Source organism: Phaseolus vulgaris, chromosome 3 (genome assembly GCF_051622355.1).
Source record: "Phaseolus vulgaris cultivar YP4 chromosome 3, ASM5162235v1, whole genome shotgun sequence".
NCBI lineage: Eukaryota > Viridiplantae > Streptophyta > Magnoliopsida > Fabales > Fabaceae > Phaseolus > Phaseolus vulgaris.
Window position 1 is genome coordinate 28,917,398 of NC_143500.1, and position 72,089 is coordinate 28,989,486.

Here is a 72,089-nt window from a genome sequence, read left to right on the forward strand (position 1 = left end):
AGTTTAGAGAGGGCGACCTGGTGATGAGGAAAGCCCACCAGTATGAGATGGAGAATAAGCTGTCGCCCAAGTGGACGGGACCGTTCAGAATAACCGAGGCGCTCGGGAACGGCGCCTACCGCTTAGAAACATTGGAAGGAGGGGCGATTCCTCGCACTTGGAACGCCACGCACCTCAAATTATATTACAGTTAAGAACTTTGTAAGTAAAGACAAACACGAAGTTATGTACAATGTCTCTGTTAAAACAGTTTGAAGGGGGCACTCTTTTTTCCCTAAGGAGGGTTTTTAATGAGGCCACCCAATAAAGAAGAGTTTTCAAAGTTGTTTTAGATTACGTGCTGGTTGTTTTCCGAAAGTTTTGAAGAAAGACCTTGTCACTTGTATGTGATTTAAGGCAAGTTAAAGATATATTGCATGCTTTCTAAAAAGTTTCTAAGTCCTCATCGTCTTTCGGCGATCGGAGGCATCAGTTAAAGTTAAAGTCCTCATCGTCTTTAGGCGATCGGAGGCAGCAGTTAAAGTTAAAGTCCTCATCGTCTTTCGGCGATCGGAGGCACCAGTTAAAAGACCTCAACGCCCTCGCGCGTTCTGAGGCGAGATAAAGACCTCCTCGCCGTCGAGCGAGCGCAGGCGAGGAAGAGCAAAAAGTCCTCAGTGTTTCTGGGGGAGAGGAGATGTAACCCCTGGGGCAATTTTTAGGCACCAGTGAAAAGTCCTCAGTGTTTCTGGGGGAGAGGAGATGTAACCCCTGGGGCAATGTAGAGGCACCAGTGAAAAGTCCTCAGTGTTTCTGGGGAGAGAAGATGTAACCCCTGGGGCAATGTAGAGGCACGGGATAAAGACCTTCTCGCCGATGAGCGAGTTCAGGCGAGTTAAAGACCTTCTCGCCTATGAGCGAGTTCAGGCGAGTTAAAGACCTTCTCGCCTATGAGCGAGTTCAGGCAAGATAAAATCCTTCTCGTCTCGAACGAGTTCAGGTATGGTGTAAAGGGTGGAAGAAGTTTGGAGGGTGGCTAAGGTAGGTTTGAAGAGAATGCCTAGCCACCCGGTCTCTTGTTCTGAAGATCAGGGAGGCAGAGAAGGATCCGAAAGGCGCCTCTACCCCCAGATGAAGGAACAATGGCCAAGTTATGAAGCCAGGAAGAAGCTGATATCGCCAAGAGTCTTTGGCGACCAGGAGAAATTCAAGCAGTGGCAAGAAAGTCAAAGACCCGTTTTGATGAAGCAGATCGGGTGAGCGGTGTCTTAAGCCATTAGTTGAGTTGAAGTTCGTTATTTGAAGAGTGATTTCACGCTAAGGTTCGTTACCTTGAGGTTGCAAGTTGTTAGAGAGTTTTTGTTCGAAAATCGGCGGTTCGAAGCAGTTAAGTATATAATCGCGCTTACGGAATTGCGAAGTTAATTTTTTGAAGAAAATTGTGCAAGGAAAGATAAAGCAAACAGAGAAGTTACGAGAAGAATACAAAGACCTTATCATAAAGTAAACATCAGTTTATCATAAAGTAAACATCAGTTTAAGGCACATGTACAGAAAAAGAGAAAGTTTATTACAAGCAGATTGGGTAAGGGAGAAAGCATAAGATCGTGGATGAAGGGAATCAATCAGTCTTCAGCAGGAACAACCTTCCCATCCACCACCTCGTTGTTAAGAGACACCATGGTAAGATCTAGATCGGGGTACAGGCAGGCGAACTGTTCCCGGGCAGCCTCGAATCCAGCAGCAAGAATCTAGGCAGAACTCAGGTCAAGTTCTTCGATCTGTTTCTTTAGCCCCTCGTTCTGCTGCTTCAGCTCTTCAGCTTGTTTCTTAAGTTCTTCGATGGTTTCCCGAGCTTGAAGAAGGTCTTCAGCAACCTTCTTGGATTCTGCCTGCACCTGGCCCAGTTCAGCGGCGATCTTCCTGTTTTCTTTGTTGGCTTCCGCGAGCTTGGCCACGGTGTCGTCTCTTTCTTTCTCCACCTTCCCCAAAAAGACCTCCCGATCGGCTGACCTTTTCTCGAGGTTCTTCACCTTGGCAGCGTCAGCTTTGATCAAGGCCTCCAGGTCAGCCACTTTGACGCGATAAGGTACTATCTTGCTCTCCAGCTCAATCTTCTCTTGAGCCAAGAGCTGCACCTTATGGCGTAGATCGGTGGCCTCCTTGCGCGCCACCCGGAGCTCGGTGCTCATGGCATCTTCTACTCGGGAGTGTTCGATCTCGGCGAGTGTAAGATTGCAGGATAACCTCTCCGCCTCAATCCTTATGGTGCTATTCTCAGTTCGGAGTGCGAAGAGGTCATCCTGGAGCTTCCTGGTAGAACTCTCCACAGCTTTAGATATGATGGAGGGGAAATCCTCCGCCATCATCTTCAGTTTTGCTGAGAAGGGCTCCCATACCCTTTTGACCTCAAGAGAGAGGTTTGCTGGTGGAGGCACCGGGGGGGCTTGTTGTTGGTTCTCGCCGCCACCTTCCTGAGTTGGTTGTTCAATGAGTGCTTCTTGGCGTGGTGGCGACGTCGGGGATTCGGTGATGAGGATTGGGGAGTTGTGAGCACCCTCATCCCCGATTGGAGCAGCCCCTACGGTTGAAGCATTTGAAGGAGGATCCCCTCCCGCTGATACATAAGGCGTGGAGGCGCTCGGGGGGTTCTCCATGAAGTTGGCTTCGGCGGTCTCAACCACAGGAGGTGCAGACGCCAGTGGGATCGCTTGGACTGGCGAGGCGGGAGCTGGTGGAGGAAGCAATGTTGGAGGCGGAGATGGTGTGGATGGCGGTGTTGATGTTGGAAAAGGAGGTGGAGCAGATGGTGAAGAAGGCGCCACCCTCTTCCTCTTGGTGACAAGGCCATCTTCAGTCGCCTCATCATCGTCTTCTTCTTCCTCATGGACTACTTGGGGGCTTTCCTCTTTGGTTTCCTGAGGATAAGCTTTTTGCGCTGGTTGGCGGGTTGGGCCTCGGGAGGAGTTGGGCCTTTGGGTGGCGATCTGCCCTGTGCGGCGGCGATCTCCACCACCGAGTTTGGCACGGTTTGGGAACCCGATGCCAACCCGTGGGCTCGGGCGAGCGCCCTCAGTTCAGCTAATTTTCCCTGGCCCAACATACGATCTGCATAATGCAAAGATACATGGGTTAGTTCAGAGAGGAAGGTAAACACATAAGTCAGTATGCAGCAAAGCAGATAAATGGTACAGAAAATAAAACCAAAGTCTTGTGCACAACGCACAAGGTGCCCAGAAACAGTTCACAGAGATAATGCCAAAGTAAAGACTTAGATGTTGAGGTGAGTTCTAACCTATGCGAACTTCGAGTTGATCTTCGAAGAACTCGTAGGAGATGAGTGTGGTGGTGAGGAAAGTAATGTTGGCGTCTGCCACACTCTTCCAGAAGAAGCATAGATCCTTGTCCAAAGCACCCATGCTATCAGGACTCCTTGGCCTCCTGAAGCTGCCTTTGGACTCTTTGTTCCCCTTGTTTACCCAATACAAGGGGAAACCGTCGAGCAGTGAGGCGTCCTTGTCGTTCGGGCGCACTTGGACAAACTTGCCCTTCCAGTCTTTGTAAGATTGCTGGAAGATAGAGAGGATTGACCTCCCAGCAATCCCATTAAGGCTCACCCACAGGCGATCTCCTGGGTGTTTGGCTTCGAAGAGGAAGAGAAAGGCGTCCACTGACGCTGGCAGCCCCAGGTGGTCGCACATAATCTGGAACGCCCGCACGAACGCCCAGCTGTTGGGATGGAGCTGGGCGGCGGCGATGTCGAGCTCGGTAAGTAGCTCTCTTTCAAAGCGAGTGAAGGGAAACCTAAGTTTCACCTTCTTGAACAGGGTGGTATATATGAAGCAGAACAACCCGCCGGTGTTCCCTTTGTCGTCGACGCACACTGGCAGGTCGGAGGGGCAAGGTAGCACCATCATCTTGTCGTCGTGCTCCTTGTGGAACGATAGGTGAGGCTCGTCCCCTTTCTTCAAACGTAGAACTGCCCCGGCAGAGTTTACTGAGGAAGTCTCCTTCAACAAGGTCGGGGTGGCCCATGGGTATAGTTTTTTGAAGTCTGGGGTAGGAACGGAGGCTCCTCCGGCGACAGGTGGGGTAGCCTGAGCCAGGTTAGAGCGGGAGGGTGCAGGCCTCTCAGCCTGGGAAGAAGAAGCACCAGGTGCTCGCGGTTGGTTGTGTGCTTGAGATGGAGGGTTTCGTGACGAGGGAGGAGGATTTGGGGTGATCTTTGAGCGAGCCATCGCGGAAACTGCAAAGGAAGAAGAAAAGAAAAGGTGATCAGGGTTTGCAGAGGCTGACTCGATCATGAAAGAGGGGTGAAAAACGAACGAACGAAGGTTCGTTGTAACGAAGACGAAGCCCTAAGTTACGAGAAAGGAGAAACAGGAAAAACAGCCCACAGCGTATGCACCAGACAGTTAAAGGATGATGCGAATCGGTTAAAATGCAGGAAAAACCAGCAGGAGAAGTAAAGGAAGTACCTTTTTGTGATCGGAAGAGTGATGAAGGAAGTTAGTGATTCAGGTGGTTGAAGAACGTCGAGAGCTTTTGCAGAAGAAAGTTGAAGAGTCTGAGAAAACGAAGAAGTGATGGAACAGTGAAGAGAAATGGGTTTAAGGGTTTTTTCGAATGGGTTTGGGAAGCGCAAACGTCAATTGAAGGTAACCGTTGATGAAGCCACGTGTCGAGCGATGGGAGGAGTGTTTGGTGGAGCGTCAGGAAAGCAGAAAGTACAACCGTTTGGAATTCTGCGCCAGCGACACGTAGATCGGTATTGACGTGACTCCTTTAGTCTTTTCGCTGGACAAGTCTTCGCTTAAGACTGGGGGGCTTGTGTACCGCCCTGGTAGTCGGAAGTGATGACGTGGCATCAAGCTACGGTGTAGGCGTGTCGACGAGACGCCAGGTTGGCAGAAGGGAAGGAAGTCGGGGGGCTCGTGAAGTCGCCAGTTATTAAGTTGGCATGCTCCGATCTCCAGCACACCGGAACCGGCGGTCACCGGGTTAAAGATGAAGTCGCCAGATGTAAACTCAGGCAACCAAGTGATTAGAGATCGCCGGAGCAAGTACATCGCCGAAGATGAAGGCGGTGCAGATTATGAAGGCGGCCGGCGAGACCACAGGGAAGGTGTGTACGAAGGCACCCTAGCTCGCCAATCCAGTAGAGATCGCACTCCAGGACAGCTATGCATTAAGTAGTATCATGCATAAGTAACTTAGCCAAAGGAGAGTCAGAAGCAGCGCCCAAGTCAAGAAGGCTCCAGATGATGGCACGTGTACGGCTGGATGCGAGCCACGTGTCCAGGTGTGTAACTGCCAGGAGAGAGAAAGTGCCCAGGTATATAAGGGTTTCCCAACGAACTTCTGAGGTACGCACGTTCAGATTGTCTTCTTTACACTTGCGAGTTCTTGAGTATACTGTGAGAGAGAACTGGTACACGGTTCCTTGAGAGTTCTTGAGTGTTACTCTTGAAGTATTTGGTGGTTCAGTCACTGACTTGGGCGTTGGAGTGCGATCGGCCGCAGCGGCGCCGCTCTGTTCTTTTGCAGGTTCTTGAGGTGGATCACGGTGAAGGACGGAGGTTGACGCGGCGCACACGTCGATCCAAGTTGGACGAGGCAAAGCTCCAACGTTTTGATCAACAGGCAGATCATCTTTTTTTTTTTTCTCTCATAAATGAATCTTATTTATTCAATATAACTTTTAAATGTTACAACAACTAATGTTATATATATATATATATATATATATATATAATAATAAAGAATAAATATGATTTCTTATAAAAATAACTATAATCATAAAAACACAATTTTCCTAATAAAAATACGTAAGATATAGAATGAATTTTGTGTTAACAAAATTTGTCTTTAAAAAATACTTTAACATTAATAAAATATTTAAATATTAATAGAAAATTATCAACATCATCATCAACAAAACTCATATGCGAATTAACTTTAAAAATGTTGATATATTTTCAAATGAATGTTATTTTGTTGAGTTTATTTTGATAGAAAAAATTTAATTAACATTTTTATCGAAAAATAATTATGCACTTATATAATTGTTAAAATGTGTACAAAGGCACGCACTAAAAAAATCGATATACATATATTAATTATAAGATTTTTATGAAAACTGTTTAATACATTTTTCAGCTAATATTTTATAGATATCTTTTATTTATTCTTTATCATTTTTAATTTAAAATAAAAAATATTTAAAGTAAAGAAATAAAAAATAATTAAGCTGTAAATAAATGATAGAAGTGAAGCCTAAGTTTGATAATTTCAGTAAATCGAGTTAAAAAAACTCTCTCATTTAAATATTATTTTGTTATTATTTAAAATATATGAATTAAAACGGAGTGTCAATCCTAATACAAATATCGAGAAAAACTTACTTCTGGACTCATTTAAATAAATGAGTTGAGTTATAATATCTATGATATAATTGAATAGTGAAGCAAGTCACGTGATCAACTCGTCCGTTAGTTTATTCCATCTACTTAGTACTTTAGGTTGTTTATCCATCAGTTTGGTTTCTGCTGATTTCTGCACAGATTTTTTCTCATGTATGGACTCCTTAATAGTTTAAGTCTTTTAGTGTTAAGTGTTTAAATCTTAACTTTGTTTTTATTTTATTTGTTTAAATTAGGAGTGTTTATGTATAAAGGTTGGGACACTTCTTAAATATCTCATTTTATTCTATTAATTTATTGTTGATATAAAAAACTTAGTAGTTCAACACACAAAAACTATATTTAGAGTTTCCATATTATTAGTTGTTCAGTTTTCAATATTCTCTATGATCCTGCCGGTTGACCAGAACGCAAGAGTCTTGCCACGTCAAAGGTATTTCCCTCTGGATCGGCTTTGCACCACGCTAGCTTCCTTCCTTCACACCAAGATTCTCCTCAAGAACCTAAAAAAGACAGAGTGGCGCCGCTGTGGCCGATCGCGCTCCGACGCTCAAGTCAGTGTCGGAATCACCAAAAACTCTAAGAGACAAAAGCTAAAACTCAAGGAACCGTGCAAAATCTCTCTCAGCGTACTCAAGTGTTCTCAAAGCGTAAAGAAGTGTTAAAAACGCGCGTACCTCAGAATCTGTTAAGAGTTCCTTATATACTTGTGCATTTTCTCTCTCCTGACGGTTACACCTCTGGACACGTGGCTCGCATCCAACTGTACATGTGTCATCATCTGGAGCGTCTTCTACTTGAGCGTCACTTCTACTCTCCAAGCTGTTCGACTAAGTTACTCAGGCGGGGAGCAACCCGGTGCATAGCTGCCTTGGAGCGCGATTTCTTCTAGTGGCGAGCACGGGGTGTCACCATGCACACCTTTTCTGTGGTCTCGCCTGCCGCTATCACGATCTGCTTTACTTGCTCATCGTACATGTTCTGGTAAACTGTTCCCTTGCCTCAACCTCTGGCTAGGGAATGATCATCTGATAACTTCATCCTTTGTACTCTTGCCCTTTGAAAGCCTTGAACAAGCCTTCCTGATCTTTCGGCGATGTCCCCCTCTCGGCGATCTCTGACCACTTGGTCGCCTAAGCTCACATGCGACTATGACACAAGCCTGGTGACCGTCGGTTTAGATATGCTAGAGATCGGAGCACGCCAACTTTGGCGACTACCCAGACTTCTCGATGTACTTCCCCTCTGTCAGCCAGGTGTTCCGCTCAACACGCCTATATTCTCACTTACTGCCACGTCATCACTCCCGACTATCTGGTCGGTACACTCTACAATTAAAATATATGTATGATTATTGTTCTTGTCCAAATGAGATAGGTAAATTTTGAGATAATCACTTAATCTTATCTTTACAAGTTTTGTGGATTGCTTTCAAGGAGAAGAGGGGATTTCATCTACAAAATATTTTCCAATTATTATAAAAAATTTGCTATTTATATATTGATTATTACATACGAATTCAAATTCGTATGTAAATTGAGCCATTACATATGAATTTAAATTCATATGTAAAGTGACATTATATACGGATTTTTACATACGAATTTGAATCCCCGTATGTAAAGTGAGCATTACATACAGATTTAAATCCGCATGTAAAGTAAGTGTTACATACAGATTTTTACATTCGGATCCAGATCTGTATATAAATTAAGCATATGATTGTCAGGTCATACTGGATAAGGTTAGATTCAATACCATTTCGGAAGCTGACAATGATATGTTAATTGGTGAATTTTCTGAAGAAGAGGTCAGAGCAGAGATTTGGGGGTGTGATAGTTCAAAGAGTCCCGGTCCCAACGGGTTTAACTTTGGTTTTATAAAATCTTGTTGGGACATATTGAAGAAGGACGTGATGTCGGCAGTGAAGGATTTTGCTGGTTATAGCTGCTGGCCAAGAGGATCAAATGCGTTGTTTCTCTGTTTGATTCCAAAAGTTGAAAATCCTCAACAGCTTGGGGAGTTTAGACCTATTTCTTTAGTAGGTTGCCTGTACAAAATCATATCTAAGGCGCTTTCCTTGCGATTGAAAAAGGTGATAGGAAAAATTATTGATATTAGACAGTCGGCTTTTCTTGAAGGAAGAGGTTTATTGGACAGTGTGCTCGTTGCAAATGAGGTTCTGGAGGATTACAAGAGAAAGAGGAAGCGCTGTATTTTCTTTAAAGTCGACTATGAAAAGGCTTACGACTCGGTGAAATGGGACTTTATATATTATATGCTAAGGAGGTTGGGATTCTGTGATCGTTGGATTCGATGAATAAAAGGTTGCTTGGAGTCAGCGTCGGTGTCTGTCCTGGTAAATTGGAGTCCAACTAGGGAGTTCTTTCCTTGAAAGGGTCTCCATCAGGGCGATCCGCTTGCTCCTTTTCTCTTCTTCATTGTGGCGGAAGGGTTAGCTGGGGTGACAAGGGTAGCAGAAGAAAAGAAGTTGATTGACAGTTTGGAGGTCGGAAAGGATAAAGTAAAGGTAAATATGTTACAATATGCGGACGACACCCTATTCTTCTATGAAGCAAATACCAAAAGCGTATTTAACATTAAGGCGATTCTGTAGTGTTTTGAGCTCTCTTCCGGATTAAGGGTTAATTTTGCGAAGAGTAGGATTGGAGGGACGACGATGGACTAGGTCATGCTGCAGCGTTTCGCAACGATTCTTAACTGCGATACAATGGTTTCCCCTTTTATATACTTGGGTATGCCAGTTGGAGGGATTCATAAACGCGGTGCTTTTTGGAATGGGGTGATTGAGAAAGTTCAGGCTAGATTAAGCAAGTGGAAGGGAAGATGTTTGACAATGGCTGGGAGGATCTGTCTGATAAAGTCTGTGCTTTCTTCTATTCCGTTATTCTTTATGTCGTTATTCAAATTGCCTTCTGGGGTGGCAAGGAAGCTGGTTAGGATACAAAGGAATTTTCTCTGGGGATGGGGTGCAGACGGAAGGAAGATTGCTTGGGCTTCCTGGAACTTGGCTTGAAGCCTGGGGGGCTAGGAATTATAGATCCAAAGCTGCTCAACTTGGCTTTGCTGGGGAAGTGGATTTGGAGGTTGGGTTCGGTTGAGGGTGACCTTTGGAAGGAAGTTCTCATTTCTAAGTATGGTGGGTGGAGAAATTTGGGAGAGGAAGGTAAAGGTAGGAGATGCTATCTTTGGTGGAAATATTTGAAAGAGGTATGGTCTTCGCAGGGTTGGGGGAGAAGTTTTGAAGACAGTTTCAAGTGGAAAGTAGGTGACAGGAAGGACATTTACTTCTGGAAGGATAGTTGGTTGAAGGGTGAGGCATTGAAGAATGTCTATCGAAGACTGTTTTCTATTAGTTCTAACAAAGACGCAAAGCTGATGGAGCTTAGTTCTTGGTCTAATGGAATATGGGTTTAACAACTAGCTTGGAGATGGTCGTTCTTCGAATGAGAGAAGTCGATGGCGGATCAGTTGAGTCAGCTTCTGCTTGGGGCTGGGGTTGCCCCAGGAGAGGATGATAGTTGGATTTGGAAAGATGGGGGTCTCCAAACTTTTACAGTTAGTTCTGCCTACAATCTTGTCAAGAAGGACAAAGAGGCGGATTCTTCGCCGGTTTTTAGTAAGTTATGGAGGTGCAAGGCAGTTCCTTCTGCAGTGCTTATGGCTTGGAGGGTGTTGGAAAACAAGCTTGCTACTAGGGTAAATCTAAGTAGAAGAGGGGTGTTGATAGAAAGCTCGAGGTGCGTATTGTGCGGGAAGGAGGAAGAGTCTTGCAGACATTTGTTCTTCGGTTGCAGTTTCGCTTGGCGAGTTTGGTGTTTATGCTACAGATGGCTTGGGGTTATGTTTGTGTCTCACATTGAGCCGAGGTTTAACTTTGATCAATATAGGATGAATCTACCTTTTGAGTCGGTTCATATCGTTTGGAACACAATCTGGGTAGGGTTGGTTAGTGAAATCTGGAGTCACAGGAATCGCATAATTTTCAAAAGAGGAGTGGCTGATGCGTCTGAAGTTTTTGTGTTGGTACAAGTAAAAGTTTGGTCCTGGGTCTCTACAAATTATCGGTTAGTCTCGTTCTCCTTTTCTGATTGGTGTTTGGAACCAATGGAGTGTATGAGGTTAGTTTCTTGAAGTTTAGCTAGGTGTAGTAAGGGCAAGGTTTTGTTTAGTTAGTTTTGGTGGTTTTTGGCTGGAATTGGTGTTTGAGTACTGTGTATAAAGGTTGAACCGATAAAAAAAATATAAAATAAGCATTATATACGGATTTTTACATACGAATTTGGATCCGTATGCAAAGTGACCGTTACACACGGATTTTTACATACAGATATAGGTATGTTTGTAAAGTGAACATTACATACGAATTTTTTCATACAAATATAGAGAATTGAAATAATTTTAAAATTTATTACATTGTTAGAATTAAATTAGAAAAGTAATTTGAATTTAATTATTTCTTTTAATTTAATTAAAGAAAAAATTATAATATTAAAATTATAAAAAAAATAGATACGAATTGTATTTGTATATAAAGTATTACATATAGAATATTTTTAATTACTGTAATAATAATATTGATATTAGTGATAACATTAATATTAATATTTTTATTAATATTAATATTAATAATTTAATAATATTATTAGTAATAATAATATTAAAAATACTAATAATAATAATATTATTATTACTAATATTTATAATATTTATAATATTTAATAATATTTATAATACTTAATAATATTTATAATACTTAATAATATTTATAATACTTAATAATATTAACAATACTTAATGTACCGCCCTGGTGGTCGGAAGCGATGACGTGGCACCAAGCTACGGTATAGGCGTGTTGACGAGACGCCAGGTTGGCAGAAGGAAAGGAAGTCGGGGGGCTCGTGAAATCGCCAGTTATTAAGTTGGTGTGCTCCGATCTCCAGCACACCAGAACCGGCGGTCACCGAGTTAAAGATGAAGTCGCCAGATGTCAACTCAGGCGACCAAGTGATTAGAGATCGCCGGAGCAAGCACATCGCCGAAGATGAAGGTGGTGCAGATTATGAAGGCGGCCGGCGAGACCACAGGGAAGGTGTGTACGAAGGCACCCTAGCTCGCCAATCCAGTAGAGATCGCACTCCAAGGCAACTATGCACTGAGTAGTATCATGCATAAGTAACTTAGCCAAGAGAGAGTCAGAAGCAGCGCCCAAGTCAAGGAGGCTCCAGATGATGGCACGTGTACAGCTGGATGCGAGCCACGTGTTCAGATGTATAACGGCCAGGAGAGAGAAAGTGCCCAGGTATATAAGGGTTTCCCAACGAACTTTTGAGGTACGCACGTTCAGATTGTCTTCTTTACGCTTGCGAGTTTTTGAGCATACTGAGAGAGAACTGGTTCACGGTTCCTTGAGAGTTCTTGAGTGTTACTCTTGAAGTATTTGGTGGTTCAGTCACTGACTTGGGCGTTGGAGTGCGATCGGTCGCAGTGACGCCGCTCTGTTCTTTTGCAGGTTCTTGAGGTGAATCGCGGTGAAGGACGGAGGTTGACGCGGCGCACACGTCGATCCAAGTTTGACTAGGCAAAGTTCCAACGTTTTGGTCAACAGACAGGATCACTTAATAATATTAATAACATTAATAATATTTAATAACATTAATAATATTTAATAATATTTATAATGTTTATAATATTAATAATATTTAATAATATTAATAATTTTAATAATATTAATAATGTCTATAATATTAATAATATTTAATAGTATTAATAATATTTATAATTTTAATAATATTAATAATAATGTAAAGTATTATGTAATAAAATTAGAATATGGTGCAATTAGAGTGTTATATAATAAAATCAGAATATTGTGTGATAAAATCAATGCATTGCATTACTAAAATCATGATGTTGTGTCCTAAAATCAGTTATCAGGAATCATATCAATTTTGTGATAATAAATTTGATTGACGGGATATATTCGTGCAAACTAGGTGATTTCACACTGATAAATATGCAGGGTATTTAGTGAGTGTCTCGAATATTTTGGTTATTTTTTCGAAATTAAGCTTTAGGAAATAATTATGGGTATTTTTTTGAAAATTTCACCATTCTAACATTCCATTTTCTTATGGATCTCGGATACATTCACTACAAGCAAATCATGAAATAGGAACAAAGTTTAGAGACAAAAAATAATTAGTTGCTATAATAATTAAATTAGAAACTATTTTAAAGACAAAAAAAATTGGTTTCTAAATTAATTTATATTATTATTAAATAGTTTCTAAATTGGTATCTAATTAACTATCAAAGTTTTAATTACCAATTACTTAGATTCTAAATTTGGTAGCAAAAACCTTGGTAGCTAATTAGATATCAATTTATAAATTATTTAACAGTAATAGAAACTAATTTAGAAACCAAAAGTTTTTTTTAGTTTTTAAAATAGTCTCTAATTTAATCACTAGAACAACTAATTATTTTTTTATTTAAAATTGATTTCTATTTCATGAACAATCCATCATAGTGATTATAATTTACATCCGATTTAGACCAGGCGTTATATGCAGAATCGGGACCGGGACCGGGACCGTACAATTATCATTGTTCATTTAATATATACTTAATTTTTCTTAATAAAGCAAGTCAATATACTTTAAGTCTTTTAACTATTGTTTAAAATTAAAATTAATTTTATAAAATGAAAAACTTAATTTTCAAGTAGTTATTAATTCATGAGTTAGCTCCTCCCATACATTTTTTTTTTATTAATTAATGACAAAAATGGTAAAATTATCAACCGTCATTTCTTTATTTCCTAGTAGTTTTGAGCATTTTTTTTTTTCACAAAATCCACCTTTTACCGTAGCAACCTTCATAAATCTTGAGGACAAGGTTAATCCATTAGCCCAAAGGAGAATGGCAATTGATAGCAGATAATGGCCATAAGACTCGCAAAGAAAATATGAAGGATTATATGGTTTAAAGATCTCATTTAGATAATTAGTTGTCACTCTATCATAATTAGAAATATTCTCTTTTGGCAGAAAAACCATTAGAGATTGGCTCACAACTAATTCAAGAAATAAGATCTATTAATGTAACAAGAAATATAGAGAAGAAAAATTTGATTTTTTTTTATCACTAACAAAATATAATAAATTGGAGTACTAGAAGTATTCAAATCCATTACAAAAAAAGTGATGTTATTTGGATACTCCAACCCATTATAAAAGAGTGATGTTACTTTGATCCCTGTTAAATCTGATCCAATAGATTGGCAGGATGCCTGCTGTATCTGCATTCCATGCACCTACACAAGAAAAAACCATACACCAGTACCCAACCCATGCCATTAGTTACTTTTTTTATTCTTTCCGTGACATACGAAAATTGGAACTACAGTTTTAATTGCACTGGTAACTTCTTGGGAGCAAATAGATTCCAGTGACATATGAGAAATTAGGTGCTTGAATGTTCCACATTTTTACAACTTCTGTTTCTCGAAACGCATAGACACAGTCTAATGAATTATTCATTCTAACATATATATTGCTGTTCTTCTTCTGCTGTGGCTGCAGCGAAAATCAATTATGGTCAAGATAAGATCGCACATGGATGGATCCATAATATTTGCACTACATGCAAAGAATTCAGCTCCGTTTTCGGCCAAATCATGTACTCATGTATATTACATTATTGAGATACAGATGGTAGGAAATCGAAAAGAAACGAATAAAATATCCTCGTGGATAACTATCAACCAATAGAAAAATTAATGTTTACTAAATCAGTGAGACTACAGTATGGTTCATTTTTCAATTAAATGTTCAATAATAATTTATAATGAGAATTCATTTTCACGTAGCCACATAATAGCTGCTGCATCTTGCTAAATATTTATTTGTATATATTATAATCAAATCAATTTGATTCGGAAATCGACACGTGACGCAATATGCCAATATTGAAAGAGTCCACATATATTGACACCCTTTAATAGTAACACACATTTGACGCTGCAGACGTGACAATGACGTAGCAGAGTGAGATTGCACGCGAATGAGGAGTGCGAGCTTCAAAATAGGATAAAAAAGAATATATTACATCAGTTCTTACTAACAACCAGTTTAATATACTTTTTTTTACTGAGAATGATCCATATTACATTGGTTAAGCCATCTAACTAGTGTAATATATGACCCATATTAAAATAATTGATTTTTTTTCATGAAGAGTGGGTGGTCATAAACGTCACATAAGTAACCACTTACATACACACGAGTAACCAGTTTTGCGTGCATCACATAAGTAACCACTTACAGACACACGGATAACCAGTTTTGCGTTGTGGAGGAACCTGTGGCTGAGTAACAAGTTCGGGTAGGGTTATTACACCGGTTAAGTCATCTAACCGATGTAATATATGGTTCTTATTAAGAAAAAATGATTTTTTTTTCATGAAGAGTGGGTGGCCATAAACGTCACATAAGTAACCACTTACAGACACACGGGTAACCAGTTTTGCATTGTGGAGGAACCTGTGGCTGGGTAACCAGACCTCATGGCGAAGAGCCTTACACCGACGTTTCCGACAACATTCTGAGAGTCATGTGGATCTGTTTCGACGCCGACCTGTTCCGCGCCATCGTCCACGACAGCGATCGCACGCGATCCTTACTGTTAGCGTTGGAGTTGTTCTCGGTGTGTTGTCACGTCGAGCGCGGCAACAACGATCTCAGCGAGGCGCTGGACGTCACCACCGACCTCAATGTCACTACCAACCTCCCAATTCCAACACCGCCTTCTTCATCCGTGTTGAGAAAGTTCAACTTTTCACACCGTTTTCAAATCCTACGTTCTTCCCTTTCTATCTCCCAAAGCCACATCATTATCATAACATTTACAACAATGTCCTTGCCACATCATCCACCGTTTTCACGTTTGTAACGTCAAAAGTGTGTAACTTGAGAGAAGGTGTTAACAAAAAGGTTAAAACGCAAAGCATTGAGTTTGAATAAAATAATATGCTAGAATATGGTGAGGAAGGATATAGTCAAATCACTATTTCTCTCACATGCAGAAAAAGTTGCTCAAAACACATAGAGTTGTGCTCAAAACACATCGTAATATCACCATACATAATTAAAATTGATTATGACTGAATAGAGAATAATTGATTATCTCATACTCTTGATCGATTATCTGCATGTTTTTTTTCTTTTTATTTATGTTTTTATGATAATTCATTTGTGTATTAAGTATGTAAAAAATTAATAATATAGAAAATAGATTTTTTTTTTGGAGTTGTATGCATGAAAAATTGATGTCAATGAATTGAAAATTTTGTTTTTTTTTTGTAAGTTAATATATGTGTTTAACAAATGATTGTATATTTAATTCATTTGTGTTATAGAATTATTTTAATAAATATATTATTTATTTAATTTTATATTTAAAACCTGTTGAGTGTAATTATATTGTAACACCAAATCTAATGTTTAAGCTAATTGTAGCACTAACTCCAAAAACTAACCCTAATCTCTAGCATAAATGATGGAAGAAGGTCAAACTCATGAACAATCACTAGGTCAATGGCAAGGAAGATTCAAGAAGACTTTGAGACTCTGCTACCGATGGTAGAGACACCCTTTTATACATGTTCAAAAATGTCATAACCTACTGTAGAATTTTTAGAGTAGAATTTAATTTTTGCTAAATTTATAATAGGAATTTTACTTGTAAATTTTCTTATTCCAATTAGGGTTAAATTTAGGCATCTAAAAACTAACCTAGGTTAAATCAGGGTTTCAAGAGACTCCTAATTAACCTAGGTCGGTCATTTAGAGCTAAATGAGTCACATGCTTGCCTTGTGATCTCATTTTAGGCGCCTAATTCAAACTTAATTGGTTTGAATTATCCCACTCTTTTCCTTGTACATTGGTCGAACCTCGTCACTATATATTGGGGTGCTTGACTCACATTTTTTTAAGATCAATATATGAGTGAATTGTTGTCAAGTTGAAAGTCTTCTCACTCCCTTGTCTAGACCTCTCTAGGATAGACACCTTGATCTTCTTCTTCACCTCTCCAAGTGATATGATCCAACCAATCACTCTTCCTACTCTTCATGCACCTACAAGGAAATCATAGCTCCATTAGAGTCGTCCTTCTCCAATTCAAGGATTCCAATCGATCATGAAGACAACACCTTCAATAAACAATGGTCCTAACCATAACCCTATCCTTTACCTAAAATAGTAACTCTAACCCTAACCTTACACATATCCGTAACCATAACCCTAATCTTAAACTAATTCTAACCTTCATTCACTTATTTTTAAAGACAAAGATAAATTTATACACTTACATTTTAAACCTTTAAAACAAATTAAAAATTCTCTCGCAATCATCACATCAATCACATCTTAAATAATAAAGTTTGTTTAACACCCCCAAATAATTAAAACAACTACTCTATATTTAACGGAAAATGATTGTTTGACACCCATTACTCCACCCTACATCCCACTAAATATTAATAGTAACCACTCACCCATATTTAACCCAAATAGTAACCACTCTTAAATTATCAGCTCTACTTCAAACAACTTCTTTTTCTTTTTCACACATTTCTCTCAAAACACTTATCTAAGTACACCATTAATGTCCCACGAGAGTTATAGAAAACAAGTTTATTGGCGCTTAAAAGATGGCATGATACAGAGAATTCACGTGGGATGTAATTAGTATAAACAATTGGCTAAAAGGGTAGAACGCAGCGTGAATTTAAGGGCTTAAGGAAGAGCTGCCACTGGACACACTAAACTAGGGCATCAGGTACATAGCTTCATATCATGGTTTCCACCATGAAACTTGTGCTTTTATCTGCTCTTCTGCTCTTCTCCCTCCAATCAGTGCTTTCTGTCGCCCAACTGCGTTTTCAGCATCCACTGGACCCTCTGACCAAAGAAGAGATAACTCTTGTCCAAACCATAGTCCAGAGGAAGTACCCAACCTCCAACAACAGGTTGAGCTTCCACTACATTGGCCTTGATGACCCTGAAAAGGATGCCATCCTCAAATGGGAATCCATCAAACCAACCATCACAACCGTCCCTCGCAAGGCCTTGGCCATTGCCATCATCAACAGCCAAACTCACCAGATCCTAATTCAACTACAGGCAAAGACAATTCTCTCATACAACATTCACAAAGGAAATGGGTTCCCCCCCTATCCCTGGATGAACAGGCCGTTGCCATAGAGCTGCCACTGGAATACGGTCCATTCAAAGAGTCAGTGAAGAACATAGGAACCTAGGAACATAGTGTATATGGGAACATAGGAACCTTGTTGTGTTCAACCAAGGTGTGGTAGATGCGGAAGAGGTGTTCGAGAATGCACAAAAGGTCATCAATTCCTAATGAAATGGATGTAGCCGTAGCTTGGCGGAATCCCAGAGTCTTGACTTGATCCAGGATATGTGATGTATATGCCATTTGGAAGTGATCTATTAATCTAACTTAAGTCGTGGTTATGGATGAAGCATAAAGCGCATAATTTTAATTACTGCTTTACAGATTGGGTTTTGAATCCAATGGTATGTATTAGTAGTTTCAAATAAAAGGGTTTAGTGTTATGCTGCTGGATGCTGCTGATACTGTTGTTAGGTGGGAAGGTTGCACGGGTGCTGGGTGTCTCTTTGGGGGGTGTTTAGGTGATGTAGTAGATGGTGGGATGGTTAGCAAGATGGGGTGCAATAGGTCCGTGTACCATAGGGGGAGCAGGACAAGGAGGACTTAAGGGGTTCAGTATAGATGACCCCAGGTTATTGTCTTGGTCCAGGCAATTCATGGAAGAAAAGGATGGAAAGTCAAGCTCAATGATATCTCCAGTTGGAAGTGATTTCTCTGCTTTTGTGAGTGCATCGGTGGTGGAAATGGAGGAGCTGGCATGATCTCAGCACATACATGCAGGTATGGAAGCATGTGCAGACCGAGAGAGTTTGAGAACTGTCCTGAGGAGAGGACTCTGCTATAAACACAATCCTTTATATAAAGGTAGTTGTGTAATTAAAACTCTGTTATTATATGAGGTTGGTTGACTGGTCCTACGGCTGGAAGGAAAGAGACAGAGGTGATTAATGTGGTCTGTCGTTTGTCTTAAGGTGAAGTTGTTAAGGAGAAGGGCTTAGCTGCAGGGAGAATTACTGTTGCTAAAATTTTGTGGGAGTAGGTGGTGTCTAAGGTGAAGCGAAGTAGAAGGGATACGGTTGGAAGGTCCCAACTTTTCAACTAAGGTGGGTATATGACGCGGAGTGGAGTTTGTGCTGGGATTACGAAATCATGGAGTCCTAGTTGATGGGCATAGCAAGGGAGATGCATGGAATTGTTAATGACATAACAGAAAGTGCAACTTGGAGCAGCTTTTGTTGCAGAGGTTTTTTTGAGTCTAATGCAGGGCATGTTATGCTGTTGGCTTTTTTGTTTTTTTGGAATTTGAGGTTGGTGAATGACAGGATTACACCAAGGTGTGGAGCAATTGGAGTCTGATATGCGGCTGGTCGTGCACTTATTTTTGTTATTGAATTGGAAAGTAGTATCTTGTTTGTAATTTTGCTCTTTTTAGTTATTATGGTCTGTGTGTTTAGCAGGTTTTCATTTGAATAGGTTAGTTGAACTCATGATTCATTTCTCATCCTCATCCTGTTTAGAGCATCTATCGGATGTATACCCCTCATCCTGTTTAGAGCATCTATCGGATGTATACCCTGAAGTGTCCCATTTTTTATATTTATTCATTGTTTGCTGATAAAAAAAAAAAGAGTCAGTGAAACCTCTCAGAGGTGGTGTGCTCCCCTTTCACCTTGGGGTGGTTTGGAGAAGCCCAGAGCAGAAGGACAGTGAGGGTGGAATGCTTCATGAAAGAAAGCAGCCCCAATATCTGGGTGAGGCCTATCAGTGGACTCACAATAGTGGTTGATCTTGAGCTCATGAAGATCGTCGAGTATCACGACGGTGGTATTATACCAGTACCAACCGCTGATAACACTGAATACCGCTTATCACATCAGAAGCCACCATTTAGACCAAAACAACACAGTCTAGCAACCCATCAACCAGACGGTCCTGGCTTCCAAATCAGTGGCCACAGTGTTAGGTAAGTAATTTTCTTCTTTCTTATTCTTTATTCTTTATCCTCTACCATTTATCTTTGCTTTGGTTATATATAGTTTTAACTATTTTTTATTTTTAATCCTTTCAGCTGGGCCAACTGGAAGTTCCACATTGGATTCGATCCACGTGCCGGACTTGTGATATCACTGGCGTCTATTTACGATCTGGAGAAGCACAAGCCTCGAAGAGTATTATACAAAGGGTACATTTCTGAGCTGTTCGTTCCATACCAAGACCCAACAGACGACTTTTACTATAAGACATTCTTTGATGCTGGAGAGTTTGGGTTCGGTATCTCCACTGTCTCATTGGTGCCCAACCGTGATTGCCCATCCAATGGCACTCCATTGCTCATTGCCAACGCAGTCTGTGTGTTTGAACAATATGGTAGCATCTTGTGGCGTCACACCGAAACTGGAATTCCCAACGAATCGGTATATATACATACTACACCTCATTCTTATCAATAATCACTAATTTCTCATTCAACTAAATTTAAATTTAAATATTTACGTTAGTTTTGGCCTCTGACAGTTCGCAGAAACCAGAACGGAAGTGAACTTGGTGGTAAGAACAATTGTTACTGTAGGCAACTACGACAACATCATTGACTGGGAGTTTAAGACAAGTGGCTCAATCAAACCCGCGGTATGTCTCATCATTTACTATAGCTACGTGTGAGTATAACTTAAAGATAAGTATATTTTGCTGATAAAAAAAAAGATAACTATATTTCATAATATACTAAGAGCCGGTTTTAAGTTTCAGAAACATTTTTTTGTAAAGGTGTGACTTTTGTGTGATATGTTCTGTCGCGATATCAAATTTAATCTTTTTAAAGCCATGGTACAAAGAATAAATCTTACTATTCGTTATTTGAACATAAAAAAGATGGCATTATATGTAATTGTTTTGATAATTCTTCACAATGTTATTTTATAAGACAAGGTCCATTATTTTTTGGACCGTATGAAGGTATGTACACCACGTGGTTCACCTGCGAACCCAAGGGGCATTGGTACGCATGTCATATGAACTTTGCAATATGCATGCATGAAAGTTTACCCGAGTTTGTCATTCAGAATGAAATAAAGTAGTACATGCTTCGTTATAAATACATATTTTTGGAAACGTTTTAAGAAATACAAAAGTGGACGTCACCTGATTTATTATGTTTTGCCTGATCTGTAAGTGCTAGACATCTAGTCCTGTAGCCTAAACTAATCTAATCAAAATCCTTGAACATACATATACGTATATATACAGATTGCTCTGTCGGGTATGTTGGAAATCAAGGGAGTGGATATCAAGCACAAGAACGAGATAAAGAGTGACCAACATGGTACCCTGGTGTCAGCAAACAGCATTGGTGTCTACCACGACCACTTCTACATATACCATCTGGACCTTGACATTGATGGCGTGTACAACTCTTTTGAGAAGACGAGTTTGAAGACGGTGAGAGTAACAGATGGCAGCTCGAAGAGGAAAAGTTATTGGACAACTGAGAGTGAAACTGCTGAGAGCGAGAACGATGCAAAGATCAGAATTGGGTCCACACCGGGTGAGCTTTCAGTGGTGAACCCTAACAAGAAGACATCGGTTGGAAACGACGTGAGATACCGTTTGATTCCAGCAACCCAGCTCATCCTCTTCTAACGGATGACGATTATCCACAAATACGTGGCGCTTTTACAAACTTTAATGTGTGGGTCACTCCTTACAACAGGACTGAGAAGTGGGCTGGTGGACTCTACGTTGATCACAGCCATGGAGATGATACTTTAGCCGTTTGGACCATAAAGTACCATTATTTCATTTTTCTTACTATTTTTTAAGTGCATTTACTGTCCACAACAACTTACCCTATTCCTTTACACTTAAAATAATTGCAGGAACAGAGACATAAAGAACAAGGACATTGTGCTGTGGCACGTTGTGGGAATTCATCACGTTCCAGCCCAGGAAGACTTCCCCATAATGCCATTGTTGACCACTGCATTCGAGCTCAGGCCAACCAATTTCTTCGAGAGGAATCCTGTTCTCAAAACCCCTTCTCCTAAGGACGTTCATTGGCCCGGTTGCCCCAACTAAAACTACTCATTTTCATTGCCATGCTGCTACCACCGCTGCACTGTGCTTTGCTTGGATATGGATATCTAGAGTTTCCAATGTTTTCTCCCTTTGCATAGGCCAATATAATGCCTTCATGCTTCATGTGTCTTGTTATATTATAATAATATAAATTTATGATTCATGATTTGATTATATGTTTAAATCGGCATGACGTAGTCTTCATGCCAAGTAACTAAGAAGTTGATTGCAAAAATGGCATGAAATATTCTAACATCAAGACTTGCCTGAGATTTCACATAGCAGTTGTCAAGAATAGAATTTGGAATAAACTTTTTTTTTGGGGAAATTGTGAGTATAGATTTCTTGAGATGTTAGGTTCCTGTATAACATGTTATTGGGAGGGAGCGGTTTAACATTATGAGGTGAAATTGTAAAGGAATGTAAGGTCGTGATCACCTATAAGTAAAGAATTAAAAAATAAATAAGAATGGACCCTTCAAGAATGTCTAAACCCTCTTATACAAAATAAAAAATATTTCACTCAAAAGAGCATCTTACATGAATAGACAAATAAGGCCCAACTTCTTTAGTATTCCTCCCCTGCTTTAACATATCTAACCAAGACAATTTAAAAATACCCTGAAAACATAACAAGTTCTTTCCTATCTTCTCAAAGGGAAAACTGTGGCAAGGTAGTAGAGGATCTTGTTTATACATTATAAATCCTCACTAACAACATCAATACTTTTAAATAGCCATCTAATTTTTGTTGTTCCAGTTCCTAATGACAGCAATAGGATTTCTTTGTTCTCATCAGTGTGTTGTTTGACTTCACTCACAGCAACCTAAGCTGGATTACTAGCAGCCGTAGCTCCATCAATCATAACAAAATCAACACCATCATTCACAAATTGGATTTGGCTAAGCAAATATTGAGAATGTGGCATACAGGTAATCATACCAAGCTTTTTACACTGGCCGTGAAAAACAGCTACCTCATTCTACATCACTGCACAAAATTCTCCCAGGAAATATCTCTGTAAACCTTCACTTTAACATCCGGAGTCTTAGCACAAACATACACTATCTGAAGGACAAGCATAACAGTACTAAAGTCGTCAGAGTTTTCTAACTCTAACTCGTTGTCACTGTAGTGATACCAAAAGTTTATCATTTAGGTTCTGATTATTTGATCCTGGTTATATTAAGCATTCAACGAGGTTCACATATCCTTAAATACCTTTATTTATTTATTCTGTGTGGGTAATTTCAAGGTTATATGACCAAACTTCTCAGACTTGGCACTGTGGTTGTTGATTATCCTGCCATTGCCTTTGTTAGAGTTTCTCCCTCTTCCTGTAATACTGTTTTGGAACACCATTGTCTTTTTCTTTCATATAACCAAAATCCCCACTTTTCATAAGCATGTGAGTTATTAAAGAAAAATGTTTTATTAACACCCTCTCTCACTAACACAGACTTGACACCGCTTGCGTGACATTAATTGATGCCGCAGACGTGATATTTGGTGAGGATGTGACACTGGCTCTATATTATAATATATGACTCATAGCACACGCAAAACTGGTTACTTATGTGATGCACACAAAACTGGTTACTCGTGTGTTTAAGTGGTTACTTATGTGACTTTTATCGCCACCCACTCTTCATGAAAAAAAATCATTTTTTTTAATAAGAACCATATATTACATCGGGTAGATAGCTTAACCGGTGTAATAACCCTACCAGAACTACTACCCAGCCACAGGTTCCTCAACATATACTGGCTCACGCAAAACTGGTTACCTGTGTGTTTGTAAGTGGTTACCTATGTGACATTTATGGTCACCCACTCTTCATGAAAAAAAATCACTTTTTTTTAATAAAAACCATATATTACATCGGTTAGATGACTTAACCGATGTAAAAATCATATATTACATCGGTTAGATAACTTAACCGATATAATAACCCTACCAGAACTGGTTACCCACAGGTTTTGGCACACACAAAACTGGTTACCCGTATGTCGGTAAGTGGTCACCTATGTGACGTTTATGACCCACCCACTCTTTATGAAAAAAAATTCAATTTTTTTAATATGGGTCATATATTACATCGGTTAGATGACTTAACCGATGTAATATGAGTCATTCTAAGTAAAAAAAAAAATATTACACCGGTTGTTTCTAAGAATCGATGTAATATATTCTATTTTACCCTATTTTGAAGCTCGCGCTGCTCATTCACGCGCAATCTCACTTTGTCATGTCATTGCCACGTCTGCAGCGTCAAATGTGTGTCATGTGCAGAGGGTGTCAACATATCGGGACTCTTACTTAAATTATGTTTAGGTAATTGAAAAATAAAAAACTATAGTTACTTCTAAAAGTTCGTAATTAGTTGAATTTTTCAACTAACTTATTACATTATTAAATGTTTGATAAACTTATTTGTTATTTGATAATTTCAAATAACAAAAGTAGATATATATATATATATATTATGTCTTATATACATTTTAACTTTATTGATAAAATATATATTGTAGTATTTATAATTAATTTATGTAAAAAAATTATTTACAACATCCTTTATTACGAATTTTTACTTTCAATTATCATTATTATATACCAGCGTTGATGTGTCTGTGCATCAGTATTTTTTATTTTATTATTTATATATAGTTATGTTTAATATTAAAAATTGAATAAAAAATGTTACATGTATCTATTATATACATCATCTTCTCGTAATCATATATTTCTTTTACATAAAAGAGACAATGACAATAAATAAATAAATACTCTTGTTTTCATTTTCATCTTTTTTTCATTTTTATCTTTGTGCTTCCTCCTCTAGGTCTTTTTTTTTTCCCTTTGGATTAATGACTTCTACACCTTCGTATCAAAGAAGTTTAAGAACAAAACATAAACATGTAAATAAGCTTAATAAAATATTTATATATTTATCTTTGTGCTTCCTCCTCCAGGTCTTCTTTATTCCTTTAGATTAATGACTTCTACATTTTCGTATCCAAGAAACTTGAGAACAGAACAGAAACATGTAAATAAGTTTAAGAAAACATTTATCTCTTTTTAGTTTTAAGGCTTAACAAATTATCTTTTGTACCGGTATGGCCGAGAGGCCGAGACCTGAGAAGACTTGGCTGAGAGGCTGAGACCTTAGAAGACTTGGCCAAGAGGCCGAGACCTGAGAACACTTGGCCGAGAGGCTGAGACCTTAGAAGACTTGGCCGAGAGGCCGAGGGGCCGAGTCCTTAGAAGGCTTGCCCGAGGGGCCGAGACCTTAGAAGACTTGGCCGAGACGACCGAGACCACTGAAACATGGCCGATGGCCGACCCATGCCATGATGATTTGGCCGATGGTCGACCCCTATTACAGTTAACGCTCAAACCAAGATCAGTGAAGTTAATCTATCATTAAGAATTAGGTAATGCAAACCTAAGAGGTGTCCACCTCGATAAATGGGCCCAACAAGGTAGGCCCACTAGAATAATATAAATAGTACGCATCCCAAGGAGTAAGGTATGTCATTTATCACTCTGAGAGCTGACCACCCGCTTTACTGACTTGAGCGTCGGAGTGCCTTCGCAGGTACCCCCACCATCCGGTGTTCAACCGAGGCCGAGGGCCGAAGGAGAAGCAGAAGGGCGAAGAGAACCCCAGCTCACTACCCAGTCACCTGACCGACCGAAGGAAGGAGAAGAAGACTTCAACAGTTCTCTAGGTCCCATCTCCCTAGCAGGAACAATTGGCGCCCACCGTGGGGCCGAGGGAAACTAGCTGAAGGAAAAAAGTAGATGGTTTCAACAAGAAGCATGGAAAGAATGACTGAAGCCGACCAAACAATGTTGCTGCTGTCTCTCCAGAGGGAGATGGCCGAGATGCGAAGAAAGGCCGAGGAGGCCGCTCAGAAAAATGAGCAAGAGCTGCAAGTTCTCCGCAGGGAGAACGAAGATATGAGAAAGAAGCTGGGGGAGGGAGGACCCTCTGTCATACCGACGAACGTGGTCGGCAAGTCCTACACCTCTCCCTCCAACCCGGATGTGGCCGAGGGGACGAGAGGCCGACCCCCTCCTCGCGAGACTGAGATGGGCGACGAGTCGTGCCTAATCAGGTCCACCCGGACGACCGACCCGAACCGCTGACATCCCTTTACAAACAACATCATCGAAGTCCCACTTCCTGAGAAGTGGAAGTGTTTCAACCGAGACCGATACGACGGGTCGACCGACCCGGACGAGCATATGGACGCCTACACAACCCATATGAGTCTCTACACCTCGGACGACGCCGTCTTGTGCCGAGTGTTCCCCACATCCTTGAAGGGTGCAGCCCTTAGTTGGTTCACCAAGCTCTCACCCAACTCCATCGACAGCTTTGCCACGCTCGTCGCAAAGTTTGAAACGCAGTTCGCGACCAGCCGGCCGCACCATCTAACCTCCATCGCTCTGGTAGGCATTCGCCAGGAGAAGGGAGAGTCGCTGAGAACCTTCGTGGATAGGTTCAGTAAAGTGGCGATGAGCATCCGAAATCTGAGTCCGGACGTCGCCATGCACCACATGCTGACGGCCCTGCGTCTGGGGCCCTTTGCCGACAACCTGTGCATGAAGCCGGCCGACCGCCTGGACGAGCTGAGAAAGAGAGCTGCTAAGTACATGCAGCTGGAAGAGCTAAGAGAATTCCGTAACCAGGCCCGTGCCGAGGCCGGTGGAGAGAAAAACAAGGAAGAGAAGAATCGTCAGGGGCGGCCGGGTCAAAGGAACGACCGATCTGGTTCTCAAGGTATACACCCCTGATGACCAAGCGGGGGAGGATTTTGGACGAAGCCCTCAACGCTGAGCTAATCCCTCCCCCAAGGAAGGTGGCCAGCCCAAATAACGCCGACCAGAGGAAGCAATGTCGGTACCACCAAAACACCAGACACTCAACCGACGAGTGTCAGGCCCTTAAGGATAAGATCGAGGAACTTATCCAGGCTGGGCATCTCCGCCATTTCGTCAGGAATGGCCGAGACCCACCAGGCCGGGCGGGTCCACCCAGGCGGACGAAATGACCGAGATAACAGAGGCGACCGACAACCTGCAAGGGCCGACCCCCCTCAAAGAGACGATCCCCCCAGGGAGGCCGATAGGAGAGGTAACCGAGAAGTTATCAACACTATAGCCGGCGGCTTCGCCGGGGGAGGAAGCACAAACAACACTCGGAAGAAACACCTCTGGGCGGTACACCAGGTCAACGCAGTGGCATTCCGGCCGAGGATGCCACCCATCACCTTCGCGGACGAAGACTCCAAGGACGTAGACTACCGCCAGGAGGACGAGTCCGATGGTCCAGTTACTCCGAAAGGGCAAAAAATTCGTCTCGGACGACCAATGTGGGGAAATCTTCAAACAATTCAAGGAGTTCCTCACATCCCCGGCCGTCATCCAGAAGCCGAGGCCCGACAACCCAATCTTGGTATATCTAGCAGCCTCGGAAGAAGCAGTCAGCGCTGCCCTAGTGCAGGAACCCGAGGGCAAGGAGCGACCCGTATACTATGTTAGCCGAACCCTCCACTCGGCCGAGACCCGATATCAGGTGATTGAGAAGGAGGCTCTCGCACTCGTCCTCACAGCAAGGCGGATGCGCCCCTATTTCCAAAATCACTCCATAACTGTAAGAACCGACTACCCTATTTTTAAAATTTTATCTAAACCGGACCTTGCAGGGAGGATGATAGGATGGTCGGTCGAACTCTCCGAGTTCGACATACGTATGAGCCGAGGAGCGCCATCAAGTCTCAATGCTTGGCCGACTTCTCGGCCGCCCAACTGCCCGCTTGCTCGATTACACATCGCAAGTGCCGGCCGCCCCACTGCCCGCTTGCTCGATTAAACATTGCAAGTGCCGGCCGCCCAACTGCCCGCTTGCTCGATTAAACATCGCAAGTGCCGGCCGACCGCCCTCCAAACTTGCTCGATGACATCGCAAGTATTGGCTGAACGCCCGCTTGCTCGATTAAACATCGCAAGTGCCGGCCTGACGAACGCCCGCTTGCTCGATTAACATCGCAAGTGCCGGCCGATCTCCAACCAAACTTGCTCGATGACATCGCAAGTATTGCCCGACTGCCCGCTTGCTCGATTAACATCGCAAGTGCCGGCCAATCGCCAACCAAACTTGCTCGACATCGCAAGTATTGGCCGAACGCCCGCTTGCTCGATTACACATCGCAAGTGCCGGCCGCCCCACTGCCCGCTTGCTCGATTAAACATTGCAAGTGTCGGCCGCCCAACTGCCCGCTTGCTCGATTAAACATCGCAAGTGCCGGCCGACCGCCCTCCAAACTTGCTTGATGACATCGCAAGTATTGGCTGAACGCCCGCTTGCTCGATTAAACATCGCAAGTGCCGGCCTGACGAACGCCCGCTTGCTCGATTAACATCGCAAGTGCCGGCCGATCTCCAACCAAACTTGCTCGATGACATCGCAAGTATTGCCCGACTGCCCGCTTGCTCGATTAACATCGCAAGTGCCGGCCAATCGCCAACCAAACTTGCTCGACATCGCAAGTATTGGTCGAACGCCCGCTTGCTCGATCAAACATCGCAAGTGCCGGCCGCCCTACTGCCCGCTTACTCGATTAAACATCGCAAGTGCCGGCCGCCCAACTGCCCGCTTGCTCGATTAAACATCGCAAGTGCCGGCCGCCCAACTGCCCGCTTGCTCGATTAAACATCGCAAGTGCCGGCCGCTCGCCCTCCAAACTTGCTCGATGACATCACAAGTATTGGCTGAACGCCCGCTTGCTCGATTAAACATCGCAAGTGCCGGCCTGACGAACGCCCGCTTGCTCGATTAACATCGCAAGTGCCGGCCTGCTGAACGCCCGCTTGCTCGATTAAACATCGCAAGTGCCGGCCTGACGAACGCCCGCTTGCTCGATTAACATCGCAAGTGCCGGCCTGCCGAATGCCCGCTTGTTCGATTCCAACATTCGCAAATATTGACCGATCGCTCATATTTTATTTGCTCGAGTTACACGTTCACAATTAAAATGGCCGATCGCCCACATTTTACTCGCTCGAGTTTAGCGCTCGCAAATATTGGCCGATCGCCCACATTTTATTTGCTCGAGTTACACGTTCACAATTAAAATGGCCGATCGCCCACATTTTATTTGCTCGAGTTACACGTTCGCAAATATTGGCCGATCGCCCACATTTTACTCGCTCGAGTTTAACGCTCGCAAATATTGGCCGATCGCCCACATTTTATTTGCTCAACTTACACGTTCACAATTAAAATGGACGATCGCCCACATTTTACTCGCTCGAGTTTAACGCTCGCAAATATCGGCCGATCGCCCATATTTTATTTGCTCGAGTTACACGTCCACAATCAAAATGGCCGACCGCCCACTACACTTGCTCGATTAACATCGCAAGTAATAGCTGGCCACCTATCCTTAGTTGTTCGATTAAAGATCACAATTAAATGGCCGATCGCCCGTTCTTGTTCGATTAAAATCACAATTAAAAAGCCGACCGCCCAAATCCAACTTATTTGATCACACCTAGGGTCACGTCACACCTCGAGAAATGGAATAGCCGCATGATCAAGGGAAACCGACCGACACCCATCATTAAAGACTCATCGGACATATGTAACACATCTGCCCTTGAGCCTGGGGGGCAAGTGTACCGGTATGGCCGAGAGGCCGAGACCTGAGAAGACTTGGCTGAGAGGCTGAGACCTTAGAAGACTTGGCCGAGAGGCCGAGACCTGAGAAGACTTGGCCGAGAGGCCGAGACCTTAGAAGACTTGGCTGAGAGGCCGAGGGGCCGAGTCCTTAGAAGGCTTGCCCGAGGGGCCGAGACCTTAGAAGACTTGGCCGAGACGACCGAGACCACTGAAACATGGCCGATGGCCGACCCATGCCATGATGATTTGGCCGATGGCCGACCTCTATTACAGTTAACGCTCAAACCAAGATCAGTGAAGTTAATCTATCATTAAGAATTAGGTAATGCAAACCTAAGAGGTGTCCACCTCGATAAATGGGACCAACAAGGTAGGCCCACTAGAATAATATAAATAGTACGCATCCCAAGGAGTAAGGTATGTCATTTATCACTCTGAGAGCTGACCACCCGCTTTACTGACTTGAGCGTCGGAGTGCCTTCGCAGGTACCCCCACCATCCGGTGTTCAGCCGAGGCCGAGGGCCGAAGGAGAAGCAGAAGGGCGAAGAGAACCCCAGCTCACTACCCAGTCACCTGACCGACCGAAGGAAGGAGAAGAAGACTTCAACAGTTCTCTAGGTCCCATCTCCCTAGCAGGAACATCTTTGAAGATAGAAAAGAAGTAAGGAATGATTAATGTTTATAAAAACAATCTTTTAGTGTTCTTGATAAGAAAAAAATAACATTTGAGTCTTTAATAAAGAGAAAAATAAAGAAAAAAATATTTATGAGAAAAATAGTGAAGAAATAAGCAACAAATGCCATGTGGATATCTGAAACGCAAAAATCAAAATGTGGATATCTAGAACGCAGAGAACAAAACGTGGTTAGGTTTACATTTGTAGTGTCTTGTGAATTTTTTTTTTGAGAAACTTACTCATTTGAGAATGGAGGAAATAGAGCGCATGAGGGGAATTGCAGAAGAAAACGTGTTGGATGAAGATTCACTCGTCTTAACTCAAACCAAACTTCATGCGCTTATGATGACAACTGTAAACCAATAAAAAAAACTGCATACAAAATCCTATATACCAAAATGCAAAGCATGTAAAGAAGATAGAACAATTGGAACAAAACCAGAAAAAATAGAAAAAAAATGAGGATGAGAGTAGGCTCTACAGACAATAGAAGAGAAAGACAAAAGAAAAATAAGTGAGAAGGAAGTGAGGTTTCATATACATTAATATTGTAACGTATCAGTTTAAGGACAATTAAGAGAGAGAAAGAAGTGAGAAGTTTTTTATAAAGAGAAAAGTAGGATGTTTTTGATAAAGAGAAAAGTGGGAACTTGTTAAGAAAGTTACTTTTAGTTTTCAAAGTATAGAATTAAAAAAATTGAGAATAGATACCAAAAAAAGAAAAACAAGAATGTCCAAGATAACAATAAAATGACAAAAAATCTATTATTATATATTTTTAAAATAATAAAATAAAATATTGATATAAGAATAAAATGAGAAAGTAAATGTGTATACCAAAAGAGCGGTTAGAGGAGAATCTTTTTATATATATAGGTATAAATATATTGTATTCTTTTATTTAACTTAAACTATATTTTAAAACATCTTGTGTAATAGTTATTTCACCTATCTACAAATTTAATAAGTTAAAATATACATAAATTTTATGTTCAATTATAATTTATAATACATTATACTAATAGTATATAATTATACCCTATTAGTTTTATCCTTATATAATTCTTAATAACCTCCACGTTAAAATTAGTGCGTTATAATATTTAAGTAAATTTACTAAATTAATTTATTTTGAAATTTATTGATGGTATATTTTTTAAAAAAAATTATTCACATGGATATCATGCTCCAATGTACGATTTTCCATAACGTGACGTAAAATATATTTTTCATTGTGTAAATAGGAGTTAAGTTTTTTTAGTTACACGTAGGATTTTTTATTAAATTTTTTATTTTATTTTCTACATATATTTTCATTTATTAATGTAAATGGAATGAATAAGTTGCTTACATATAATTTTCTTTATTTTTAGAAGTTGTTTACAGGAAATTTGGTTAATAAATAGAAATTTTATATTAATATAAAATTTGGAAAATTAAATAAAACGAATGAAGAAGGTTGTTATTCAAGTAAAACAAAGCAAACATTTTCAGAGAAAAAAAAATAAACAAAGACCAAGTATATGTTTAATGTTAGAAGCAATTTGGTCGGACAATCAAAATCAATGCTATATACAATTAAATTAAATCACCGGTGATGTAACTGCTGGAAATCTGAAGTTTAATAATAATAATAACAATAAAAATAATAATATAAATACAATGTATTATTTGTAGTCTTTAATATTTATGGGAGTTTAGAGTATTTTTTTACATCCTTTTATTATGTATTTCTGCTCTGTAACATGATCTTCTGCTCAAGCACTTGCAGTTGTTGTCTACCGCTTGTGTTGTGTTTTGAGTGATCTGTAAGAAACTTATAAGTAGTCTCATATTTTATTTAAAGTGTTGTGGACTTTTTTCTCACTCTGATAATGATAGATACAAAGTTTTCCCTTCTACGCTGCCATATAATTCCTTTCCTCTTAACGAGGCAAAGCAATTCATGACCAAAGAATACAAGCCATTTCTTTGAATACAAGAAACTTTTTCTCAATGCTGAGAGCAAAGAACAACCACATTACAGAACAACCTTTCGCCAGCAATATTCTAGTATAATACAATTTGGAGAGTTAATCTTGGTTTATATATATATGTGCCGACCTTCCATTCACAGAATAAGGACAAGTTAAGGTTCCAGTCTGATTTGTTGGTGTTTGAAGTTCACGGGCCATGGCTACAGGATCCAAATCAGTAGCCTCAATCCTCTTGGCACTGAATCTCGTGTTGTATTTCATTGTGCTTGTGATTGCTTCCTGGGCAGTGAATTATGGGATTGAAAGGTCTGGTGAAACAGGTAAGTGTTGTTGTTGGTTGGTTAATTTTGAACTTAGTTGGAGGGTGTGTGTGGTGTTTATTGACTAGGCTGACTCTGAGTTGTTTGTATGGTAGCATCTGTTTTGTCCCCTCATCGGGCTCGACTATTTCCAATATATTTTCCAATGGGAAACATGACAACTGGTTTCTTCGTGATATTGTCTCTCATTTCTGGTGTTGTGGGGTTCACCACCTCACTCACTGGACTCAATAACATTTTCCAGTGGGATGCTCCCAGCTTACATGCAGCAGCCATGTCTTCACTCACTACATGGGCACTCACTCTACTAGCCATGGGGTGAACCTCATCACCCATTCTCCTTTCTACTTAGTCAAATTTCTACCATTCCAACAGAGACTAAATTGCTGCTTATTTTGTTCCAGATTTGCATGCAAAGAGATTGAACTTGGATGGACTGACTCAAACCTGGTAACCTTAGCTTTAATGCTACAATTTCAATTCACTGCCAAACAAATTTGTCATTTACCAATGGTTTAACATTATATTAGCCTGCTTGGTAAACAAAATTTTATACTAAATCATTTTTATCTGTTAATAAACGACAACTCTTTGGTAATAATTCTAATGAAACCAACACATACAGTAACTAATCACGGAACTGCACTCATAATTTGGTTTCTAATAATAATAACCAGAAATTTCCAAATACTTTTGCAGCGCACCTTAGAAACAATCACGATAATTGTAAGCGCAACTCAACTGCTATGCACGGGAGTTATCCACGTTGGAGTTTCAGAATTTGTTCCTCCCAGAACTGGAAGAGTATGAGTTTCAGTTTCAGTTTCAATGAATGCTCTCTTTAGCAACATCACTGCACAATTAACTGTAACTCTTTTTCTTATGTAAAGTTGTTTGGTTTATGTGTAATACCATATATGATGACTATTTGCATCATGGTATTTTATTTATTTAAAATTTTCAGTTTGCCTCATGCACAGTTCAAAATTAAAAAGAAATGACACAATTTAAATTCTTAAATTCGTTGGCTGGTATATATGTGGTGAGATGATAATTAAAATTATTAAAATTGAGAATTATATAGAACTTGTTTGGAATTTAATTTATTTTAATAATAAAAATAATGTATCATGAGGGTTAACGATAAATAAAAGTTCACAAAAATGAGAAAAATACAGCAATGATTCATCTATCGCTGTCTCATGTTCTCTTTTGTAGATTTTATTTTTCTTTCAAAGAAAATGACATATTAGCACTTGGGAAGTGAGAGTATTAAATCAATTTTTTAGTTATTGAATCATTGATTTTAATCTCTAATACATTCGTTAAGGGTTTATTTATTGAGCAAAGAAGTCAAATAACGTTTTCAAGTAGTATTTAACCATTGTTGTATTAATGTAAGCAAATAAAACTTATAAAAAATGGTTAAAATTTATAGAATGTAAGTATTTATAGTTTACATGCTAGATTACTAGCGGGAACAACAGATCAACAAACATTATATTCGTAATTTTATTATTAAATCATATTTTTTTAAAATAAAATTTAGTATTTATATTAATTTAGTATTTATATTTTTTATTATTATATATATACAATTGTGTGTTTTTATAAATATATATATATATATATATATTATTACCATTTATTTTATGTGATTTTATTTATTATATGACAACAAATAAATTAAATATATTATAGTTTTATACATTGTATTAAAGTTGTCACCGCAAGAAAAAAAATTTTAACTTTCATAAAGTCATTTATTCAAATTGCAGTTTTTTCTATTAAATAGATTTTTCGGGGAACTAGAAAAAGGCAATTCGACTTCCATCCCCCAAACTGTTAAAAAACAAGGGATACGTGTTTCTGGACTTTATTTTAAACTCCATAAAAGTCTTTCAAAACTTCAATAAAATATCATAGGTTTCTGAATCTTCCGTAAAATACCATATGTTTCAAAACATTTGTGAAATATCATGAGTTTGAAAACTTTCGTAAAATATTATGGGTTTTACAACCTCTGTAAAATATCATGGATTTCAAAACCTTTGTAAAATACTAGGTTTCAGAACCTCCGTAAAATATTATAGGTTTCAGAACCTCCGTAAAATACCGTAGGATTCAGAATCTTTGTAAAATACCATAGGTTTCAGAGCTATGAACATTTGTTTTTCATTCATTTATCATTTAAGCATTTATATGTTTTTTAAACCACAATTATTTACATATATTGTATTTATTTGTCTATGTTTGTTAAATTAATTTTTTCAATAAATAACACAAATAAACAAATATAACATTCATTAACATGTTATACATATATATAACTAAATTAAAATTTATACAAAAATATCAAGTAGACATTGAAATTCAAATTCAAATATACAATATGAATTACTAAACTACGATGAATCAATAAAAAAAACAAATACTTCTATGAAGTAATACAAATGAAAACCTAACATTGATTACAAAACATAAAATATGACAAAAGTCATTTCCACATTATATTATATTCTTCAACAATCACATATATTTCTCATGATGTCAATTTATTATATTATATTCTTCAACGATCACATATATTTCTCATAATGTCAATTTATTCTATTAATTGAAACACTTTTTTTTTTATGAAAAACTTACAATATAAATATGTACCATAATTAAAAATATAAATTTAAAAAATAAATTATTTTTCAACTACTTCTCTGCTACAATAATTTCAGAGAAGTACAACTAAAAATGCTATAAACAATAAATCAACAGAATGCATAAATCTATAATGCTACTGACATTAAAATTTAGAAAGAATGCATAAATCTATAATGCTACTGCCATTTAGAAATAAAGTAATGAGGGAAGGCACTATTACCTCAAAAAAGGATTTTACACTGCCACCTGAATTTTAAAGAAAAGCATTAAAAAATTTAGTGTATAGTCATTTGTTGAAAATTCTGTTTTTTAACTGCAAATAAATGCACATAAGTGCAAGTGATATCTTATTATTCTGTTTTATTTATGTTTTAATTGTTGATTTAATATTTTTAGGTAACTACTCATAAATTAGTTAAAGAGTTTGTTACTGCAAGTACTATAAATGTAATTGTGATAATAAAATATCTTCCTCTGAATTATTCTAAAAAACCAACTTCAGTCTGTGAGGTTTCTTCTTAAGGGATCTATTGGAAGTTAGTAGAGTGCATCAATGGAAGTTAGGAGGTTTCAATTTTTCAACAATGGCACCACCTGTCTTTGATGGAGACAATTATCAAATGTGGGTTGTTCGTATGGAGACCTACCTAGAAGCATTGGATTTATGAGAAATTGTAGAAAGAAAACCCTACTGTGGCACAAAAAATAACAGAAGGCACAAAAAATAACAGAAGGCACAAAAAATAACAGAAGGAAAAGAAGATGAAAAGATCAAAGGCAAAAGCATGTCTATTTGCAGCTGTATCTCCTATGGTATTCACAAGAATAATGTCCTTGAAGTCAGCAAAAGAAATCTGGGATTACCTCAAGGCAGAATATGAAGGTGATGAGAGGATGGTGATGAGAGGATTCGTGGAATGCAAGTGCTAAATCTAATCAGGGAGTTTGAACTGCAGAGATGGAGGAGTCATGAGAGGATGGTGATGAGAGGATTCGTGGAATGCAAGTGCTAAATCTAATCAGGGAGTTTGAACTGCAGAGATGGAGGAGTCAGAATCCATAAAAGAGTACTCTGACAGACTTCTAAGCATTGCCAACAAAGTGAGGTTGCTTGGATCTCTGTTAAAAGATTCAAGAATTGTGGAAAAACTACTTGTAACTGTTTCAGAGAGGTTTGAAGCCACCATAACAACCCTAGAGGACCTATCAAAAATTTCTCTTGCAGAGCTCTTAAATGCTTTACAAGCACAGGAACAAAGAAGAGCCATGAGACAAGATAGAGCAATAGAAGGAGCCTTAACAGCCAAACATGAAGGTGGTTGGAGAAACAAAGGTAGCAAGATGATAAAGCAGAACCAACAAGAAAATGGAGAAGCAATCAACTTGGGCATGAAGCAGTCATTTGTAGAAACCAAAGTGAGCAACAAGATGTAAATGCTCAATTTGCAAATGAGGAGGAGGATGTACTTTTTCATTGCAACTAGTTCCTCCAACAATATTTCAAGTGCATCTTGGCTAATTGATAGTGGATGCACAAATCACATGACTTATGACAAAAAAACTTTTCAAGGAGTTGAAGCCTTCAAAAATCACAAAGGTCAAGATAGCAACACATTAGCAACACATTCAGGTACTAAAACTATTACTGATGTGTTATATGTACCTATCATAGATCAAAATTTATTGAGTGTTGGTCAGTTGCTACAAAAAAGCTTCAAGGTGTTGTTTGAAGATAACCACTGTTTGATCAAGGATGCTACAGGACCAGATTTGTTCAAGGTACAAATGAGAGGTAAAAGTTTCTCATTAGATCTATTTCAGGAGGAGCTGACTAGTCAAGGGCTTCTCAAGATGCAAAAATCTGAAATAGAAGATGATCCACCAATTAAAGGCAATCGATTACTCTCTAACATATATCATAGATGTAACGTTGCAATATGTGAACCTGTGGATCACAAAGAACCTGTGGGAGGAGTGTTGAAAATTCTGTCTGTTTTATTTCTGTTTTAATTGTTGATTTAATATTTTTAGGTAACTGTTCATAAAATTAGTTAAAGAGTTTGTTATTGCAAGTACTATAAATGTAATTGTCAGCAAAGATAATAAAATATCTTCCTCTTAATTATTTAAAAAACCAACATCATTAATAGCAAAAACGCAAAATTGAATTTAATTAAAACTTCAAGGGAGAAGGTGAATTCTGTGGTATTAATATTGAACCTTCAAAATCTTGACATTTTTGTTGCCAGACCTGAAAGCACGAAGCAATTGCTCGCATGCGTATAGTATCACAGGAATTGCATTATACATCCAAGTATGTGGAAATAAATTTGACCGAATTAAGAACAACATTTCATATGAAGCAAACTTAAAGGGTAATAGTGCATGCATGCGTACATACCGTTTTCTTGTACCATTTCTTGGTGAGGTACAAGTAGTATCCGTGAACGATGAAAAGGCCATAGACGATGACAAAAAGATGGTGAGAGTACCGAAAGGCGTTGAAGCCAGTGAGCATTATGAGAGGCTTGGGGATTTTCAGCCTGTTTCGTCGGAACCAGGGTTGAGCAAAGTGTAGGCTATAGCCATGAGCACCACAATGGTTATCATCCAACCCTCTGTCCCTTTCACGAACCACCAGTAATTATTGGGCCTGTCTTCTCGAAAAAATTGCTTCATAGGCTCATATTCCTCCTCTGTTGTATGTAACAACCTTGGGAAGTGACATGTTAAATGAGCAATTGCATGTATCCCAACCCCAATTGCAAGGCCAAAAACTATCACCTGTATCAAATCAAAACCATTATTAGCAAATAAAAACGAAATTATTCTAATGTGTTTTTTCCATTGATGCATGTTTACCTTGGTTGTCATCGAAGGGAACAACCATGCCTAACTTGGTCTTACTTCTGAGCCAAGTGAAGGTGTTTCTGCAAACGGGTAAGAGGATTAAGGCCATGTTTTGAACTTGAGGGTCTTAGCAGCACCTTTGGTTGATATGCCACAATAGCCCATGTCGTCGAACACGGCACGGTGCTTGTATTCGATGAACTTCCAAGTGAAAAGGGCAGCACAAATTGAAAGCCAAAGAGCAATAACACAGATTCTCTTCCGATTGTCCTCAACAAAGTAAGCCAGTGCCCGGAAGCCACGCTTTATAGGGTTGTACTCTTTGGTTGGGACCAGTTTCAAGCTCAGCATTTGACTTATCACACGACTTTCCGTGGTTATGTGAGTTGATTGTAATGGTGCTTGCAATAGAAGCATTTCCAAGTTGTGTAGCTGCAACCAAAAATAAACATGACATGTTTCAATTAAGTTTCAAAAACTCTTCATGTGATTATTAAAAAAAGTTAGGAAAAGCAGCTTGTTATTCATACTTCACTAATAGGCTGAAGTATTGGGCTGTTTAGTGGCATGGTCAAGCATATGCAGTGGGTGAGTTGAAAATTTTGAAGGGAAAATAAAATAAAATTTAAGACTTAAAGTATGTTTTTTTTTTTTTATCCGCAAAAAATAAATAAATTAAATTGAGGTATTTCAGGAATACCTCAACCCTTATACAAAACACAGTCCTCAGAAAACCATACACAGACCAGAACAGAAAAACTGAGGATCACGGCTGACAAACGTAAGCAACCCCGCAATACAACAAAACACCTATAATTTTCTAACATATTTCATACATGCCAAAGGTTCAAGACGGCAGCCAAAATACGAAAAACTTACCACACCCGCTTTAGAATTCACCCATGACCATACCTTCACTTGCACCATTGCAAAAATTCCTGTGGTCTATCCTACCGCTTTTAAATATCTTCTTATTCCTATGTTTCCACAACTTGGCTACCACTGCTATCCACACACAATCCCACAACTAATTAACGTTTTTATTCATCTCATTGATCTTAAAGCTCAAAAAGTGCATTTTTGGCTCGCAGTGCTCCGTCGATACCACCCCAAACCACTTCGTAACACTTTGACCATACTAGTCACGCAACTTTGCATGTACAAAAGAGATGGGGGCATAGTTTACTCTTCCTCCCCACACAGGCAACACTTACTGCTTTCCACACTTTAAGTATGTTCCTATCTATTAGGACAGTTGAACAACAACAAAAAATCAACCAACTCAATTTCTAGTGAATTATTAGTTTTCAGTAATTTGATAGAATACAAACCTCAATGCATCCAAGGTTATCTGGATCCAACTCCTCCATGATAAGAGCTGCATATTCATCTGAACGTTCTTGTAGTTTTGACAGCTTATTAGGACCAAAAGATAAATGGCAGACCAGGGACAGGATCAATAATACTTACAAATTCCAGACGGAAATCTTTGTCTGTCATAAATGGATAAAGGACTAGCCAGAAGACAATGTCGATGAGCACCACAACACCTCTACTAGACTATATATTAAAAAGAAAATGAAAACAAATCAGTAGACTGCCTAGTTCCACCAGTCAATAACACAATGATAATCAAAATGCAAGTGTTTAATTTTTTTACAGCATGAAATAGTAGTTAATTAAGTAGCAGAAAAGGAGCGAGATGAACAAGAAGACATTATAAAAAACACGAATTGAAGCTACAAGGTGCTTTAAATCTAAAGATAACTGAACAAGAATTGAAAAGCAGCTGAAAAGGCAAGTCAGTTCTATATAGGCTCTTGGGGTAGCATTAGTTATCAAGCTTGTGAAATAAGGTAAAATGGACATGGCCAGTTTTACTAGTCTTCAGATTGAGGTGTCAAGGTGGGCAGCACTCTTGCCATTTGAGCTCTACCAAATATGATGCAAACAAGAACCTTTTTTTTTTCTAGTTGCAAACTTTCAGCAATTCTCACGCTTTAGTCACCTGCACCTCAACTCTTCACGCATGCACTCAAATTCAACAATGCCTTATGTAATTCACGCACAGATACTCACCAATTCAAAATTCAAATGATTAAAGAAGACATTAAATCTGCACTAAAACAAATCAGTAATTTCCATCAATCCCCAAAGATTGAAATTGAAAACTGCTTCACGTGTTGGTTTGCTGGACTTGAACCAATTTCACAAAGCACTGCTGTACCAAAACCAGAAACACCAAGGAAAATTTCAACTGTGAACAATCACCAAATCTGAAAAATTACTTCAGCTGCTACCAAAAATTTCTCTAAACTGCACCAGCAAATTTTACTCAAGCAACACACCAAAACTCAATTGAAATTGAGAAACACAGTTCCAATTGAAACTGCAACAGCAAAACCAGAAAACAATTCCAGCAAACACCAAAACCAGAAAACAATTCCAGCAAACACCAAAACCAGAACTTCAGTACTATTATCAAACAGTTGGAGCCCTAAACTCACTACAGCAAATAAAATCAACCTTCACCTACCCGAGGCTTCAATTTCAATTCAATTGACCACAAAACAATTCAACTGAATATCAAATCCAGTGTTTGAATCAAACCTGTGCATCGTTTTTTTCCTCAACTTAGTGACTCAATCGTCACCGAGTAATTCTTCGAGTAATTTTTCGTTTACGTAGAACAAATTGATACAACAAAGTTCACCGCAAATCAGAAAACAAAAAATTCACCGCTCACCAATGTCGTTCACTGATTTTCCGGAAAACGCCATTTCCATTCGTAATTCAACACTGCACCATTTCTCTGATCTCGTACGCCAGTTTTAGCAGTGAAACCAACTCCGATTCGCAATTCTTCATGACTCTGTTTTCTTTTCCGGCGAGGAATTTACAAAAGCAATAAAGCAGGACTTGATACTGTTCTGATAAAAAAAAATCACCGCTAAAACATTATTGTTGAGTGATTCTGGATGCAACAACTGTTCCAGTCATCTTCGCCAATTCTGTTCGCCGGAGGTCGCGAAACCTCCGTACACCGATTTCGTTCTCAATCAACGTAGAAACTTGTTCGTGAGGTTTTGTTTCAAAAAACGCGCCAGAAAACAAGCAAAAAGATTAATGAACCTCTGAAATTTCAAAATATGTTTTCGGTCATCTTCTCCAACACTTCGCCGGAAAATTCATGCAGCGATTATCAAAATTATTCATGCAGGGAGAATTCTAGAACAATGATACTTTCAAGCCGTTATAAATTGTGTCCTGCTAAAGGAGCTACTTAGAAGATAGAATTTTGGAAACCAAACTGGATTGTGCAGTAAGTGATGGTGTGAGGCACTGTAATGATAGGTTGTAAAAGTGATTTGGAGGTTAGCTTTTATGCAGCTGTCTTGTTTTAAGTTGGGTAGACGTATAGGTTTTGTTAGTTTTGCTGGATTTTATAAGTTGGTGGAAGAAGATAAGTTTTTTTTTTTTTTCTTTTTCTTTGTTTGTTTTTTTCCTTTTTTTCTAGTCCATTTTTATGTGAGTTCGTTTGTTTGTTTAATTTTTTACTAAAAAAATTATATGTAATATTGTATAATGTATTTAATTATATGTAATTAATTTAATAATATTATAATTTTATCATTGTGGAGGATTTATACCTATTTAGATTGTAATTTGAAAAAAGAAAGTCTCTCTAATATACACATAAGAAAATAAAAACTTCTTCTTACTATCTTCTTACATACAATTTCTTTATATTGTATCAAAATCATTTCGAGCATATCCTAGCGAGTGTTTGTTGGGCTTATCGAGCCGTTATCGGACCACCCATAATATGTTATCCCACCACAGGGTGTTTTGGAGATTCCACATAGAAATTAGGACATTTCATTTGTATATAAGTGGTGCAAACCTCATCAACCAATCATTTTGCATCTGATTCATATTTGTTCCACATATATCATTAATCGCTTGCCAACACCTTTAAATCACATTTTGAGATGCTATATAATCGTCCACCTTCTTCTGTCTGAATAAAGTAACTCATCGAAATAATGAGTTACTATTGATATTGACACATATGAGATCGCTAAATGTTCAGGAGTTCTTCTATTAAAAATATCTCGTTCGTACACATCTTTTCTTTGTTAAAAATTCAAATTGAACATTTAAAGAACAATGATAATCCACAAGTATGTGAGATCTTTATCATGTGAACTAATTACAAATTATTATTAATATAAAATTTAAAATTGTTATTATAAAATTAATAAATTTAAGTAAATTTGATAGTTTAATTAAAATAGTTACTTTTTTTTATGAGTAACTCATTAACAAATAATAATATTTTTGGTTGGTTGCATTATTGTTATTCACATATTTGGAATCTAACAAAAATTAAAAAAATAATCTATTATTTTGATAAGATTTTATAATAGAGACCTAAAATCTGTATTATTTTGCTGAGTTTTAAGAATAAATATTTGGTAATTAAGGAAGTTAAATTTTTTTTTTTTAGGTTTTAAAATAAATCTTTGAAACTTATTTAAAAAAATCCTCAAGTTTGTTGAGGTTTTAGAATAAATTTTTAGAACTTAACTAAGGTTAAAAAAAACCTTAGTTGTTTTGCTGATAATTTAAGAGTAAACCTTTAGGATTTAACAAAGGTTAAAAAATCTATTAATTAAATCAATTTCTAGGATTGTTAAAACTTTTTTTCTTGTAATATAATAAAAAAATAATTATATAGAATTAGTTATTTTAAATATTTACAATTTGATTATAAATAAGATGTGAATTATTACTTTTTAAAAATATTTTCCACTATTTCTTAGTTTTTTCTGTTTTCTATTTGGATTCACTACACTTTAATTCATTTTCTTAGTTTTTTAGTGTACATTTTGTATTATTACTTTAAAACGTTAGTAAACTAAAATAGAAAAAAAATATATATTATGAGAAATTTAAATATTATAGATAATTCCTATAAATAGCTCTATGTCTATTTTCATGATGAGTTAACTTTAAGTAAAAACACAAAAAAAATAAAAATATAAATATATATATATATATATATATATAAAAGAAATAACAGTCCAATGAATTCTTATAAAAGCATAATTTATTTCTTTTTTTAGTTTTTTAAAATAAATTGTGTATTGTTACTTTAAAATATTATTAGAAAAAAATGTATACATGTCAGATGAGAAATTTCAATTGGGGATGATTGTGGAGACAATTTGATGTGAGCTGATTTTTAGATGTTGAGATTATGGTGACACTTTTACTTAAGGTTGAGATTTTAACAATTAGAGGTGAGGACCTAAGGAAGATTTTCACTGGACACGAACTTAACCAACTGGTTAAGTAAGTGTGAATGTTCACTTCACAGAGGCAAAAATGAAAAACAAGATATGGTGAGAAGGAAATGCAATTGCGAAATTGAAAAAGGGGGTAAGGTTAACATCAATGGTGGACATAACCTCCTGATCCTGCCTATTGACCAGAACGTTGGAAACTGCCTCGTCAAAGGATCGACGTGTGCACCGCTTCACACCTCCGTTCCTCTCCGAGATCCACCTCAAGAACCTGCAAAGAAACAGAGCGGCGCCGCTGCGGCCGATCGCACTCCAACGCCCAAGTCAGTGACCGAATCACCAAATACTAAGAGAACAAGAACCGTGCAAATCCTCTCTCACAATCAGCTCTATAACTCGCAAGCGTAAAGAGTATAATCTGAACGTGCGTACCTTAGAAAGTTCGTTGAGAACTCTTATATACCTGGTGACTTTCTCTCTCCTGGCAGTTACAGACTTGGACACGTGGCTCGTATCCAACCGTACACGTGCCATCATCTAGAGCCTCCTTGACTTGGGCGCTGCTTCTACTCTTGTTTTACTAAGTTACTTATGCATGGTACTGCCCAGTGCATAGCCAACTTGGGAGTGCGATCTCTACTGGAACTGGCGAGTTAGGGTGCCTTCATACACCTTCCCTGTGGTCTCGCCGGCCGCCTTCATAATCTGCTTCTCCTTCACCTTCGGCGATGTGCTTTCTCTGGCGATCTCCAATCGCTTGGTCGCCTGAGTTTACATCTGGCGACTTCATCTTTAACCCGGTGATCGCCTATTCTGGTATGCTGGAGATCGGAACACGCCAACTTAATAACTGGCGACTTCCTTCCCTTCTGCCAACCTGGCGCCTTGCCAACACGCCTATACTGTAGCGGGATGCCACGTCATCACTTCCGACTACCAGGGCGGTACACAAGCCCCCCAGTCTTAAGCGAAGACTCGTCTAGCGAAAAGACTGAAAGAGTCACGTCAACACCGATCTACGTGGCACTGACGCAGAATTCCAAGCGATTGTACTTTCTGCTGCTCTGACGCTCCACCAAACCCCTCGTTCATCACTCGACACGTGGCTTCATCAACGGTTACCTTCAGTTATCGTTTGCGCTTCCCAAACCCATTTTCGAAAAAACTCTTAAACCCATTTTCACTCAATACTGTTCCATCACTCTTCTTCGTGTTCTCAAACGCTCTCACCTTCTCCTGCAAAAACTTTCTCTCAGCGCTCTTCAACATCCTGAACCATCATCAACCTTCATCGTCTTCTTGATTATCGAAAGGTACCTACTTTCCTTCTTCTGCTGGTTTTTCTTGCATTTTAACCGATTCGCATCATCCTGTAACTGCCTGGTGCATACGCTGTGGGTTGCTTTTTTCATTTCTCCTTCTATGTAACTTAGGGCTTCGTCAATCATCGCAACGAACCTACGTTCGTTCGTTTTTCACCTTCCTTCCATGATCGAGTCAGCCTTTGTAACCCCTGATCATTTTTCCTTTTCTTCTTCCTTTGCAGCTGCAACAATGACTCGCACAAAGATCACCTCGAATCCTCCCCCTTCATCAAGAAACCCCCCTTCTCAAGCACACGACCCACCACGAGTTCGTGGCGCTTCATCTTCCCAGGCTGAGAGGCCTGCGTCTTCCCGTCCTATCCTGGCCCAGGCGACTCCACCTATCGCCGGAGGAGCCCCCGTTCCCTTGCTAGACTTCAAAATCTTGTATCCCTGGGCCAACTCGACCCTTCTGAGGGAGACATCTTCTGTGAACACTGCGGGACCAGTTTTGCGGCTGACTAAGGGGGATGAGCTTCATCAATCATTTCATAAGGAGCACGACGAAAAGATGATAGTGCTGCCTTGCCCCCCCGATCTGCCTGTTTGTGCTGATGACAAAGTGAGCGCCGACGGGCCCTTCTGCTTCGTCTACACGACCTTATTCAAGAAGGTGAAACTCAAGTTCCCTTTCACCCGATTCGAGAGGGAACTCCTTACCGAGCTCAACATTGCCGCCGCCCAGCTTTACCCCAACAGCTGGGCGTTTGTTCGAGCTTTCCAAGTGATGTGCGACCATCTGGGGTTGCCCGCATCCGTGGACGTTGTTTTATTTCTCTTCGAAGCCAAGCACCCAGGAGATCGCCTGTGGGTTAGCTTGAACGCGATTGCTGGGAGGTCCATCTTTGCTATCTTTCAGCAATCCTACAAGGACTGGAAGGGGAAGTTCGTCCAAGTGCGCCCCAACGACAAGGACGACTCCCTACTCGACGGCTTCCCCTTGTACTGGGTGGACAAGGGGAAGAAAGAGTCCAAAAGCTGCTTCAGGAGACCCAGGAGTCCTGACAGCATGGGAGCGTTGGACCGAGATCTCTGCCTTTTCTGGAAAAGGGTCGCGGATGCCAACATCACCTTCCTTACCACCACCCTGATCTGCTTCGAATTCTACGAGGACCAACTCGAAATTCGAATAGGTTAGAACATTTAAACTGTTGTTTTAATACTGCTTCTATTTGACTGTTTCTGGGCGTCTTGTGCGTTATGCGCAAGACTTTGGTTTTATTTTTCCTGCACCGATTATCTGCTATGCTGCATACTGCCTTGTGCACTTATTTTCTCCTTGAGTTAACCCATGCATTTTCGTCTCATGCAGATAACATGTTGGGCAAAGGCATGCTTGCTGAACTGAGGGCGCTCGCCCGAACCCACGGGTTGGCGACGGGTTCTCAAACGGTGCCCAACTCGGTGGTGGAGACAGCCATTGTCCACGGGCGATCGCCACCTAAGGAACCTGCGCAACGCAAGAAACTGGTCCTCAAGAGGCCCAAGAGGAAGGCTCCCCAGGTAGTCCAAGAGGATGAGGAAGAAGATGACGAGGTCACTGAGGATGGCCTCGTTACAAAGAGGAAGAGGGTGGCACCTTCTTCACCACCTGCACCACCCCCTCTTCCCTCATCAACGCCACCATCCACACCTGCTCCTCCTCCATCTTCGCCACCCCCACAAGCTCCTGTTTCACCAGTCCAAGCAATCCCGCTAGCCACTGCGCTGCCTGCGGTTGAGGCCCAAGAGCCAAACTTCATGGAGGACCCCCCGAGCGCCTCCACGCCACACATATCAACGGGAGGGGGTCCCCCTTCAAATGCCTCAGCCGCAGAGGTTGCTCCAATCGGGGATGAGGTCGCTCATACCTCACCGATTCTGATCACCGAATCCCCGATTCCGTCGCCACGCCAACAAGCGCCCACTGAAGAACCTGCTAAGGAAGGTGGCGACGAAAACCCACAACCGGCCCCCACAGCGCCTCTGGTGCCTCTGCAAGCAGCAAACCTCCCCCTTGAGGTCACAAGGATGTGGGAGCCTCTATCTGCTAAACTAAAGACGATAGCAGAGGACATCCCAGCCATCATCACCAGAGCTGTGGAAAGCTCTACTAGGAGGCTCCAAGACGACCTCTTCAACCTCAAGACCGAAAACAGCACCATGAGGGTTGAGGTGGAGAAGTTGTCTTTCAACTTGACGCTGGCGGAGATTGAACACTCCCGAGTGGAGGACGCAATGAGCACCGAGCTCAGGTTGGCGCGCAAAGAGGCCACTGATCTCCGCCACAAAGTGCAACAGCTTGCTCAAGAAAAGATTGAACTAGAGAGTAAGATTGTGCCTTACCGCGTCAAGGTGGCTGACCTGGAGGTTCTCATGAAGGCCGACGCCGTCAAGGTGCAAAAACTAGAGAAAAGGTCAGCCGACCGAGAGACCCTCCTTGGGCAGGTGGAAAAGGCAAGGGACGACGCCATAGCTGATCTTGCCAAAGCCAACGAAGAGAAGGGAAAGGCAGTTGCTGAATTGGCCCAAGTGCAAGCGGAATCCAAGAAGGTTGCTGAAGACCTTCTCCAGGCTCAAGAGACCAACGAACAACTCAAGAAGCAGGTTGAAGAGCTGGAGCAACAGAATAAGGAGCTGAAAGAGCAAACTGAAGATCTCAAGAAGCGGATTGAGGAACTTCAGAAGCAAATTGAAGATCTCAAGCTAAACTCTGCTCAAATTCTGGCCGCTGGATTCGAAGCTACACGGGAACAATTCGCCTGCTTGTTCCCCGACCTGGATCTCAGCATGGTGTCGCTGGATAATGAAGTGGTGGATGGAAAAGTGGTGCCCGCCGAAGACTGATCAATTTAATTCATCCATTGCTTTCATACTCTCCCTTGCATTATAACTTGTAATAAACTTTATGTCCTTTTGTATATATGTTTTGAACTGTTATTCACCGTTAATGACAAAGTCTGCGTTTTTCCTCCTTTGACTCTTTCAATCGCCTCAACTTTCCTTGCGTGTTTAATCTCAAAGAAATCTCTTAGCAAAACCGCAGGCACGATCTTTGACTTAACTGCTTCGAACCACTTCAACCTTTAAGCAACAATCACTTTATCGATTCGTAAACTTAAGGCAATTAACCTTATCGTAAAAACATTCCTTACGCAACAAACTTTGACTCAGCTGCTGGTTTAAACACTGCTTCACCCGATCTGCTCCACCAAAACGGGTCCTTTAACATTCTCGCCATCGTTTGAACTTTTCCTGGTCACCAGAAACTCTTGGCGATCAGCTTCTCTCCAGCTTCACGCCTTGGCCCTTGCTCTTTGATCTGGGGGTAGAGATGCCTTTCGGATCCTTCTCTGCCTCCTTGTGCTTCAGAGCGAGAGACCGGGTGGCTAGGCGTTCTCTTCGAACCTACCTTAGCCACCTTCAGAACTTCTTCCACCCTCTACACCGTACCTGAACTCGTTCAAGACGAGAAGGATTTTATCTTGCCTGAACTCACTCATAGGCGAGAAGGTCTTTAACTCGCCTGAACTCGCTCATAGGCGAGAAGGTCTTTTACTCGCCTGAACTCGCTCACAGGCGAGAAGGTCTTTTACTCGCCTGAACTCGCTCACAGGCGAGAAGGTCTTTAAATCGTGCCTCTACATTGCCCCAGGGGTTACATCTTCTCGCCCCCAGAAACACTGAGGACTTTTACTTGCCTCTACATTGCCCCAGGGGTTACATCTTCTCGCCCCCAGAAGCACTGAGGACTTTTTTCTTGCCTCTACATTGCCCCAGGGGTTACATCTTCTCGCCCCCAGAAACACTGAGGACTTTTACTTGCCTCTACATTGCCTCAGGGGTTACATCTTCTCGCCCCCAGAAACACTGAGGACTTTTACTCTTTCTCCCCTGCACTCGCTCGACGGCGAGGAGGTCTTTTACATGCCTCGGGACGCGCGCGGGCGTTGAGGTCTTTTAACTGGTGCCTCCGATCGCCGAAAGACGATGATGACTTAAAAAACTTTAACTGATGCCCCCAATCGCCGAAAAACGATGAGGACTTAAAAACTTTAACTGATGCCTCCAATCGCCGAAAAACGATGAGGACTTAAAAACTTTTTAGAAAGCATGCAAAATATCTTTAACTCGCCTTAAATCACGTATAAGTGACAAGGTCTTCTTCAAAACTTTTCTGGAAAACAGCAAGCATGCAATCTGAAAACGCCTTATACTTCGTAAACTCTTCTTTTATTGGGTGGCCTCATTAAAAACCCTCCTTAGGGAAAAAAGAGTGCCCCCTTCAAACTGTTTTATCAGAAACATCGTAAATAACTTTTGTGTTCGTCTTTACTTACAAAAGTTCTCAACTGTAATACAACTTCAAGTGCGTGGCGTTCCAAGTGCGAGGAATCGCCCCTTCTTCCAGCGTCTCTAAGCGGTAGGCGCCGTTCCCGAGCACCTCGGTTATTCTGAACGGTCCCGTCCACTTGGGCGACAGCTTATTCTCCATCTCGTACTGGTGGGCTTTTCTCATCACCAGGTCGCCTTCTCTAAATTGCCTTGGCATCACCTTCGAGTTGTACCTTCGTTCAATCCTTCTCTTCACCGCCTCAGCTTTCAGTCTTGCCTCTTCCCTGACTTCGTCCAGTAGATTCAGGTTCAGCCTTCTCTCTTCGTTTGAGTCTTCCTCTACAAAGTTCTGGAATCTCGGTGAGCTCTCCTGGATCTCTACTGGAATCATCGCATCACACCCGTAGACCAAACTGAACGGGGTCTCGTGGGTTCCTGACTGCTCGGTGGTGTGGTATGCCCAGACTATACGGGGCACCTCCTCAGCCCAACTTCCCTTGGCTTTTTCTAGCCTTCTCTTCAAACCTCTCAACAACACCCGATTAGCTGACTCCACCTGGCCATTTGTCTGAGGGTGCTCGACGGATGCAAACACTTGTTGAATTCCCACCCCTTCGCAAAGCTTCTTCAACAGGTGGCTTGCAAACTGAGTCCCATTATCCGACACCAGGCGTTTAGGCACTCGAAACCGGCACACGATGTTCTTCCACACGAAACCTTCGATCTTGTGTGCGGTGATCTGGGCCACTGGTTCTGCTTCGATCCACTTGGTGAAATATTCAATCGCCACCACCAAGTACTTCATCTGCCTGATCGCCAGCGGGAAAGGTCCCAGGATGTCGATTCCCCAGGTATGGAACGGCCAAGGGCTATAAATCGACTTCAACTCCTCGGGAGGCGCCTTATGCCAATCGGCGTGCTGCTGGCATTGTTTGCAACATTGGGCATACTTCTTGCAATCTTCTCTCATGGATGGCCAGTAGTATCCTGCACGGAGAGTCCTCGCGGCCAGAGCTCGACCCCCGACGTGGCTTCCGCATATACCTTCGTGGAGCTCCGCCATGATTCTCGTGCACTTCTCGCCATGTATACATTCCAGGAGCGGGTGAGTGAACCCAAACCTGTACAGATCGCCATCAATCAGGGTGTACTTGCTAGAATTCTTCTTTACCTTCCTAGCCTCAGTCGGATCCAGCGGGAGAAGGCCATCCGCCAGGCACCGCTTGTACTGGGTTATCCAAGTGTCTGGCTCATGGGTAGCGCAGACCTGCATCACGTTCACCCTCTCTCCCCGGCAAGCTCTAATTCTCGGCGATCTCAGAGTTTCTTGCGTCAGGGACTTATGGCTTCTCGCGGCTTTCTCCGTCGACTTGCTGATGTGAAGGACCAGGTGATCTGCCACAAATGCTCTCGGCGTCTTCAGAGTTTCTTGAATCACCGTCCTCTGCCTACCCCCCTTGCCTGAGCTGGCGAGCTTAGCTAGCAAGTCAGCTCGGGCATTCTGCTCTCTGGGCACATGCACTACTTCAAAGGAGGCAAAAGAACTCTTCAACTCCTGCACATATTCCAGATAGGCCGCCATTTGTGGATCTTTAGCCTGGAACTCGCCTGTTACTTGCCCTGTGACTAGCAGCGAGTCACTCTTAGCCATCAGCACCCTAGCTCCCATCTCTTTGGCCAGCAAAATTCCGGCGATCAGCGCCTCATACTCCCCTTGATTGTTACTGGCTTTGAAGGCAAACCTCAGAGATTGTTCGATCAGCACGCCGTTGGGTCCTTCCAATATGACTCCAGCACCGCTGCCCTGCTGGTTTGACGATCCATCCACCGAAAGTACCCAACGGAAATCGTCCCCTTCAACTCGCGTTGCCTCAGATGAGAGCTCGACCACGAAATCTGCAAAGATTTGCCCCTTAATCGGGCCTCGGGGCTCATATTTGATATCAAACTCTGACAATTCCACTGCCCACTTCACCATCCTTCCTGCAACGTCAGGCTTCTTCAAGACCTTCTGGATGGGCAGGTCAGTCATCACCAGTATTTTGAAACTATGGAAGTAGTGGCGCAACCTCCTCGCCGAAAATACCACAGCCAGCGCAGCCTTCTCCAGGGCCTGATATCTCGTTTCGGGGCCCTGCAACACCTTGCTCACAAAATAGATAGGCTTCTGAGCCTGGTCTTGATCCTGGGCGAGCACCGCACTCACCGCCCTCTCAGTTACAGCAAAATACAACCTGAGAGGGGTTCCCACCAGCGGTTTGCACAGAACCGGCGGGCTCGCCAGATAGTCCTTCAGCTTGACGAAAGCTTCCTCGCACTCTTTCGTCCAAACAAACTTATTGTTGCGCCTTAGGCACTGAAAATAGGGATGGCCCTTCTCCCCGCTAGCGGACACGAAACGGGACAGGGCCCTTCTCCACGCCGAAAATACATTTCTCTGGATTCAGCTTCAATCTGAACTTGGCGATCGTCGTGAACAATTCCTCCAAGTCGGCAACGTGCTTACTCTTTTCCGGCGAGGTCATGACCATGTCATCGATGTACGCTTGCACGTTCCTTCCCAGCATCGGTGCAAGTACTCGATCCATCAGCCTCTGGTACGTGGCCCCCGCGTTCTTCAGCCCAAACGGCATCACCTTGTAGCAGTAGCACGATCTCTCCGTCATGAAGGCTGTTTTCTCTTCGTCCATGGGATGCATCTTAATCAGATTGTACCCCGAGAAGGCATCCAGGAAGCTCAACAGCTTACACCCCGCAGCACTATCCACCAGGGCGTCTATGCTTGGTAAAGGATACGAATCCTTTGGGCAAGCTTTGTTCAGGTCGGTGAAATCGACGCACATGCGCCATTTCCCGTTACTCTTCTTTACCAGCACGACATTCGCCAGCCATTCAGGGTACTGGACCTCCCTGATGTGGCCTGCAGCGAGGAGCTTCTGAGTTTCATCTCTAATCGCCTGCCTCCTTTCTTCGTTGAACTTTCTTCTTCTTTGTCGCACTGGTCTCACCAAGCTGTCCATCGCCAGATGATGGCACAGGAAGTCGGGATCAATCCCGGGCATGTCCGAAGCAGACCATGCAAACGCGTCCAGATGCCGCTCAATCACCTTGGCGATTTGGTCCTGGAGCTCGACCACTAGAGATCTTCCCAACTTGAAGAGTTTTCCCCCGATCTCTTTCTCGAGCCACTGCTCGACAGGCTTTGGCCTAGATTCTCGGGCGATCACCGCCATGGCGATTCCCTGTTCTCTCGCTTCCTCAGGGCGATTCCGCGCCTCCTCCTCCTCCAGGCCAGCGTTTCCCTCCACTAGCTCAGCGTCCACCATCTCCACGTCCCTTCCGGCGGTCTCGTCCGCTACCGTCGATCTAGGCTTCACACCGGGAGGTGGGGTGGTTGTTACATAACTCACTGATCTCTTGTTTTTCAGGCTATTCTCATAGCACTTTTTTGCTTCTTTCTGATCAGACTTGATCGTGATCACCACCCCCTCCATAGACGGCAACTTTACCTTCATGTGCCGAGTCGACGGAATGGCGCCTATCCTGTTAAGCGTGGGCCTTCCCAACAGGATGTTATATGCTGAAGGAGCGTTTACGATGAGGTACTTGATTTTCTCCGTCCTCGAACCAGCCCCATCTGTAAACGTGGTTCTCAGCTCAATATATCCCCTGACCTCCACCTGGTCACCAGCGAACCCATATAGGCACCCTCCATAGGGCCTTAGCTGGTCAAGGGGTAACTCCAGCTGCGTGAAAGTCGACCAGAACATGACGTCTGCCGAACTTCCCTGGTCCACCAGAACTCGGTGGACCTTCCTTCCCGCCGTAACCAACGAAATGACTATGGGATCGTTGTCATGGGGCACAACGTCCCGAAGATCCTGCTTGGTGAACGTAATGTCCACTTCCGGCGAATGATCTTCAAACATATCCACTGTCATCACCGACCGCGGGTACTTCTTCCTCTGTGATGCGGTGCATCCACCACCTGAGAAGCCTCCTGCGATGGTGTGGATTTCCCCGTGGATAGGCATTTCGTGTTGTTGGGCTTCTCCACCTGCTGGCTGGGAACTCGACGCTCCCCCCGTCCTCCTATCCAGCAGATAGTCATTTAGGAATCCGCTCTTAACCAGATCATCAAGCTGATACCCTAAGGACAAACACGAGTCCAAAGTGTGGCCAAAGCCCTGGTGAAACTCACACCAGGCGTCTGGCTATGGTCCCAGCACCTTGTCGCCCACCTTCTCAGGCGCTTTCAACCTGGCAGATATGTTGGGAATGGCGATCAGGTCCGCTAATCCCATAACAAACTTGTGCTTAGGCGGGCGATTGTATTCCCGTCGTGCTGGTTGTTGGCGCCCCTGGCTCCTCCCCTTGTTCCTCCTATCGTAAGGATGGCGAGTCCTCTGGTCCTTCCTGGCCGCCGCCGCTGTTTCCAACACCCTTTGCGGCTGGATTCTGGTCTGGGCGCGTGGCCTAGCGGGAGCCACGCTACCCCTCTTTTCAGCGACCTCACTTTCATCGGCGATGTGAGCCACCGCAAGTCGCCTGACTTCAGCAAACGTTGCAGGGTGAGCCCTGATCAAGGCCTCGCAGAATGGTCCCGGCAGCACGCCCTTCTTGAATGCGTAGACCAACATTTCTTCATCTTTGGCCGGCGATCTGACCATCTGCGCTCCAAAGCGATTCAGGTAGTCTCTGAGGGACTCTCCCTGGTACTGCCTTATATCAAACAAATCATAAGACACCCTGGGCGGTGCCTTGTTCACGATGTATTGCTCGACGAAAACCTTCGAAAACTGCTGAAAACTGGTTATGTGACCGTTAGGTAGGCTCACAAACCACTCCAACGCCGTTCCCTGGAGCGTGCTTACAAACATCTTGCAATACACGGCGTCTGACCCCCCCGACAGCATCATCTGCGTATGGAACGTGGTCAGATGGGCCTCTGGGTCCTCCACGCCGGTAAAGACAGCCTTGACAGGGACCACGCTCATAGGAATGGGCGTGTCGGTAATCGCCTGAACAAAAGGCATAGGGAAAACGCGAGGTGGCGATGACGGCGCCACCTCTTCAGCAGAAGAACGCCCTTGCTGCTCCTGAAGAGCTTGACGCAGCTCCTCAGTCACCTTGCTGAGCTCCTCATTCCTGGCACGAGAGGCGACCAGGTCCTCATGCATTCTCGCCTGCTCTATGCGTGAGGCTTCCACAGTTGCCTGCAACGAACGCATCATCTCTGCCATCTGCGCCATGGTCATGGCAGCGGCGCCTTCGGCAGCGACGGGCGCAACTGGACTTGAGCGATTGCTTCTCATTTTTCTCATGAAACTCAGCGAATCACAGAATGCAGCGAACAACACTTACTTCAGCTACGATTGAGTCAACGATCAATCGGAAAAACTGTGCGAAACTCCGGGAGAAAACTCAAGAACACCGTAAACCTTCAAAGAAACTTGTAACTTCACCAGCAACCACTGCTCTTCCCGCGGACAACCGAACGGATGAAAGAACTCAACTCCACCGAACAAATCGCGCGAAAACAGCAGGAAAACCTCACTTCATCGATCGAAAACCCGAGCGAACGGTGTAAAACGCGAATTCACCGAACAAATTCAAGCAAACAGCGAACGATGGTTGCACCAGCACACAACCACGTAGAAAACTTCGAAAACCTCCAAGAACTCACGCTGTGGATGGGAGCAAGTTTTACACGGCCCCACGGTGGGCGCCTGATGATCCTGCCTATTGACCAGAACGCTGGAAACTGCCTCGTCAAAGGATCGACGTGTGCACCGCTTCACACCTCCGTTCCTCTCCGAGATCCACCTCAAGAACCTGCAAAGAAACAGAGCGGCGCCGCTGCGGCCGATCGCACTCCAACGCCCAAGTCAGTGACCGAATCACCAAATACTAAGAGAACAAGAACCGTGCAAATCCTCTCTCACAATCAGCTCTATAACTCGCAAGCGTAAAGAGTATAATCTGAACGTGCGTACCTTAGAAAGTTCGTTGAGAACTCTTATATACCTGGTGACTTTCTCTCTCCTGGCAGTTACAGACTTGGACACGTGGCTCGTATCCAACCGTACACGTGCCATCATCTGGAGCCTCCTTGACTTGGGCGCTGCTTCTACTCTTGTTTTACTAAGTTACTTATGCATGGTACTGCCCAGTGCATAGCCAACTTGGGAGTGCGATCTCTACTGGAACTGGCGAGTTAGGGTGCCTTCATACACCTTCCCTGTGGTCTCGCCGGCCGCCTTCATAATCTGCTTCTCCTTCACCTTCGGCGATGTGCTTTCTCTGGCGATCTCCAATCGCTTGGTTGCCTGAGTTTACATCTGGCGACTTCATCTTTAACCCGGTGATCGCCTATTCTGGTATGCTGGAGATCGGAACACGCCAACTTAATAACTGGCGACTTCCTTCCCTTCTGCCAACCTGGCGCCTTGCCAACACGCCTATACTGTAGCGGGATGCCACGTCATCACTTCCGACTACCAGGGCGGTACACAAGCCCCCCAGTCTTAAGCGAAGACTCGTCTAGCGAAAAGACTGAAAGAGTCACGTCAACACCGATCTACGTGGCACTGACGCAGAATTCCAAGCGATTGTACTTTCTGCTGCTCTGACGCTCCACCAAACCCCTCGTTCATCACTCGACACGTGGCTTCATCAACGGTTACCTTCAGTTATCGTTTGCGCTTCCCAAACCCATTTTCGAAAAAACTCTTAAACCCATTTTCACTCAATACTGTTCCATCACTCTTCTTCGTGTTCTCAAACGCTCTCACCTTCTCCTGCAAAAACTTTCTCTCAGCGCTCTTCAACATCCTGAACCATCATCAACCTTCATCGTCTTCTTGATTATCGAAAGGTACCTACTTTCCTTCTTCTGCTGGTTTTTCTTGCATTTTAACCGATTCGCATCATCCTGTAACTGCCTGGTGCATACGCTGTGGGTTGCTTTTTTCATTTCTCCTTCTATGTAACTTAGGGCTTCGTCAATCATCGCAACGAACCTACGTTCGTTCGTTTTTCACCTTCCTTCCATGATCGAGTCAGCCTTTGTAACCCCTGATCATTTTTCCTTTTCTTCTTCCTTTGCAGCTGCAACAATGACTCGCATAAAGATCACCTCGAATCCTCCCCCTTCATCAAGAAACCCCCCTTCTCAAGCACACGACCCACCACGAGTTCGTGGCGCTTCATCTTCCCAGGCTGAGAGGCCTGCGTCTTCCCGTCCTATCCTGGCCCAGGCGACTCCACCTATCGCCGGAGGAGCCCCCGTTCCCTTGCTAGACTTCAAAATCTTGTATCCCTGGGCCAACTCGACCCTTCTGAGGGAGACATCTTCTGTGAACACTGCGGGACCAGTTTTGCGGCTGACTAAGGGGGATGAGCTTCATCAATCATTTCATAAGGAGCACGACGAAAAGATGATAGTGCTGCCTTGCCCCCCCGATCTGCCTGTTTGTGCTGATGACAAAGTGAGCGCCGACGGGCCCTTCTGCTTCGTCTACACGACCTTATTCAAGAAGGTGAAGCTCAAGTTCCCTTTCACCCGATTCGAGAGGGAACTCCTTACCGAGCTCAACATTGCCGCCGCCCAGCTTCACCCCAACAGCTGGGCGTTTGTTCGAGCTTTCCAAGTGATGTGCGACCATCTGGGGTTGCCCGCATCCGTGGACGTTGTTTTATTTCTCTTCGAAGCCAAGCACCCAGGAGATCGCCTGTGGGTTAGCTTGAACGCGATTGCTGGGAGGTCCATCTTTGCTATCTTTCAGCAATCCTACAAGGACTGGAAGGGGAAGTTCGTCCAAGTGCGCCCCAACGACAAGGACGACTCCCTACTCGACGGCTTCCCCTTGTACTGGGTGGACAAGGGGAAGAAAGAGTCCAAAAGCTGCTTCAGGAGACCCAGGAGTCCTGACAGCATGGGAGCGTTGGACCGAGATCTCTGCCTTTTCTGGAAAAGGGTCGCGGATGCCAACATCACCTTCCTTACCACCACCCTGATCTGCTTCGAATTCTACGAGGACCAACTCGAAATTCGAATAGGTTAGAACATTTAAACTGTTGTTTTAATACTGCTTCTATTTGACTGTTTCTGGGCGTCTTGTGCGTTATGCGCAAGACTTTGGTTTTATTTTTCCTGCACCGATTATCTGCTATGCTGCATACTGCCTTGTGCACTTATTTTCTCCTTGAGTTAACCCATGCATTTTCGTCTCATGCAGATAACATGTTGGGCAAAGGCATGCTTGCTGAACTGAGGGCGCTCGCCCGAACCCACGGGTTGGCGACGGGTTCTCAAACGGTGCCCAACTCGGTGGTGGAGACAGCCATTGTCCACGGGCGATCGCCACCTAAGGAACCTGCGCAACGCAAGAAACTGGTCCTCAAGAGGCCCAAGAGGAAGGCTCCCCAGGTAGTCCAAGAGGATGAGGAAGAAGATGACGAGGTCACTGAGGATGGCCTCGTTACAAAGAGGAAGAGGGTGGCACCTTCTTCACCACCTGCACCACCCCCTCTTCCCTCATCAACGCCACCATCCACACCTGCTCCTCCTCCATCTTCGCCACCCCCACAAGCTCCTGTTTCACCAGTCCAAGCAATCCCGCTAGCCACTGCGCTGCCTGCGGTTGAGGCCCAAGAGCCAAACTTCATGGAGGACCCCCCGAGCGCCTCCACGCCACACATATCAACGGGAGGGGGTCCCCCTTCAAATGCCTCAGCCGCAGAGGTTGCTCCAATCGGGGATGAGGTCGCTCATACCTCACCGATTCTGATCACCGAATCCCCGATTCCGTCGCCACGCCAACAAGCGCCCACTGAAGAACCTGCTAAGGAAGGTGGCGACGAAAACCCACAACCGGCCCCCACAGCGCCTCTGGTGCCTCTGCAAGCAGCAAACCTCCCCCTTGAGGTCACAAGGATGTGGGAGCCTCTATCTGCTAAACTAAAGACGATAGCAGAGGACATCCCATCCATCATCACCAGAGCTGTGGAAAGCTCTACTAGGAGGCTCCAAGACGACCTCTTCAACCTCAAGACCGAAAACAGCACCATGAGGGTTGAGGTGGAGAAGTTGTCTTTCAACTTGACGCTGGCGGAGATTGAACACTCCCGAGTGGAGGACGCAATGAGCACCGAGCTCAGGTTGGCGCGCAAAGAGGCCACTGATCTCCGCCACAAAGTGCAACAGCTTGCTCAAGAAAAGATTGAACTAGAGAGTAAGATTGTGCCTTACCGCGTCAAGGTGGCTGACCTGGAGGCTCTCATGAAGGCCGACGCCGTCAAGGTGCAAAAACTAGAGAAAAGGTCAGCCGACCGAGAGACCCTCCTTGGGCAGGTGGAAAAGGCAAGGGACGACGCCATAGCTGATCTTGCCAAAGCCAACGAAGAGAAGGGAAAGGCAGTTGCTGAATTGGCCCAAGTGCAAGCGGAATCCAAGAAGGTTGCTGAAGACCTTCTCCAGGATCAAGAGACCAACGAACAACTCAAGAAGCAGGTTGAAGAGCTGGAGCAACAGAATAAGGAGCTGAAAGAGCAAACTGAAGATCTCAAGAAGCGGATTGAGGAACTTCAGAAGCAAATTGAAGATCTCAAGCTAAACTCTGCTCAAATTCTGGCCGCTGGATTCGAAGCTACACGGGAACAATTCGCCTGCTTGTTCCCCGACCTGGATCTCAGCATGGTGTCGCTGGATAATGAAGTGGTGGATGGAAAAGTGGTGCCCGCCGAAGACTGATCAATTTAATTCATCCATTGCTTTCATACTCTCCCTTGCATTATAACTTGTAATAAACTTTATGTCCTTTTGTATATATGTTTTGAACTGTTATTCACCGTTAATGACAAAGTCTGCGTTTTTCCTCCTTTGACTCTTTCAATCGCCTCAACTTTCCTTGCGTGTTTAATCTCAAAGAAATCTCTTAGCAAAACCGCAGGCACGATCTTTGACTTAACTGTTTCAAACCACTTCAACCTTTAAGCAACAATCACTTTATCGATTCGTAAACTTAAGGCAATTAACCTTATCGTAAAAACATTCCTTACGCAACAAACTTTGACTCAGCTGCTGGTTTAAACACTGCTTCACCCGATCTGCTCCACCAAAACGGGTCCTTTAACATTCTCGCCATCGTTTGAACTTTTCCTGAGTTAACTTTAAGTAAAAACACATAAAAAAAATAAAAATCTAAATATATATATATAAAAGAAATAACAGTCCAATGAATTCTTATAAAAGCATAATTTATTTCTTTTTTTAGTTTTTTAAAATAAATTGTGTATTGTTACTTTAAAATATTATTAGAAAAAAATGTATACATGTCAGATGAGAAATTTCAATTGGGGATGATTGTGGAGACAATTTGATGTGAGCTGATTTTTAGATGTTTTCATTTATGGTGACACTTTTACTTAAGGTTGAGATTTTAACAATTAGAGGTGAGGACCTAAGGAAGATTTTCACTGGACATGAACTTAACCAACTGGTTAAGTAAGTGTGAATGTTCACTTCACATAGGCAAAAATGAAAAACAAGATATGGTGAGAAGGAAATGCAATTGCGAAATTGAAAAAGGGGGTAAGGTTAACATCAATGGTGGACATAACCTCCCAAATGATGCGCCATACTCATATTCATGAGGCCAAAACCGAGAACAACAATTAAGAGAAAAAGAGATAAGAACATAAATGGAATGGAGAAATGGAATTAGAAAACTTATGATGGTGGGTGAGAAAAGTCACGTCACTTGGAGAGTGATGTGCTCCAAGATGAGTGTGTTGGCTGCCACTTGAGAGCTTCCCAATCACTCAAGATAAGACCTAAAACCTAAGAGAACACAAGCCTCACTAAGAGCTCACACAATTTGTGCAGAGTTTCTTTACTTCATTCAAATTTAACTTGTAAAATACAATGGGTAGGTCTCTTATTTATACGTGAAGGAGCCTTGGAAAATAAGCAAGAGAGGTAGGATGGGAAAAGGAAAAAAATGGACAGCCTTAGGGTTTAACTGAGTCAAACTCACACCCTAGGCTTGTCCGTTTAGAAACTAGGTCAATTTGCCTTCCTAAAGGACTAAGAACAAGCTAAAATGATACCTACACCCCCTATTATGCTAAAGGCACCTTATTCTAGTCTATCATTGCTATTTGGACCCAAACATATTCTATTTTTTAAGAAGATCAAAAAGAAGAACTTTAGATATTCAGGTTTATAACTTCTTCTTTTGTTGATTCTTTATCGAGGCTTGGTGGGGCCTGACTTTGTATCTTGAGATGACTGACCCTTTTGGGAAGTGCTTGTTGTGTCCTTAGTTATCTGTCAGTTTGTATCATGCTCTCCAGATTCGAAAGAATTCGTCCTCGAATTTAAAACTCCTACAAATAACATAGTGAGTTTGTTCACATGATTTGTATATGGTAGGTGTGAAGCAAACTTATGTTCATTAAGCTTAGGGAGATTACATGGTTGAATTCTAGCTACAGGCCATGTTTGGAAAAAATATTTGGGGATGAAATGATTTTGAGAGAATCCTCTTAGAAGGTGATAACCTTTAGGAGGTTTTTGAATATCATCCCTAAACTTCTTAATCAAATATGTCAAGTATTTAGAATGTTTAGGGAATGAAAAAGACAAGGAATAAAAACACCTTTGAGGTGAAGTGATGATACTTGTGTTATCTTGTCCTTCGTTTTCTCTTTCATTTTCACTTTTGTTTTTTCTTTTAATTTGGGCCTGATGTTCCTCTTCTAGCTTTGGGGTTATTTTATTTGGACAATTGGAAGCTATGCGCCCAATCCCTAAACATTTAAAACATTTTGTGCTTGAGGGTTTGGTGGGTGACTTAGGGGTAGATGTAGAAGGTTTGTCTTTAAAAACGTTATAGGAAGAAGTTGTTTCTTTTGAAAAATTGGAAGGAGAATTTGTTGTAGAAATGTTATTTTTATCATTCCCTGAAGATTTGTAGAAGTCATCAGGATGAGTATTTTTGAAAGTTGTTTTCGTCAAAATATGTGATTCCACCTTGATGTCTAGGTGAACCAACTTCTTTAAAGAAGAGTACTCATATAATTCTACAACATCTTTAATTTCTCTCCTTAAACCACTCACAAACCGAGTGATCTTTGACTCTTCACTATCATGCATATTATCTTAGTCAAAGTTGTTTCTAGATCTTTAAAATTTTCGTCTACTGTCTTAGGTCCTTGATGAAGCCATTAGAGCTTCAACAAGAGTTCCTTCCTATAAGGATGAGGAACAAACCGCACGCACATACATGCTTTCAAATCATACCAAGAGACCACAATTGGCCTCTTTTTTAGCCCAATGTCCATTACAATTTGTTGCCACTATTGGATGGCATAGTCTAAGAAAACTAGGGAAGTTAACCTAACCTTTTGGTCTTCGGTGACCTTATACACATTAAAGAGATGTTCAACATTAGCTTCCCATTCTAAATACAAAGTAGGGTCATTAGACTCACTAAAACTAGGTAACTTTACAAAATCAAAAGAATGTTGTGGTTGTTGTTGGTGTTGATGGTGTCGTTGTCAAAATTGTGCACTCGCCAATCATGTTCTTGACTCCTATAGTGCATGGAATGTCTAGTTGTTCTTGGCGGCTCCCATCTCCTTTCTTGAGTTTGCCTTGCTTGAGCTTCTTCTAGTCTTTCCAATCTTTTCGCTAGTTGGCTTATTTCCTCATCTTTGTGGACCATTCGCTTCTTGACCTCCACAAGTTCTCCCAAAAGGTGGGTTTTGTGATGTGATTGCGGTTTTGAAGATTCACCTAAAGACAAATGACCCATAATGTTTGCACAAAGGAATCAAACAATTAGTGAAAAAGAAGTTAGAATACACTCTCTCAAGTTTGCCTCACTTTTGGTGAAAAGAAATCAAGAGGAGAACGACACTAAAAAAGAATTTTATCCTCTCAAAAAGGTCTATATTGGTGTTGAAAATATTCTCAAGTGAAAGAGGACAAAGCCAAAAAAACTTGATCTCAAAGAACCACAACAAAACTTAAGAAATTTGGAAAGACAATCAAGAAAAGCTCAAAACAAGAAAGTTAAATCAAATTTGGGAAAATAGACTATGACAAAACTCGAAAAGGAAGACAAGCAAGAAAAATGCACACAAGAAAGACTCTAAGATACCTACTAAACTTTTAACAATGAAACTTTTTTTTAGAAATTTGTCAAAGCAAAAGGATCAAAACTCCACAAAGTTTGAAATCAATTTGCCAATCAAGATGAACCCAAAATTTTGAAAATGTTGCTCTTTGAAAAAAAATAATTAGAACAAATTTTTTTTATTTTTTGCGCAAACTCCTTTTCTTTTCTTTTTTTACTTGTTTTTGGATTATGGAAATGAAATTTCCATAGTTTTGACCATGCATATTTTCTTATAACTCCAATTTTCACAAAAAGTTTGGGATTCACAATAATTGATCACTTGAAATCTTTGTAAGAATGGATGACTTTAAACTAGAGGGGGGGGGGGGGGTGAATGGTTTAAAGAGGGATTTCGAAAACTTTTAAGTCAAGAATGAAATTATCTCAAGAAACAATTGATAAGGAATCCAGTTTGCCAAAACAATAAGCAAAAACAACAACACCGGAAAAACAATCGGTTGTTTCGCAGAAACGATAGGTTGTTTATACCAGTTTACAAAATGAAAACTGAATTTAAAGAGTTAAGGAAGAGAGAATGCACAAAAATGTTTATACTGGTTCACTCTAAACCCGGAGCTACATCCAGTCTTCTCAGAAACCACTGAGGAATTCCACTAAGCAATCAAACCTAGATCACTTACAACACAACCAAGAAAGTGACCTTGATCCCCTCAAGACACACACTTCTCTTGGCCAACACACCAACACTAAGAATGTTGATCTTGATCCCCTCAAGAACACACAACACTTCTCAGCAAACACACAGAAGAAATTTGTTCAACAGATACAAGGATTACACTTGTTACAGAAGTAAATCTGAAATCAATACAAGTAGAAATCCTATCTCACACTCTTTGATCAATCTCAATCTCTAAGCAATCTCAACTCTTTGAAAAACTCAAATCTGTTCTTGTTGTTCTCAAAATTGTTATTTCTCAAATCTTTTTTTCTGAATTTATTCAAAGATGTTTGTTATCAAATCTTAACAAACTTATTCATTGCATTTAAAGATTGGTCAAAGCATTAAAGACTGGAGCGTAAATAGTTAGAATCATTTAATGCTCAGTCAAAGCACAAAACAGTTTTTCTGTTATGGTACCAAAATAAACAATCGGTTGTTTCCTCGAATCAATCGGTTGTTTTGGTTTTAACAGTTCAACCATTTGAAAAACAGTTTTCAATCTTTTCTAAAAACATCTAAGTATAAAACAATCGGTAGTTTCGACAAAACAATCGGTTGTTTTTCACTTAGTTTGAAAAACACTTTTCTTTTAAAAGATTGAGAATGCCTATGCTTTGGATTCAATCTAGAGTGGATTACAAAACTCAAACTACCCCAGATGCTAACTAAGACAGCTCAACAACAACAAGCACAGCCAAGCCTTCAACATCCTTCAAAGGGTTTGGATTCTTCAAAGCTTGAACACCACTTGGTTCAACAATCTCCCCCTATTTGATGAATACAAATCCCTGATGCTTGTGTTGTACCTGATTGAATCTGAAGCAGTTCCTGCCAAGAACAGTTTTAAGCAAAGCATAGAACTTCTGATATTTGGTTAGCACAAAAGCAAGTATAGAAATTCAGAGCATAATATCAGAGTAATCAACAAACAAATATAGGAGCAAAAACCTATAAGGTTTAACTCATCCAAACTGTTTTGTAGAAAAAAAATAAAAACTGAAATTAAACACAACATATATCTCCCCCTATTTGTGTTCACAAATAGACAAAGAGAAAAGATAAAACAAGATAATAGTTTTGAATACATGAGAATTAAATAGCAAAAGTAGCAAAAAGAAAAACTGATACATCCACAAAAAAAACAATCGGTTATTTCGATACATCAACCGGTTGTTTTTCTTCATTCATCATCATCAGCATATTGAAGATCAAAGATTTGATTCTGTACAGCCTCGATCTGTTCATCTAGAGTCATGAAACGTTCATCCATGCTGTCAAACCTGTTATCAATCCTCTGGAAATTGCTGACACAGAGATCATGGAGATTCCTTTGATTCTTCTCAAAGCTATCAAGCCTATTCATCATGAGTCTCTCAAAAGGAGACATGGTTTGCATCCTTTCTTCTTGATTCCCAACACCAGCACTAGGTCCAGCATCTTGATGTGCTTCAGGTAGATCTTCATGTTGAAAATCCATATCAGCAGGTTCATCTTGTTCATGATCAGCAACAACACTAGATGAGGCACCAAAGTCACCATCTTTGCTAATCCATTTGCCACCTACTTTGGTAAAACCCATTTTGCTGAGTGATCCATTGTTCAACTCTTGAGTTGACTTGACCAACTCAGATGTTTCATCCTCTAGGTTCACTTCAAAATAGAGTAGAAATTTAGATACCAAAACAACATATGGATAGTGATAGTCACTTAACCTCATTGCCTTTTGCATGTGCTCTTTGATGATGTGGATCCAATTGATTGTGATCTTCTTCATGATGCAGAAGATGTACACCAGATCCTCCTCAGTAAGAACAGAATGATTGCCCCCCCTTGGTGTTAGAATCCAAGTCACAATGAGGGCTAGCAACCTTTCATCAAGCTTTAGGCCTCCAACCGAGCAAGTCCTAACTTGAGCATGTTGGTTCTTCAAGCAACTCTTGTAGTATTAGATTTTGTTGAAATCCTCCACTACTCCAAGGTTTCCCTTGTTAATCTTGAGGCCTGAGTACTTTAGACTAGCAACAGCAGCCCATACCTCACGGGTTATCTCCATATCTACACCTTTTACATGAGAAACTAGGTTGTTTCCCTCAAACTTGAGATTTGTGTGGAACACCCTTATTAAATCTGGGTAGATGTTTCCCTTCATATCCAGGAACATTTTGAGAGATTGATCTTTGAGCAATCTCCTTACATTGTCCAGCTTTTGACTTTTCAGCCAATCAAAGCACACAACCTTGGGGTTGTTTATCACTTTGGGGCTTGTTTCAAACCTATATCTCTCAATTAGATCATTGTCTCCAGAAAACCATCCTTCTAGCCTTCCTCCAGACCTTACAGCTCTGGTTTTGACTCTCTTTGAGGTGGGAGGAGTTGAGTTCATGATGGCAGAGAAGAAAACAGAGAAAAGCTCACTCATAGATTTTGCAAGAGATGTTGCAATTGGTTGTTCTTGTGGAAGAGATCAGCTGCAACAGATTTTATAGCAGTAATAGAATTAAAAAACATTCAATGACATGAGTGGGTACCAGATTTTCAGAGAGATAGGACTTGACCCTGCCCTGCACAGAAAACGTCAGAAAAGGCTGAAAATCACATGGTCTTCACATGTGATCTTTGACTAGTCATTAAGGCTCTTGAATTTCCAAGATTTTGGAATATATTCCTTTATGACTGTTGTAACTTCTCTCCGAACGTGATCAGCTTTCAACACAGGTTCATTGACTAAGGATTCTCTCTTTAAATTGATCTGCAACGGATAGAAATTCAAAATAGAAATTAAATTGATTTCTTTACAATGTTGTCAGGCTCAAAACAATCGGTTGTTTTTCTGCAGCAGTTAAAACTGATTTTGAATTTTAACCATGAGCAGAAAGAGTTCAAAGTAGATGAAGTTAAGCATTTTAAAGAAGATATTTAACCATGAGAAAGAACATTAAAACAAATTAAGAACAGAGAAAGGAAGGTCTTATCCTTTATATTGTTCTTTCAATGAGCCATGTGCTTTATGATCAAGAAGCCTCTTTTAACTTTTGAGGGCCTTTGGACAGATGCAGAGCATTGATTCAGCTTCAATGTTGGTCTTTTTCTTCCAAAAACTTGATCATATGACTTAGTTCTTCACACTTCTTTAGAATTCCTGCACAAGCATGAGCTCAAGCAACAAGATTTGGTCCCTTCACAAATGTGGGTCCAATTGATTTATTTTTCTCATTTGGAACCTCACATCCTTTAGGAATCCATTTCATGTAGCCTCTAGGAATAGAAAACTTTCTTATTTTGAAGAATCTAACCGAATGGCCCTTTTTCATGCAATAAAAGCATGTAACAACCGGTTGTTTCGATTTAACAATCGGTTGTTTTACTGGCTTTCTTAAAATTTTTTTTGAAAACTTATCTTGTTGGTTTTGTGCATTGAAACCTAAACCAGCCTTTCCAAAAATACAGCTTTGAGATGCCAAGACATTCTCAAAGTTAGATTTCCCTTTTGAAAGCTTGTCCACAGTGTCAACAAGATAATGAACCTTTTTCTTAAGATTTTCACAATTTTCGCAAATGAGAGTGTCACACTTGCAAGAAGGATTTTTGAAATGATTTTCCAGATTTTTGAAATCAGTTTTAGATTTTTCAATCTCATCTTCAAGTGATTTCACTCTCTTTTCCAGCCAGCTGTTAAGTTCTTTCAATCGGTTGTTTGAAAGAACCAATCGATTAGCTTCATCATGAGTTTCTTGAAAAGCTTCAAGCAATTCACTATAATTTTGTTCATTTAAAGAAGCACATGAACTTACCTCACTTGAGCTACAAGATTCATCATCTTCTTTAGCTATCAAGCAGATGTTTGCTTTCTCATCTTCACTTGATGAAGAACTTGATGATGATACCTCATTTTCATCCCAAGCTATGTAGGCTCTCTTTGTCTTGCCTTTCTTTTCCTTGTAGCTAGGCTTTTTCTCCTTGCTCTTGTTTGGACAATCTGCCTTTATATGACCTTGTTCACCACAGCCAAAACAAGTATAGTTATTGGAATTAAAATCATTTGATTTCTTGTTTCCATACCTATCTTTGTTGTTGTCCTTGTTGCGGTTCCTCTTCAAGAATTTGCTGAACTTTCTTGACAGCAAGCTAAGGTTTTCCTCATCACTGGATTCTTGTTTTCCTTTGTACTAGGAAGCTTTTAAGGCTATGCTCCTTACGTGCTTGTCTTCGCTTTCTTGAACATTGAGTCGATTAATCTCTAACTCATGTTCCCTAAGCTTACCAAACAAAGAAGCCATACTCAAGGATGTTAGATCTTTAGATTCGGAAATAGCAGTTACCTTGGGTTGCCATGCTCTATCAAGACATTTCAAGATCTTGATGTTTAGCTCTTCCTTTTCAAAGGTCTTGTCAAGGCTCATGAGATGATTGATGATGTGTGTGAATCTTTTCTGCACCTCAACAATTGTTTCACCTTTGAGCATTCTGAACATCTCATACTCTTGGATTAGAGTATGCTTCCTAGCTCTCTTTACCTCATTTGTACCTTCATGAGTTACTTCCAAGGTGTCCCACATTTCTTTTGATGATTTGCATTGAGAGACCCTGAAAAACTCATCAGAATTTAAAGCAGAGGTTATTATATTTTTGGCAATGCAATCGAATTTGGCCTTCTTGCTTTCTGATTCAGTCCATTGAGACCAAGGCTTTTCAATGAAAGATCCATCTTTTTCAAACTTTGGGACAAAAGGACCATTTTCAATTGCATCCCAAATTCCTTTGTCAAGTGATTCCATAAAGATTTTCATTCTTACTTTCCAAAATTGGTAGTTCAAACCAAAAACAGAGGTGGTCTGTTGATTGAAGCACCTTCCCCAAAAGGTAGTCTATCAGCCATTTAAAAACTGTTTTAGGATCAACTTGAATAACATTCAAGAACCAAGCTCTTATACCAATTGTAAGAATGGATGGCTTTAAACTAGAGGGGGGTGAATGGTTTAAAGAGGGATTTCGAAAACTTTTAAGTCAAGAATGACATTATCTCAAGAAACAATTGATAAGGAATCCAGTTTGCCAAAAAATAAGCAAAAACAACAGCACCAGAAAAACAATCGGTTGTTTCGCAAAAACAATAGGCTGTTTATACCAGTTTACAAAATTAAAACTGAATTTAAAGAGTTAAGGAAGAGAGAATGCACAAAAATGTTTATACTGGTTCACTCTAAACCCAGAGCTACATCCAGTCTTCTCAGAAACCACTAAGGAATTCCACTAAGCAATCAAACCTAGATCACTTACAACACAACCAAGAAAGTGACCTTGATCCCCTCAAGACACACACTTCTCTTGGCCAACACACCAACACTAAGAATGCTGATCTTGATCCCCTCAAGAACACACAACACTTCTCAGCAAAGACACAGAAGAAACTTGTTCAACAGATACAAGGATTACACTTGTTACAGAAGTAAATCTGAAATCAATACAAGTAGAAATCCTATCTCACACTCTTTGATCAATCTCAATCTCTAAGCAATCTCAACTCTTTGAAAATCAGAATCTTGTTGTTCTCAAAAGATTGTTATTTCTCAAATATGTTTTTCTGAATTTATTCAAAGATGTTTGTTATCAAATCTTAATAAACTTATTCATTGCATTTAAAGATTGGTCAAAGCATTAAAGACTGGAGCGTAAACAGTTAGAATCATTTAATGCTCAGTGAAATCACAAAACAGTTTTTCTGTTATGGTACCAAAACAAACAATCGGTTGTTTCCTCGAATCAATCGGTTGTTTTGGTTTTAACAGTTCAACCATTTGAAAAACAGTTTTCAATCTTTTCTAAAAACAACATCTAAGTATAAAACTATCGGTTGTTTCGACAAAACAATCGGTTGTTTTTAACTTAGTTTGAAAAACACTTTTCTTTTAAAAGATTGAGAATGCCTATGCTTTGGATTCAATCTAGAGTGGATTACAAAACTCAAACTAGCCCAGATCCTAACTAAGACAGCTCAGCAATAGCAAGCACAACCAAGCCTTCAACATCCTTCAAATGGTTTGGATTCTTCAAAGCTTGAACACCACTTGGTTCAACAATCTTTTGTTTGGAACTTAAATCTACTTCTACTAAAACAAATTTCTAATTACTTATAAAATTTCACAATTAAAAGCAAGTAAGTAGAAGCAACAATATAAGGAATCCTAGAACATTAAAGAACATATGACTCAAGGCAAAGAAGCAAGAACAATAAAAGACATAAAGGAACATTCAAAAAGCGAAACAATGCTATTGAATAAGGTAAATACCGAAATTAAAAGCAAGAAAGTAAAGGGCTGAAATTATAAGTTCTTGAAAGTAAAGACAAGAATTTAAAGGGAACTGAATGTAGAGACAAGGAATGAAAGATGCAAGAAAGTAAAGTGTCAAATCAACTCAAAGCAAAATAAGCTCAAGAACCTAAGTGCACCACATGATATGAGTTTAAATTGCTTCATTTTAGATGTTTTCATTTCGATGACACTTTACTTTAGGATTGAGATTTTAGGAGTTAATGGTGATACTGAACACTAAGTTAACCAAGTGGTTAAGTAGGTGTGAAGGTGCATTTCACAAAGGCAAAGATAAAAGACATTGTATGGTGAACATGTTTGCAATTGTCGAAATAAAGAAGGAAACTAGGAAACATTGATGGAAAGGAAACATGAAGGAAATGGAAGAAGAAACATATGGAGATGGCGGTGGGAGATCACACCACTTGATGGGTGGAAACCACCAAGATAAGTGCTAGGCCGCCACTTGAGAATTTCATTCTCATCAAGATAAGACCAAAACAAAGAGGAGACAATAGCCACTCAAGCTCGCACAATATTTGTGCAGAGTAACTTTTCTATTCAATTTGAACATGTAAAATACAATGGGTAGGCTTCCTATTTATAGGTGAAGGAGCCTTGGAAAACAAGCAAGAGGAGTAGGATGGGAAAAGGGAAAAAATGGGCAGTCTTAGGGTTTGACTAAGTCAAACCCTCACGTAGGCTTGTCCTTCTAGAAACTAGGTCAAATTGTTTTCCTAAAGGGCTAGGAACAAGCTAAAATGATACCTACACCCTCTATTATGCTAAAGGTGCCTTATTCTAGCCTATCTTTGCTATTTGGACCCCTAAAGTGAGCCCAAATTATTTACAAACATATTCTATTTTCTAAAAAGACCAAAAGGAAGAACTTCTAATATTCAAGTTTATAGCTTCTTCTTCTTTTGCTGATTCTTTCTCGAGGCTTGGTGGGGTCTGACTTTGTATCTTGAGATGACTGACCCTTTTGCGAAGTGCTTGTTGTGTCCTTTGTTATCAGTCGGTTTGTATCACAATTCAAGGAAGGTCAAATTATGGGATGATGTAATAAGTGGAATTAAAAATGAGTTGTCCATGTGGAAGGGTAGGTTATTGTTCTTAAGGGGTAGAGTATGCCTAATCAAATCATTACTTTTTGCAAAACCATTGTTTTACTTTCTATGTTCAAGGTACCTAAGTTCGTTTGTAGAGAAATTATCAATCTACAAAGGAAGTTCTTATGGGGAAGGCACTTAAAGGGCTAAAAAATTGCATGGATTATATTGGGTGATCTAATTAGGCCAAAGGAGTAAGGAGGATTATGGAAGGATATTCAAAAATTCAATATTGCCCTTTTAGCTAAATGGAAGTGGAGGTTAGGGGTAGAAAGACAAGGCTTATGGAAATAGGTTATACATTTAAAGTATGCACTACAAAAAAAAGTGTAAATTGTGGCAGTTATTTTCGTATAAACTGATGTGTATAACCGTCACAATAAACGCTTGTGGCGGTTTCCCTAATCGCCATAGAATTGGCCGCCACAAAGTTTAATGTGGCAGTTTTACGCTACCCACCGCAACACCCACCACTTTAAACATAGTGTAAGTAGTGACGGTTATTATATGTAAGTAGTGGTGGTTTTTATATGTAAGTAGTGGCAGTTTTTATATGTAAGTAATGTCAGTTATAATTGTCGCAATTTAATTCATTGAAGAAGATTCTGGCGCCATAATATAAGTAAGTAGTTGATCTTGCAGGGGATTCAAACGTCAAAGGATTCGCCCTGTCCAACTCTATCTTCCACCTCCGCAATTGTGACAAGTGCAAGAACGCTCCAGGAACTCCACAAGAACTCCAAGCAAACCTGCGAAACACACCAAACGGCGCCTCTAGCGGCCGGTGGCACTCTGACTCTCAAGTCAGCCTTACAAAACCACCAAAGAACTAAGAACTTGTCTCTCTGCGAGACTCGTGTGCACTCTGTGATTCTCTCTCTTTTCTCTATGTGAGTGTAAACTGGTAACTTGCAAGAATGAATCTTACCCCCTTTACATGAGCGCGAAATGCCCTTTATATACTCTGTTGTGCGCCTAAGTTATCCGTGAATGAAGTAACTTAGCGCGTTTCTTCCACTAGGTGGCTCGTGCAACCTCAGTGTGAATACCAAGTGTGGCTTGGCTAAGCGCACGCACCAGGAATTACCTATTGTGTGAGCGATCACCCCTGCTTTGCACCATGCACGTTATGGGTTAAGAGAGCACCAATCACCGACTGGCTTACTAGCTCTCTTGGGCCACTCTCGTGCACGACACTACAAAGCACATAACTTCTCCTTGCTCTGATACTCTGCCACGCCAGACTCGTATGCAACGCTCTCCCTGGGGATCACCCTTCGTTTCCAGCTTAAATGCGTGTAACACGAAAACCCGATGATCATCGCTCACACCAGATGACCAATCGGTGCACCATAGCGCCACGCCTTTTGCTTCCAGGCGCTTATCTAGGCGCTGATCACCGATCACCACCCTGGGTGACTTTCTCAATGACTCATCTGCTTCCCTAGCCCACGTGTTCCGCTAAGAACGGTCCACGTGGCTATCTGTTGCTGATGTCACCGACTACCGATGACCGACCGGATCACAAGTCCCCCAGTCTCGAGCTGTAAATTTGTTTTCAGCGAAGAGACTAAGTGATCGTCTTCAGTGGCCACGTAACAACTGATGCCACGTCACGTGCCACATCACGTGTTGTGTTTTATGTGACGTTACGCCTTCCTCCCTTAATCTTGCGACACGTGTACGCATCAACGGCTAACATGAAACGTCGTTTGCGCTTCCCACATTCAAATACTTGCGCGCCTCCACTGTTCCCTCACTTTCTCGAACGCTCTTCTCTGAAACTCTTGAAGCCCTTCTCTACGCGATTCGTCTTCCTCAATCTCAAGCTTTCAGAAACCACTTGCGATCATCAAAAGGTACCCCTTTTCTTCATCTATGGCATATTGAATATTTTCTACCGATTGCATCATCCAATAACTGTACTGTGCATACGT

The 72,089-nt window shown here is 41.2% G+C and overlaps 2 protein-coding genes and 2 pseudogenes across 4 annotated transcripts; 3 read left to right on the plus strand and 1 right to left on the minus strand.

The window, feature by feature from the left end:
• The first annotated feature begins 17,101 nt into the window (after positions 1–17,101).
• LOC137806948 (primary amine oxidase-like) lies at positions 17,102–21,873 on the plus strand (annotated as a pseudogene). Its single transcript, XR_016519188.1, has 6 exons — positions 17,102–17,758; positions 19,260–19,588; positions 19,694–20,039; positions 20,140–20,253; positions 20,872–21,409; positions 21,501–21,873. The product of XR_016519188.1 is annotated as a primary amine oxidase-like (transcript).
• A 4,100-nt stretch (positions 21,874–25,973) lies between these two features.
• On the plus strand, positions 25,974–26,504 carry LOC137839451 (uncharacterized). Its single transcript, XM_068648565.2, has one exon. It carries the CDS (start codon positions 25,974–25,976, stop codon positions 26,502–26,504), a length of 531 nt encoding a protein of 176 aa, XP_068504666.2.
• Positions 26,505–31,991: 5,487 nt separating this feature from the next.
• Positions 31,992–33,387, plus strand: LOC137806949 (AWPM-19-like family protein). Its single transcript, XM_068607347.2, has 4 exons — positions 31,992–32,365; positions 32,461–32,683; positions 32,770–32,815; positions 33,065–33,387. The coding sequence occupies exons 1-4, from the start codon at positions 32,242–32,244 to the stop codon at positions 33,173–33,175; spliced, it is 504 nt and encodes a 167-aa protein (XP_068463448.1). The 5' UTR covers positions 31,992–32,241; the 3' UTR covers positions 33,176–33,387.
• Positions 33,388–37,212: 3,825 nt separating this feature from the next.
• On the minus strand, positions 37,213–39,339 carry LOC137839453 (respiratory burst oxidase homolog protein B-like; annotated as a pseudogene). Its single transcript, XR_016519645.1, has 3 exons — positions 39,205–39,339; positions 37,886–38,305; positions 37,213–37,807 (listed from the first exon to the last, which is right to left on the minus strand). The product of XR_016519645.1 is annotated as a respiratory burst oxidase homolog protein B-like (transcript).
• Positions 39,340–72,089: the final 32,750 nt, after the last annotated feature.

Excerpts from the sequence above, each read along its gene's own strand:
- LOC137839451 (XM_068648565.2), top strand. The coding sequence starts at position 25,974 with ATGAGTCTCTACACCTCGGACGACGCCGTCTTGTGCCGAGTGTTCCCC.
- LOC137806949 (XM_068607347.2), top strand. The coding sequence starts at position 32,242 with ATGGCTACAGGATCCAAATCAGTAGCCTCAATCCTCTTGGCACTGAAT. Across the intron at positions 32,684-32,769 it reads CTCACTCTACTAGCCATGGG|ATTTGCATGCAAAGAGATTG; the intron begins GTGAACCTCATC and ends ATTTTGTTCCAG. Across the intron at positions 32,816-33,064 it reads GATGGACTGACTCAAACCTG|CGCACCTTAGAAACAATCAC; the intron begins GTAACCTTAGCT and ends ATACTTTTGCAG.